At 42.7% G+C, this 71524-nt stretch overlaps 2 protein-coding genes, 2 long non-coding RNA genes and 1 pseudogene across 7 annotated transcripts in view; 2 read left to right on the forward strand and 3 right to left on the reverse strand.

Annotated features, from left to right (window-relative positions):
* Nucleotides 1–6838: 6838 nt before the first annotated feature.
* Nucleotides 6839–23824, forward strand: LOC123386104. Of its 2 annotated transcripts, none has more exons than XR_006599664.1 (2): nucleotides 6839–8331; nucleotides 23517–23824. It is a non-coding gene; the product is annotated as an uncharacterized LOC123386104 (long non-coding RNA). The 2 variants fall into 2 exon arrangements; XR_006599665.1 differs by lacking the exon at nucleotides 6839–8331 and adding an exon at nucleotides 20754–22740.
* Nucleotides 15649–20516, reverse strand: SIX1 (SIX homeobox 1). Its single transcript, XM_003987708.6, has 2 exons — nucleotides 19628–20516; nucleotides 15649–17588 (listed from the first exon to the last, which is right to left on the reverse strand). The coding sequence occupies exons 1-2, from the start codon at nucleotides 20185–20187 to the stop codon at nucleotides 17294–17296; spliced, it is 855 nt and encodes a 284-aa protein (XP_003987757.1). The 5' UTR covers nucleotides 20188–20516; the 3' UTR covers nucleotides 15649–17293.
* A 15010-nt stretch (nucleotides 23825–38834) lies between the features above and the next one.
* Nucleotides 38835–39571, reverse strand: LOC109496812 (annotated as a pseudogene).
* Nucleotides 39572–51016: 11445 nt separating this feature from the next.
* The window catches only part of LOC123386105, a 24869-nt gene continuing 4361 nt past the window's right edge, over nucleotides 51017–71524 (forward strand). Inside the window, exons 1-2 of the long non-coding RNA XR_006599666.1 lie at nucleotides 51017–51157; nucleotides 62012–62059. This is a non-coding gene — a long non-coding RNA (uncharacterized LOC123386105). The remainder of the gene's footprint in view (nucleotides 51158–62011; nucleotides 62060–71524) is intronic.
* Nucleotides 67883–71524, reverse strand: part of SIX4 (SIX homeobox 4) — a 12538-nt gene continuing 8896 nt past the window's right edge. For all 3 annotated transcript variants that reach the window (XM_023255746.2, XM_023255747.2, XM_023255745.2), the window contains one exon: nucleotides 67883–71524. This exon is cut by the window's right edge and continues 715 nt beyond it. In XM_023255746.2, coding sequence (XP_023111514.1) covers nucleotides 71443–71524 — 82 coding nt within the window. In that variant the 3' untranslated portion in view covers nucleotides 67883–71442.

Here is a 71524-nt window from a genome sequence, read left to right on the forward strand (position 1 = left end):
TTATTGTGAGCATAATTACTGTTTCTCCAAATAATACCAGAAATTCTTTACTAAAGGATAAATACTGAGTTGTTTTGAGTAGGCATCAAAGGTTACAATAAAGGTTTAAACACTTCTGCCAAGAGCCTTAAAAGCAACAATCATTCAGTAAGTAACAGCCTGTTCTCATGAGTTATCTAGAACCTCAAATTTTTTCCTTCTCTTCTCTTTAAGTTTGTTTGTTTGTTTGTTTGTTTGTTTGTTTGTTTTTGAGGGAGAGGAAGAGAGAGAGAGAGAGAAAGAGAGAGGGAGGGAGGGAAGGAGGGAGTATTCATGCATGAACAGGGAGGGGCAGAAAGAGGGAGAGAGAGAATCCCAAACAGGCTCCAAGCCGGGCTTCATCTCACAAACCATGATGAAATCATGACGTAGGCTGAAATCAAGAGTCAGATGCTTAACCAACTGAGCCACCCAGATGCCCCTCCTAGCTACCCTGAACTCTTAACAAGTTGACAAACAATATGTTAGACAAGTGCAATAAATAAAATTATGTATTGTGTACAAGTTACACTCTCAATAAACTGCCTTTGCTAACATTCTGGGCACAGCAAGGCTTTCAGGCTGCTGGCATATCTCTGATTTCAAATATAGAAATAAATTTAAAAGTATAAAAATATAGGGTGCCTGGCTGACTCAGTCCATAGAGCATGCAACTCTTGATCTTGGGGTCATGAGTTCAAACCCCACTTGGGGACAGAGTTTACTTAAAAAATTTTAAAGATGAAAATAAAATATACAAATATAGAAGTGGAATCCTGGCAGCCTAAAAGCTTTATTTTACCTTAATAGACATATGGCTTACTAATAGGTGGGGAAAAGAGGATGAGGAGACTGCCTGCCTAATTTAAATTTAAATTTACAAACTATTTATAAAATTGCAGCATTTGGCTTGCTAAGTATTTTGCTTTCTGTGCTGCCAAATGGCCAGTTTGACTGGGTTTGGGTAGTTATTGTGTTTTGTTGGGTTTTTTTTTGTTACAGAATTATGATACTAGCTTTATATAGACACAATCTTACGCACTTGGAAGAATCTGGTTTTAAAACTGTAACTGTAGCTTGTACACATGCTTATACTTCCTAACCAATACAACTACAATTGTTCCCAAAAGATACTCTGTTTACATTAGATTTATTTTTCCTGGTTTAATACACAGTTAAACACCCATAAATTCACCAAATCTAGTTAGATAAAAATCTTTCTCTCATTACCTTATGAATATTTACTATGGTTAACACCTTCCTGGGGTGCTCTGGCAGCATTTTTGTTTAGGGTTTGTTAATGAAAACCATTCCTAGAAAAAGTCTAGAGTCACATCTAAAGACAAAGATCTTTTTAAAATTTTTTGTAATAAAAATATTTATCCTCCAAACATGAGTACTAATGTAGGTGAAAGCAGTCTATACTTTTTTTTTTTTAAGTTTATTTATTTTGAGAAAGAGAGAGGGAGCATGCAATGCACCGTCAGTGTGTAGTCCACTCAGGGCTTGAACCCACAAACTGTGAGATCATGACCTGAGCTGAAACCAAGAGTTGGATGCTTAACCCGTGGAGCTATCCAGGAGCCCCGCCAGTCCATACTTCTGTTATAAAGTATGTGAAGCTACCATGATGCTTTTCTGTGTAATTATGCTTTCCACTTCTCAGGGACAATCTGTCTCAAAGGGAGTCATTTAGCTACCTGAACAGTTTTCTGTTTCCACCAGCACAGTCTCATCAGGAGAGATTGCGCAGGGAGATAAGGCTATCCTACATACAGCTGCATCTAGAGTCCAAGGTCAAATCCTACTGTTAAAGCTACATTTGGCTCAAGAATCATTTTGCAGATTGCTCATTTTGTGGATTAACCATAATTCTGCACTCCTTGTTAGAAAGAAAAGCTCTCTTTATATATAACTGGTCAACTCTTTAAAATAAATGTGACCTCAATTCTATGAATTAGCTAGTGGCCATGGGCAGGTTGTTTCTGAGACAGCCACTTTTTTTTAAGTTTATTTATTTATTTTGAAAGAGAGACAGAGATAGAACGTAAATGGGGGAGGGGCAGAGAGACAGGGAGAGAGAATCTCAAAAAGTCTCTGCTGTCAGTGCAGAGCCCAACTCAGGGCTTGATCCCAGAAACTATGAGAACATGACCCGAACCAAAATCAAGAGTCAGATGCTCAACCAACTGAGCCACCCAGGTGCCCCTGAGATAGCCACTTTAAATCATACTGCCAGCAGGAGAGAGACCTTCCTGAATGGTGGTTTTCTAACTACCGCCAAATTCTCAAGGTAGAAAATCGTTCCCATAAGAGTTAAATGTACATCCCTCTACCCTTTCCCTTGCATACATCATAAACAAAGACAGTACCGAGTTTGAAATCTCATGAGAGGCTTATCGTTTTAAACCTTACTTTTATTATCATTTCTTGCATATACATGGCTACAAATTTCACTTTTTCTAAGATTTCATTCTAGGCAAATGTTCTCATTTAATTGTAACACTGAGAGCATATCTAAATATTTGGATTCATTTCTGTTGAAAGCAAAGGGGCTAGACGTTTAGCAGAGATCACTGTGCTGACATGTCTGCTTTCTATATGCAAAGTGATTGGCTCAACCAAGCAGCACAAGTCCAGAAAAGTTCACTCAATCATCTAATCCCTTCTTGCATTACATTTTTCCATTTTTAAATCTTTGGCTAATTAGAAGCACAACCTTATCATGAAAGAAAAGACGATATTTCCTCTTCTCTTTTTAATCCACCTTCATTCCCAACTGCAATGTCTCCTCCCACCAGCCTTAATTAACTACCCACTGTTGATGAATGAATCAATCGTTCAATAAAGATAGTGTTTATTTCCATTTGTAAAGACAAGTGCATCCAATCTACCTGGAATGGTTATGAAAATGAGTGCAAAAGGAAGAGATAATGAAAACAAAAAGAAAACAGGTTTCAAGAGATAACTACAGAAGTCAAATTGCTGAGAAAATAAATAAGTTACAGTGTTCTCTGACTTCCCATATGTTATGAAAAACTATGGCCATTAGAAATTCACTACTGAGGGGGGCACCTGAATGGCTCAGTAGGTTAAGTGCCTGACTTCAGCTCAGGTCATGATCTTCCGGTTGGTAAGCTGGAGCTCCACATTAGGCTCTGTGCTAAAAGCTCAGAGCCTGGAGTCTCATTCGGATTCTGTGTCTCCCCCTTTCTCTGCCCCTCCCCAGCTCACACTCTGCTCGCTCTCTCTCTCTCTCTCTCTCTCTCAAAAATAAATAAACATTAAGAAAAAAAATTCACTGCTGGTCTTGTTTATTTTCTCTAAATAGCAGATCCAACATAAGACCTTTTCTGACACTGAGTTGAGACATGGATGCACTTTACCTGAGATGGTACTTCATCCTAATAATCCATTGATTTCTATAAAATCCAATAATTGATTCTTTCCTTACTAAAAAAATTTATCAGTCTGGTACTTCAAATAGATTATATATATATATATAATGTTTGTACTCGTGTATATATATATATATATATATATATATATATATATATATATATACATATATATATCTGTACTTGCAGCCATTAATATCATAGTCTCAATAATTTACTAAAAATTTGGAAGTTTGTATGTTTTTCTTCCATAAAAATAATTTGTAGGGGCACCTGGGTGACTCAGTTGGTTAAGTCTGTGTCTTTTTAAAAATTTTTTAAAATATTTTTATTTATTTTGAGACAGAGAGAGACAGAGCATGAGCAGAGAGAGGGAGACACAGAATTCGAAGCAGGCTCCAGGCTCTGAGCTGTCAGCACAGAGCCTGATGTGGAGCTCAAACTCATGGACTGTGATATCATGACCTGAGCTGAAGTCGGACACTTAACCAACTGAGCCATGCAGTAGCCCCAAGCATCTGAGTCTTGATTTCAGCTCAGTTTATGATCTCACAATCCGTGAACTGGAGCCCCAGCATCCAGCTCTGTGCTGACATCGCGGGGCCTGCTTGGGATTCTCTCTCTCTCTCTCTCTCTCTCTGCCCTTCCCCAGTTCATGAGCTAAATAAATAAATAGAATTTGTAGATATCACAATTTTTTGTCGAGGCATAAGAGGTTAAGTCAATTGAAATATGTCCAAACAGAGTCTTCAAATCTTCTCAACCATCACCTTAACAGCCATCCACAAAAAAATACCACACTAAAGTCTAGAACAGGAAGTGAAGAATAAATAGCACTTCCAGTTATGGCTGGAACATAAACGAGCATGGGGAAGTCTTAAACTTGAATTTCAGCCAGGATACCAGGATTGTTGATACCATTTCCAAGAGAACTAAAGAATATTAAGGCGAATTATGTGGTCAGAACTTGAGGTTTTCTTTCTCAGCTAAGAAATATGGCATGTTAGAACTCTCTTCACTCAATGGATGAAAAGATATAATTTCAGCGTTTAACCAGTTGGTATGCTTGGTCAAAGAAAGCCAATGCTGGAATTACAAATAATAATCTGCATCAAATTAGCCTTCACAATATAGACTGGCCTGTGAACAAAAAAAAAAGAGTTATAGATTAGGCTCCAGACCTTCTTACCCACTCTTTAGAAGGGGATGCAATCGCCACAAGAATTTCCCACAGGAAACCACAAACCCCAACACCTCTGGTACCACCTGCATGTCCTTTTGCACAAGTATTGGCCCACCCCAACTTTGTTTAATTCTTGAGAGCCAATGGGTATACAACTGTACCAAAAACCACTGAATTTCACAACATAACTTGAGACAAACTGAATCTGAAAGGCTATTTTATGGGTATTTTGCCTCCAGTCCTGCAGGTAATACAATCCCCAGTACCCCCACTGGCTAGCAGTATTTGACTCTCCTAATCCTCATTACCATACTTCTGTTGGCATACTTCTCAAGGGAAGTATGGCTGAGAGCACCAGCAAGGAAAATAAGTCTTTCTTAATCATTTGTGTTGTTCATAAGAAGTGCAATGGAAGATTAGAATCAACCTTGAGTCTTGTTTGTGAGTTTTGTAAATATCCTCACAAAAATTTGGTACTTTTGTTTTACTATACTTTACCCACCTATTTTAGGTAATCTTTCAAATTCAAGTCTTCGTAAGTCCAAAGTCACACAATGATTTGGTTTTTAAAAATGGGAGGTGATCACAAATTATAGTATTTGTCATATATGTGTTTTTACAGTAAATTTGCCACCATATAATGCTAAAAACTTGAACTTTGAAAAATAGAGTATTTGTATTTCATTTCATTCCTTGTTTAGCTCAGCTAACTAGTGCTAAAATCTTCAAATTCTATAAGAAGTTTACTTATTTTTCCATTGTTTTTGGCCTTAATCAAAAGGAAAAAAACATGCTTTCAAAAGTTGAAGGACCAGTCAGGTATCTGAAATTGACCTATAATTAAAATCATAAAATGTCATGCATCATAAAATATACTGAAAACATCTAGCATGTTATCTTCTGAATACTCCAGGAGGGCTAATTCATTTTAGCTATAACTAATTTCCAGTGGAAAGAAAGTTATATACTTCTGAGCATATTGACAAATAAGTCTTTCAGTTTCATGGAGGCTAAGTGGTTGAACAGGAAGTACTGCCTCAGCACATATATATCAATCCTTTAGAGAAATTCTAAAATCAAGGGGCCTAGATTTCCACACTTACTTTATTCCACTATGATACATCTGTAAAGCAGAAATAAGACTCCCCTCTTTATCCAGCCTTCAAGTTCAGTCATATATTTTTTTATTTGAAATGAACTAAAGCTGATTTAGAGCGGACATGCCTTTTGGAATGCCCTGAGGACTTTCATTTCTTGAATGATATGCTAAAGCTTGGACTCTACCCAAACCTCCTTGAAGCACCCTCTGCAAAGTTTAATCTAATTTAAATTAACTTATTCCTCAGCATAAAATGCTCTTACTTCTCCTTATTTTTTTGAGTGAGCACATGGACATATTTTTGTTTCTGAACATGTAGATGCTGAAAAAATTTAGAAAGAAAAATCCCTACATATTTCTTTATTTCAGTCATGTTAAAAGCAGTGACAGAAAGCATGATTCTGAGAACTCCTGGCCCTGGCACTATGCAAATCATTTCAGCAGCAATAGTTCCTACCAAATGTTTCTCCGATGGCCCTGAACTCTCATTTTTCTGTCCATCCCTGTCTGTGTACTGCTTACATTCAAATATTTACTTCGCAAATAAAAGTAATATTAGAACATATATTTGCCAAAAATAAGCATTTGTATGGACAAGTGCAATTCTGCGTGCATAAGGTTGAGTACATGCATATAACAGAACTTTTTGGTAAATTGCTAAACATTCATCTATTCATCTACCTTGAGGTACCTCTACCTCAAGGAAATTGTGAGTGTAATATAGGGTTTATTAAACAAACAAACAAAGAGTGTTGAACTCTTCCTGAGTGTTCAGTGAGTGTATAGTGATTGACTACAAATTATCAACTTCCCTAAACTAAAAACTTAAATATGTATAGTTTTTAGTTGGCTAGGATAGTTGAAAAAAAAATGAAGATGCTGGAGCAAAAGGTTAAAGAATTGAATACAAAATGCTTCTTCCAGTAATGACAATGAAAGCACTGTGAAGGGATTGAGGTATGTGGGGATCCATCCTTTTTTTATATATTTATTAAAAATTTTTAAATGTTTATTTATTTTTGAGAGAGAGAGAGAGAGAGAGAGAGAGCGAGAGAGCATGAGTGGGGGAGGAGCAGAGAGAGAGGGAGACATAGAACCTGAAGCAGGCTCCAGGCTCAGAGCACAGAGCGGTCAGCACAGAGCCCGACATGGGGCTCCAACCCATGAACCGAACCCATGAACCGTGAGATCATGACCTGAGCTGAAGTCCAGTGTGTAACTGACTAAGCCACCCAGGCACCCCTGTGAGGATCCATCCTTAAAGACATCTACCACATATTTGCTTCACCTCCTCTCTGGGTTTTATTTTTATTTTTGCTGGGATTATTCCTCCTGTCAGTAAATCCCAAAACAATCCCAGAAACTTCCTTCTCTCTCTTCTTTCTCTCTCATTCATTTACCCATGCAAATTTCAGCTATGCATATTACTTTCGATAATACCTGAATGAGAAAATCCTTGAAATCAGAGAAGGATATGCAATATGTCAAAATGAGCTATTCATCCCTGGTGATTATTAGAGTGTCACAAGAGAAGAAATGTACCCAAGAGGGTCCTGCACAATTCCATCTCTGGGAATTGTGCTCTATCTAAAGACTCTCTGTCATTTCACCAGCCCATTCATTTACTCAAAAAATATTTATCAGGTGCTAGTATATCCAGCACTGTGTTAACATCAGCAAAGCATTAAATCTTCAAAGTAGTTTCTTACTCTACACTTATGTTGACACATTTAGGTGGGCCTTAAATTCTGTACTCAGCTGAATGCTTTAGTTCCCTTCTAAGTAATTTGTCATTTTCAGCACATATAAGTGGGTTTTATTTTTCATCAATGGAATTCTACCATATATGATGGCATCTACATAAGTGTTCAAATCATGAAGAATAGAGATGACAAAATCCAAGCATTATATATCTACATATCATTCCAGAATTAAATTACTGGAGTTCAACTTCAGTGTTCTAGGCTCGGAGCTTCAAGAAAAAAGTTTCAGCTCTGACTACCTCCAAAGGCTAATCAGACCTTATGTCTCTAGTCTCTATTGCAGTAATTTGTGCATCTTTCAGCGTTTCAGACAAAAGGAGGGAATGGCCATGATCTGCCCTCACTGGAAACGCTAGCATCATGGGAATTTTCCCAGGCAGCTTTGTGCAACTAAGGAGGCTTCAAGCGTATTATAATTATAGCTACTATTCATTAAATGTCTATTGTGCCAAGCACTTTACATTTAATACTTCCGCTCATTTAAGCTTCACGGTACCCCTGCAGTGTAAGTATGATAGCTCCTATTTTCCCTGGTGAGGATCAGAGAAGTTGGGTAACTGGTGCAAAGTCTAACCACTTGCAAGTGTGTCTAAGTGATGGATCTGCGACAATGCATCGTTCTGATTCTCACTTCTCTCTGTCACGTGTTTCTGCTTTAAAAGAAAAAAAAAAAAAAAAAGCAGCCCACCTGCCTAGACTCCATGAAGGTTGGGGAGAAAGATGGAGACTGACAACGTTGTCTGGGAAAGATTTCTGAACTCCTAGACAAAGAGTAACGACAATTTGTAAGACAACAAGTAGTCGCAGCTGTCTCGGTTAAGGAGAAAAACGCAAAAGAAATGAAGACTATCAGAAATGCGATAAATAAAGGTAAAAAATATATATATATGGGGGGGAGGGGGGAAAACGAGAAAAACGCGCCTTTAGAGGCCTTGGGTTTACTGCCTCCTACCACCCCTGAGGTTGCGCGAGCACAGGGCGCGGTGACTGACGGCAAAGTACGACCCAAAGATTGTTGGCCGCGTGGGAGTCTGCGCGTCACCTCCTCAGCTCCCTTTTCTCTCACTACCGCCCCCCCCCCCCCCCCCATCTCCCAAGCGCGGGCGGGAGCTTCCACCGCCAGTGCGGGCGAGGCCCGGAGGCAGATGGACGCTGCTGACTGATGGGGGCGGCCGAGCGCGAGGGCGCTGAGTGAGGCCCGCGCCTGGTCGCCGCTGGGCCTCAGGATCCCGGCCGCTCACCCTTCGCGGGCCCCGGGCGGGGTCGGAAGGGACACCTCCGCCCAAGAACCTCCGCCCGGGCAAGTGTGGGCGCAGAGGTCGGGCCTGGGCCTGCGCTGCGGCCCTCGGGAGGCTCTAGGCCCTGGTGCAGAGGCCGCGCTACCCGGCAGGGGTGTGTGCTAGGCCTGCAGCCGTGAGTTTCCCTCCCCACTCAGGGTTGACCCTGAACACAGATGTAACTGTGGCGGCAGCGGCGGCCCACGTGGTCTGGAGGCGCAGAGCGCTTGGGACGCGGCGTGGAAGTCGGCCCCGAGAGGCGCCCGGGCCTCTCGCGCCCAGCTCTCTCCGTCTCTGCTCTCCTTCCCTGGCTCAGAAAGCCTGCCAGCCGCAGCCCCAACCCTCTCCTCTCTCCTCCCCCAAAGCCGGGCTCCGCTTTCCCTCCATCAACTCTAGGCCGAATTCAATCCGAGAAGGCTCCTTTGAGCTTTTGTGTTTGCTGGGGGAGATGTGGGCGCAGGAGGGATCGCGTTACAACTTTCATTTCCTGAAATGTTTGAGGGAACATCCAGGGTTTTTATCCCCCCATCAGGCCGGGCGATGGGCTCGGGTTTCAGGCCTTGTCACTCAGCTGTCACCAAACAAACGAAGCTCTCAGAGCCCTGGAGAGGGAGTGCTACCTGCTATTCATGACCCCTAGAGCAGGTGATCGCTCATGGGAAAAACAGGTAGAATTAATCATAGGGCTGTTCTCTGTTTCCTCTCCTTTTTGGCAGACCTGCCCACAGTGTGAAACCTGTCAGAAAACAAATTAACTCTTTCTTGTCCCCCAGGGGAACTAAAAAGAAATTTTCAGAAAACCCAACATGCATTTACACCAAGTGACCCAATGAGAGTTGGAGGGAACATCTATACATCTGGCTCCATTTGGCGATTTCTTAGCTTGTGGGGTTCCCATCCTAGTGGGACTTGGAACATGAGGCAACCAGGAAAGAATGGGGCATATTCCTATCACCTGGTTCTACCTATTGAAAGGTGCCCCAGGTGTGGTCCCGGAACTTAGGTAGATTCACCTCCTTTCTTCCTGAGTGTCAGTGCAGCTGCGCTTGATCCTAGTTAAAGGAAAACCTCTACCCTATCACAAGTTTCTAAGAAACGTCTTTAAATGGGTGTTTTCCATCCCCCAGACTCTTCCCTAGTCAATCTTGTTGAGCATCCATAATGGCTCTGTATGAGAAAATCCAAACTATTTCATAATTTCCCCCATTCATTTTTATTCCTAACTTAATTTAGAAGTAATTTCTTAAAACTTACTTCTTGCCTTAGTTGATCAAAAACAGAAAGTTAGCATATTGGTGTTCTTTGTTGTGTGGATACTGTTTAAGTGCTCCTTATTAAATATTATAATACAAGATTTAAATTATACCTTTATTTTCTATTTTGCTCTACTTTTCTTTGTCCTATATCTCTGTCCTTCTCTGGGGAAAAAAAAAGTTTTAATTAGAAGGAAAGAGGAAATGCGTGCAGATTTGCTTCTAAGATACATAAATGTTGGAAAAGTTAACAAGGACAGTTTTGGAGCCATAAAACAGACTGGTTTTTTTAAAACAGAAGTATGGTTAGGGGACTGCATTGTCATTCAGCCTTGTAGTTTTTCCATAAAAGTTTTGTGTGTGTGTGTGAGAAATCAAGAGATATATCATATGTAAAAATAATCCTCTGGCTTTCTTTATGAAGATTTTGTCTGTTTATTTTGAAAACAGCCATTGGTTCCAGATTCCCAGAACTGATTTTGTTAGATTAGCTATTTGTACTCAGAGGTAGAGCCCTGAGCAATATTATTCTTCAATTAAAATCAAGAACTTGACTTTAGAAGGAAGCATGTTATGTTTATATAGCATCAGCAATGCATAGAAAATATTCACCACACATATCTGAAGACAGACAAGGCTTCGATTGTTTAAATGTTCTTTTCACTTCCTAGATACTAAGGCACTTTGACTTTCTATCTGGCTTAATTTTCTTAAGCTTGTTACCTACTTTCATTCACGGCATTCTAAATAAATACAGAGCTAATGCTTCTTCCATGTAACTATCTCCTTGACTTAGAGATAAATGTGCCTTTTGCAAGGTATTGCAGACTATGCCACCACACTCCCCAAATGCATTTTCAGTACAGTCAACCTAAGTTTTAGTTTTTGCTCCCCTCCATCAACCACACCAGTCCCTGCCACTACTCCCCCAAACACACACACGCTGCAAAAGTTAAGGGAGCATTACTGCATACTGATGCTTACAATTTAAATATAATATCTGTGTGAGGGCTAACTAAAGACGTCACAGCTATGTGGGTTGGGTTGGGTTTGTTATTGTTTTTCACAGTCCCATTGCCTTTTTCTCGTATTTAGATTATTTGGATAAGTGGCAAGTCAAATTAGAATTGAAGTATTGCAAAGCAGCTAAAGCCATGCCTGAAGTAGGGGAGCAAAAGAGAGAATAGTTGAGTTTGTAAAAATCACTTAATATAAATTGGAGAACACCTAAACAGTTGGTTTTACAGGCTTGCTGACTAGAACCTGCAGACTTTGTATGAGGGAAGCTGACTGACCAGGTCTATGACACGTTAAAGAACGTTTCAATGTTCTTTAAGAACAATGTTCTTTAATGCCCTATGTTTAGTAAAAATATGTAGTCTAGGACTGTTTTTTTTTCCTTTAAGATCCCACATCTATACCAGCTCAGGTCCTGAACCACCACTCCCCCCAAAACCCATGTACCTATTATAAATACACCATGATATTTTAAAAGCCATAATCAATTTTAAATCCTAAATTAAATTATTACAGCAAATTTAAATAAATTTGACTTGTGTTAATTCATGAGTGCTCCTATTGAGGTCTCCTATATCAGTCCTATAAAAGATTTATCTCTAAGTTAGAGTAGGAAGAACAGGGGACCAGTTGGAGGAAGCTAGTATGCATTTCCATGCCTTCTTACTATAGTAAGTAAAGGGCCAGAATCTTTCTACTTACCTGTCTTTTTAATGACAACCGCTAATGGCAGTGAAGAAAGGAGAGTGGCCAATATCACTTAATAGTATTTTAATTACAATTGGGTAGCCACTTCAGGTAAGCTTAAGTGTGTGTTAAATCTGAAGTAAACCTTTTTTTTCCCCCTCCAAGATAGGATTGTTTGAGGTTTGGTTTTCAGTTTTTTGGTTTTGTTTTTCTTTGTACATTTTCCGGGGGGGGGGGCAGATTTTTGATTTTAAGAATATTTTAATGTTATGGCAAAGGAAAACAATTAGTGAACACTTTACCAAAAAAAGGGGGGGGGAGACTCCCAGGTAGCAAAGAAAAAGAGGGGAGCAACTATGGTTCTCAGCTCTACCTGCTGAGACGGGGTCTCAGCTGTCCATTAACAAGTTAAAAGGAGAGAAGCTGAAACTCATACTGAGTAAGAGTCCGGAGTCCACGCGCCTCAAGCAGTCTCTTTCTCTTTGTTTTTAAATGCTACTGTAGTGTTGTTTCTCGCTGTCTGAAAGGACCACAGCGTCTAAAACGCTGATTGTCATCCTCAGTGGGAGAACAGGTTTCCAATTTCATCAGCTGGAACGAAGTTGTGTGTGTATACTCGGCTTAAAACACTAGAGAAAACGTGGCCTTCCCAGGGCAGCGCTTTTCCTGGGTAGACAGTAAACCAACATTTCGCCCCAGATTTTGACTCTTTTCGTTCCTGGCTGGCTCATCCATCTCTTTAGAGAGTCTTCCGGGTGGAGTCACTGGAGTCAATCAGACTGGAGGAGGGGGTCACTATGATCTTGAGGGGCTCCAGCGTTCCCACCTAAGGTCGCAGAGCATACCTGCTGGCTAAGGGACTGAGCCCTCGGGTAGCCTTAGTGCGAATTGCCCCTTGGGGGCCAAATGAGCACAGGCACTGGTTCCGCTGGCTTCCGGAGGCTGGAGGAGGGAATCTGGGAGAGTTTTTAGCGTTCTACTCCTGAGGAAAGCTCCGAAAAAGGAGAAGTAGCTCAGAGAGAGCACATGAGCCACCTGCGACTCTCCTCACCTTAACCCTGACCCTTTTATCCCTCTCAACGCCACCTACTCCACCAGAGAAGGGCAGAATGTGAGCGGCGACGCTCTGGCCCGCAGTGCGCTTCGGGTGGTGCTTTCCCTGCTGGGGCCCCGGGCCGTACGCGGGGCAGAGGTTGATGCTGGGCCCAGGGCCACCGGCCAAGGGAGAAACGTCCGACCGGGCCCTGCCAAAGAAGAGGAGCTGTCGCCCCGACCTGCCAGAGACTCCAGAAACCAAGGCCGCTTTCCTGTGCCGTCGACCTTCTAGCGACAGGGCAGGGAAGAGACGCGCTTTCTGGCTGGCACTCCTCCGCCAAAGGCGCGGGTGAAAAGCTCAGGTCCAAAAGCCGAGGCCGAGGCCTCAGGAAGCAGAAGAGACAGAACATAGCGGAAGCAGGGAACAGGCGGCGGGGCCTAGGCCGCCTCCTAAGTAGGCTCCTAGGCCCGAGGCGGCTGCCCTGGACCCGAAGCGCGGCGTCGGAGCACCAGGAAGCGTTCCCCCTGCGGCCGCGCCAGGATCCGCCTGGGGCCTGGACGGCTTTATCCCGCCGCCACCGGGCCCTCTCCAACCCCTCAGTGGTGCGGTCGCGGCCGCCTAGTGCGTCGCCCAGAATTTAGCTCCACAGGTTAAAAAGGAGACCCGGACTTGGGCCTGCAAGGTGGCTCCGGGGTCCACAGGACGATGGCAGCTCGTCCCGCGAGGCTCAGGCTACCACCTCTTTGGCCCTTCCAGGGCAGCCTCGCAGCCTCAGTTCCCCAAGCCTCGGCCGGCCGGGCCACCAGGCCCTGCGCCTGGAGCTGAGCTGTGATGGGGTTCCCGGGACGCGCACGATTCTCTGTGAACTGGTAGAGAAGAGCCTCGGCCAGGGCGGGGAGGAGGGAGCTGCGGCGCCCCGACTCCCCGCGCCTCCGCAGGACAGAGTGGCGAGAGCTGCCTCTGGAGTCTGCGGGTGGCAGGGGGAGCTCCCCCAGCGTTCTGCAACTGGAGACGCGCGGAATGGAAGCCTCTGGATTCCCGGGACCTGGAGTTCTGCCCGCAGACTTTACCAAAGACCTCCCGGAGGGGGAGGAGGTAGGAGCGAAGCCCCCCTCGGCCGCAGCCGCCGCCGTAGCCGCAGAGGCGGCGGCGGAGCAGAGGAAGGCCGGCTGTGCGTGGGTTCAGGGCCAGGTGCCCGCCGGGCCGTCAAGGTGCGGGGGAGAGGAGCGTAACGACGATCACCGCTCAGCAAACAGAGTCCGCCCATAAACGCCAATGCCAATGCCTCTTCCTGGAAGCTTCCACTTCAGCTCGGGGTCAAGACCAAGCTGTCCTTGCCTGGAGAATTGGTTCAAGACCCGCAGTGTCCGGCCCCAGGGGCGCCTGCCTCCTTGCCTGCAGCTCGTGGGGCTCTGATGGCTCTCGAGCCCCTACTTGCTAAGCCAAAATCTCGGAACGGCCAGCCAAGTCCCTTTGCCTCCGAATAGTTAGGAAGCTTCGTTCTCAGCCAAGAGGTCAACACGCGCAGGCAGCCAGGACCCGAACAATTGTGTGTTCAGATTTAAAACGTCAAAAAAAAAAAAAAAATCGCACTAGTATTTGTTTTTTCATTTTACTTGGCAAAAGGCTGTAAGGTTTCGTCCTAAAAACACTATTTATAAGCCGTTGTTCATTACTTTTGGCTATCATTAAGAAACCTGCAGAGGAGAAACGAAAAGTGGCTTTTGATTCAGTTAAACTGCGACGCCGAGAAGATAAATTGGATGTCCCTTAACAGCTGGTCCTCGAAGATTTCCTCAAGGAAAAAAAAAATGTGGTTAGTTCCCCCAATGATCGCTCCAAAACGATTGCCAAGAAAACTCACAGCAATATCCAGTTTTCTCGCCTACTCCTGCTTGTCCCTGGTTTCGCCAGACTGAGCCGAGGACGGTGGAGGGAGGCATATTGTGCAATTTCTTATTAAACACATCTGGAATATGCGCACTCTGGCTCCAGTGCCAGGGATTTTACAAAGAGTTTATGACTGTGACAGAAAATTGTCCTTTTAACGAGTTTACAAGCAGTAATCACAGGGGTTTTTACAGGACTGGCCCGCTCTGCTCCTCACCAGATCTGCAGACATTTCCAAGATTCACCAACCAAGGGAGAGGAAGTGGGCCCGGGCGCCCAGGGAGACAGATCTTCCACGAGTCTAAAATTATACCAAGCAGAGCTGGAAGAGTGGGGGGTAGTCATCGGAGTAGGAAGAGAGGGCATGTAAGAAATTAAAGTAATTGGCCCTTCCTTATTTTCCAGGGAGATTTCCGCGGTGTCCTTTGAAGCCTGTCAGGGTCATTGAAAGCTATCTTTGTGCAGGGTGTTTGTTTTGGGGAGTGAATGTGAAGAATGTGCGGAGATCCCCTGTGAGAGCCCCTCCTGCAGAGGGTGGCATTTCTCCGTGGCCCAAGACGTGGAGAATAAACACCCTAGTGACTTAAATAAACACCAACTTAATGATCCAAAACACTAACAAGGGAGATTGGGACCCTGAGCTCCCAATCCAAATGATGGTCTCCCAGTGGCTGTGTGCACATCTGTCCATCACTAAGGGGGAAAAAAATGACTTTATAAGTAAAAGTGACTACAGTTAAGTACAGTGATCCTGTCTCCTTTGAACTCAGTCAAAGCTATTTGACATTAAAAAAAAAAAAAAAACCTCATAATAAGAAGGCCTAAAATTCTACCACCACCACCCCTCATACACACAACTCAGTCTCCTAGATCAGGACAGGAAAGATAGGAAAGAGTAAGAAAGAAATGAATATATTAATAGTGACACGGATGGGGAAAAAATCAAAATTATGAAAGTGTCATGTCAGAAAATAAATAGACTCTCTCTGGGGAGCAATATTTTTACAAAGCACAAGCAAGCCAATCCTGTTATCCTGAGTAGAATTTTAATAAATAATGCCATTTGTTTCACTAATTTTAAAAGCTAAATACAAAGATACATCATTTTTGCCCCAGGCAAAAATAATATGGAGCCTACACGATTACTGGGATTTTTCTGGACACTATCTCACAGCAGTGCAAAGAGCCCCTGTCCTGTTGGTCTGCTTTCTATTTATACAGGTTAATTCACAATGTTGTTATCCATGTTCGAGTCCCCCCCACCTTTTTTTTTTCCCAAGCAGATATATTATTTTACTTTCACAGTCTTGTCATAAACTCATTAATACAAAAGAGCTGAGTTAACATATGAACGCTGTGGAGAAGAGCTAGTGGTAAACAAAACTGCATATCTAAATAATAAAAAAATAAATAAATACCCTAGAGCTAACTTCACTCTTTTTCTATCACATAATCAACTCAGTCACCACTCTTGGTTCAGGTGGTGGCCTTCAAAGTACCCTGCAATTCATAACCATCATTAAGTAAGAAAGCAAGAAAACTTCAAAAAAAAAAAAAAAAATAGGGCCCAATGACAGCAATACACAACTCACCTTTCAGAAACAGAATCGTACTCCTGGTGTTCTACTAAGTTTTAATTTAGACTGGTTTAGGTACAATAGAAAAGAAACCTGAAAACACATGCTGTTTTAGTAACAAATACCAGGTTGCCAGATTTGTCGCATATTTTTGCAGGCTAGAAACTAGGAACAAGAGAAACCCTTAACAGGAGTAGGCTACAGATATGAAAGCTTCAAGGGCATGAGAAGTAATGGCATTCAGGAAAGTGTTTTTTTTTTTTTTCACATTGGTACATTTTTAAAGTTTGCCATTAAAAAAACCCAAGAAAACAAACAACAACCAAAAACCCCACTAAATTTGACAAAAATAGTTGTAGCACTAATGGTCACTGCTATTTCTAACTGCCTTACACAGAGAGCATTAAGACATTTAGGCACTTAGTTTTCCCCCTAATACTGTTCTTTCATTTTAATCTACATAAAAGTGTTTAACACTAAATAATGAAAAATGTAAACTTAATTTTTTCCCCATCAAAAAAAAGTTATAAGATCATATTTTTCCTATTCACCTTAAGAATGCAAACATTTTCCTCCTGGCTGGAGGCTTTTATTTTCACTATTTTGACTTCTCTCTCTCTCTCTCTCTTCATTTCCTTTTCCTCTTCCCAAATGATTTTGCCATAAATAAATTAAAAAGGAAATAAGTAAAATTCAGTTGATTTGTAATTCCCATTCACTGGAAAAAAAAGAAAGAAGAAAGAAAGAAAGAAAGAAAGAAAGAAAAGAAAAGAAAAGAAAAGCAAGGCTACTGAAGCTGGCACATGGATTGCCCAGAACCAAGACTGGGTGAGTGGGTGCTTTTGTTTGTTTGGGTTTTTTTTTTCTTTTTTTTTTTCCTGATCTCTGCACTGGGATGGGAAATGCAAGAGTTGGAGAGAAGAAGGTAACTAACTAAGCTTGAGATCGCTGTTGGTTTTGAGTTTTAAAAAGATATTTGTGAAAGTCCACCATTCCTTTATGCGCAGAGAACCCCAGAAACAAGCTGCAAAAATGTTCCTGATTTCTATTTACAAGTGTCCCTAGTCACTGCTTCCAGGCCCAGTACCTCCCCACTTAAGACCCCAAGTCCACCAGACTGGAGGTGAGAGGGCCCAGCAGGGAGTCCTGGAGCTGATGCTGGTGGGCTTGCAGGCCGTGGCTGGGCTGTGAGGCCGTTAAGCCAGGGAGAGAATAGTTTGAGCTCCTGGCGTGGCCCATATTGCCCTGCAGCAGAAGTACCGAGTTCTGGTCTGGACTTTGGGGAGGTGAGAATTCTTCTTCTGAGCTGGACATGAGCGGCTTGCCCCCTTCCAGAGGAGAGAGTTGATTCTGCTTGTTGGAGGAGGAGTTATTGTTTTCGGTGTTCTCCCTGAGAAATAGAGGACAACACCATATGGTTAAAAAAAAAAAAAAAAGTAGGTTAAAAAAAGTGTGAGTGGAGGGAGGGGACCTGGCAGGAGAAGAGAGCCATTGTGCAATCAGTCATATACCCAAATGGAGGAGCTGTGCCCTCCCACCCATCCCCAAGAGTCCTGGGGTAAGTAAGGAGGCAAAGGAGACTGGAGAAATGGGAAACTACTGGCAGAGCTTGTGGGGAGCCACGTCCTTTCCTCTTCCAGATTTTAGAAAGCTAGATCAACAGGACTTATTTGAAACACAAAAATTATTTTCAAAATTGTGTTCAAGCAGTTATTTTCAAATACCTATCAACTGGCATCACGCTTTGGAGTAATGAAGTTTGAAAATCGTCCAACAAATGGTCGTTGGTGATAAAGAAAATGATCAGAGGACAAACAGAGCCCAACGCACAGATGTTTGGGGTGAATCAAGTCAATTGTCCTGTTCCCATCTGAGGAAACAATTAAACGTCGAGTTTCCCTGCCCCTGCCCGGAGGTTGTGGTTTCAGAGGCACAGGACAGGTCATGGGAAGTGGTGTCCAGAGCGGCCCAGTGACCTGAGTAAACACAGGGAGCGCAGCCAGTCTCTCCGATTTCATCAGGGAGTGGGCCCTCGGGCCTGACTTATAGGAGGGACCTTTTGTAACTAAAGTCTAACTGGAACCAACTGTCCCCGTCCCCGCGTTAGTCGCTCAGTCCTTGGTCCCTCACAGCTCCCTCTGAACCCCCTTCCGGACATCCACAACCGCGCACCGTTTCCCAGCAGAGGAAACTTCGAGGCCCCGCGCAGCCCGAGACCGGGTGCGGCGTGCCTGGGCGTCGGTCCGGATGCTGGGTGCTGGTAAACTTCACGGTTTCGGAGCCCCGGCCGCTTCCGCCTTCAGGGTGCTGGCCCATCCTCCTCGGCCCCAGCGCTCCCCCTTTCTCTCCCCTGCCCTGTCCCTCTCCCAGGACAGCCGCTGCGGCTCAAAGTATCCAGGCTCCGTGCTTTTCCACCCGGAGGGGGAACGCAGAGGCGACATCTGCGGCCCCCAGGCTCTCAAGCGAACAAAGGAAACCCAGCCCTACCAGGCTCTCAGGTTTCCCCAAAACTCCTCGGCTTCCCGGAGCGCGCTCGCCGCCGCCGCCTCCTTGGGCTCTTCCGAATCTCGTTCGGAAACTCCAACAGCAAACGGATGGAGCCGGGCCAGGTGGCCGGGGGTGTTCGCGCGAGGAGGGCGGAGGCAGAGGCAGGTTAAAATAACATTGCCTTCTGAGCTCCGGAGAGAAGTCTGCCACTGGAGACCCCCTTCCTCAGCCGGGGCGGCGGCGCGGACCGCCAGATGGACCCGCCGCGGCCCGGGACACGCGCGAGGGAGCCCGGAGACGAGCAGTCCTTTCCGGGCTTGGGGCGCCGCGTAAATAAGTGCAGCGCCAACTCTTCCAAAGCTCTCCTTTCTGTGGATTCCTTTTGAAAGATTCCTCCCTTTGTACCGCTAGTGCGGAATGAAGCGGCGACCTCTCGCCTAAAAGCCTACCAGGAGAGAGCGAGGAAAGGACGCGGCGGCAGTGGGGGCAGAGCAGATGTCTCAGGCCGGCTCCACACCTCTGGGGAGCAAGAGGAGAGAGGTGCGCGACCCTCAGTCCCCACCGAACCCCTTTCCTCGAGACACCAATCAACACTTCCCTCGTAGTTGATCTAGAAGTTCTCCCTGCACCCCCCCCCCCGACTCGTCGCCCCAGCCAACCAGGGAGGCACGAAAAACAAACCTAGCGCCAATATTTCCTGACACGCACACCCCAAGAAACCCACGCGCGGGCGCTCAAATCAAATGACTCCCCATCCCTAGCAAGCGATCTCAGAGTTCATGAACTTTCGCTGCAGTACCGCGGAGGCCCGGGCGCCGCCCCGCGGACGGGCTCCAGCCGGCGGAGAGGACGCGGTGGCGAGTGCCAGCGGGGGCGAGAAGGGGCGGAGGGGAAAGGAAGGCTTCCCGGGGTTGCCCGAGCAGCGGGAAGCACGCTGCGTACCTTTCCTTGGCCTCGGCGGCCCGGTCTCTTTGCCTCCGGTTCTTAAACCAGTTGCTGACCTGGGTGGTGGTGAGCCCCGTGGCCTCGGCCAGCTCCCGCTTCTCACGAGGCGAGGGGTACGGGTTGTGCGCGTACCACTCCCGCAGCACACCCCGCGACTTCTCCTTGAAGCAGTAGCTGGTCTCCTCGCCGTCCCAGATGGTGCGCGGCAGCGGGAATTTTCGGCGCACCCGATATTTGCCCACCGCGCCCAGGGGCCGGCCGCGCAGCTTCTCGGCCTCCACGTAGTGCGCCTTCAGCCACAGTTGCTGCAGCTTGGGGTGGTTGTGAGGCGAGAATTGGTGGCTCTCCAGGATCTTGTAGAGCTCGCGGAAGTTCCCGCGGTGGAACGCAACCACGGCCTTGGCCTTGAGCACGCTTTCATTCTTGTGCAGGTGGTCGCAGGCGGGCAGCGACCACAGGAACCTGCCCAGACGCTCCAGGTTCCCGCCTTGCTGCAGAACTTCGCACACGCACGCCACTTGCTCCTGCGTGAAGCCGAACGACGGCAGCATCGACATGGTTGGGGCCTGCCGAGATGCACTGCCCGGGCGCACGCGGCAGGGAGCAGCGCCTTAAAAGCAGGGGGGCGGCAGCCGCAGGGAGGGGGGCGCAGCTGCTCCTAACCCCCTCCCTAGGATTTCCGTAGGCGAAAAAGCTAATCGAAATTTAGGGCTGGGCGGCCGAGGAAGAAGGCGGAGGGGGGCGCGCTGGACACGGAGAGGCCGGCTCACTCCGCAGCCTTTTTGGGCCTCTCTGGCTCCGGCCTCCCGCCGGGTTGATGCTGCTCGTTGCCGGGGAACTTGGTTTCTGTTCTCCCCGCAGCGGCCTTAAAGCGCGCAGCGTCCCCGGCGCGCTGATTGGCTGCGGGCGGCGCCTATCCGGGGCTGGCCAGCCCGCGCGCCGCCGGGCCGGGCAGCGGGGCCGCGCCGCCCCGCGCCGCCCCGCGCGGGGAGGGCGCGGCTGTGGAGCCCGGGATAGGGAGTGGTGGGAGGAGAAGGACCGCGAGAGGTGGGAAGCGGGGTGGAGGGAGGGAGCCGCGCTGCCCAGGGGCGGGGGGGGGGGGCGGGTGTGAGTGGGTGAGCGCGTCAGGACCCTGCAACGTGAGCCCCCTCTCAGTGTCACCTAAGGGCAGCCGCGCACATCTCTGCACAAATCAATGACTCCAGACCTTAATATTCCCCTCCTCTCCCTCTATACCCCCGTCCCTGTCCCTTGCAGACTTGCCCTTTCCCGGTGAGCTCATATTTAATTACCTTAATGTTGGAATGAATAAATAATGGATTGATGAATAGCTTATGGAACGCGATAAATAATACAAGATCAGAGCAGGGCTCCGGGCTGCAGCCTCTGGAAGAGCGGCTTCTCCCCGGCTGACTTCAGCTCTAGGAGCCTAATTCCCTCTACCATTCTTCCTTTGCCCCCACTGCCCTCCAAAGGGCACAAGTATTCCCAGCTGGATAGCGCTTCCCTCGTTTTCAAAAGGCCACGACTATTTGGGACCTTGGGAAGAGCTGTTGACAGCATTGTTGCTGAGCAAATAAAGATTCTGAGGGTTCATTTGTGATTTGGTATCTTAACGTTCTATGGTTTGAGCCGGCAGGCTTCTGGACTCAGTTTCCCCATCTGCGCCGTTGCGTTTTCCGAGGCCACCTCTGCTACTGAGGAATGCCCAGAAGCTTTACTTGCTATTAGCAAAAATGCTTTGGGAACCTCGTACGAAAGGCGCTGGATGGGGTGTAAATTAAATAAAACTGTGTCCGGCTCCAATAGCTGTCTGATTGTAACCTAATCCTTGCCCTGCTCTGAGAGGGACACTGCCCTCAGAGCCAGGACGACAGCGGCTCCAAGAAGATTAAATAAAGAGGTGTGTGTGTGTGTGTGTGTGTGTGTGTGTGTGTGTGTGTGTGTGTGTAGATTGCAATGCTGGCCTATTTTACTGCGATAGAATGAGAGATGTCCTGCAATTTCAGCCCCATCATCTGTTATTTTGTGTATATGTGGAGAATGTTTAGTAAAACTGCACAAACAAATAAAGCTGTAATTATCTTAAGCCTCATTTGCACACCTTGTTCCAAAGCAATTATTAAAAAGATTTTGAAAACAATTAGCGTCTCTAAACAAAGATAATCTATTGTCAGTAGCTGAGACTGGCAGGAGATAAGAACAATGCTGGGAGATAAGGAGAGCAGAATGGTGGAAGGAGAGTGACTTTATAACTATACTTATCTCTGATTAGATAAGTTCAAAACAGAATTTTAAGTACACTTCAAAAATGCTTTTGATTTAAATGCACCCTCTTAGTGAATGTGAAGAACAGACTCTAGGCTCTTTAAACTTGCTTGTCTTCTTTAAATATGTTTTGAGTCCACGAGCCAGAGCCCAGCTCCACAGAACCATTTACATATTGAGACATAAGTGGGAGAAGGAACACCGCGGAAGTTTCCCCCTATGTAATGTATATGGTTTTAAAATAATGTGCCCAGTTCAGTGCACCCCGCAATATATATTTTAAACTCATGAAGCGTTTCACCCTCCTGGCTGTCTCTCCAGAGATTCGGAGTAGAGAGAAGCTGCTTCTCCCCCAAACTCCCACACACAATGCATTTTGCATCCTTAAAAGTCTGCAGTATCCCGTGCAATTAGACGTTGGAAATAGATGCTGACATTTCATTACCTTTAGGGTTATTTTTTAAATGCATTTAATGGGTGCATAGTATTTCAAAAGAGCCCCTACCACATGGTGCGCCCAATGACTTACTTTCTAAACTGGAAGCCTGGCACGCCTGAGCCCAAGCCCATGTGTCTGGTAATTTTCCCTCGCCGTCTTATTTTAGTGCTCATGATGTTTCAGATGAAGTCTTAAGGAGCTGCAGTGTCCTGCCAGAAGGAACGTCTCTGCTTGGAATAGTCCTTATTGACATGGCAGCTGTGTGAAGACCGGAACGGAGGTTTAAACTCCGCTCTAAACATCAGTTAATACCCTCAAGTCTGGAGCAAGTGCGCAGAATTAAAATGTGTGTGTAGGGGGTGGAGGGTCTGTAAGCACAGCCGCCTGTCTTTAAAGACAAACGGTAAGTTGAGTGTGGGGTGGACTTCATAATGAACAATTTTGTATAAGGAAATGAGGCATAGCTTGGACAAATAAGGGCAGGTATAAATTTACAGGGGAGGATGAGGAGCAGAAAGGCGGCAATTAGACACCAATATGACCACCTTTTTTTCCGCTTCCTCCAGACCTCTCTGCCCACTTCTTTTCATCTTTCTTCAAAAGGAACAAAGACGCGATAGACGTTGGCGACGACTGGGGAGACGACTGTGTGGGTGCCGCGATTGCGGGCACCGGGGTTGATGAGCTGTGGTGCTAGTCCTCAGAGGCCGCGCTCGGGCCAGCCAGCATTTCTCCTTGCGTTTAATCCAACAGATCGCGTAACTAGAAAGGAGAAGTGCTATTCGCTTTGCACCAATGAGCCTACCTGCTATTTCGATCCCATGGTTAGGGAAACCAATTGTTATAAATGTTAATTGTTGGCTCGGATATATAAGGTTTCCCAAAATGGAGCCTTTCAGTGAAAACCACTAAAAGAGGTAAAATGACATGAATTTACAAACCACATAAACCAAATGATCCATTTTAAATCGCACACAGAAAGGTTTGAGTTGTTCTAGTAACTTAAAACCTTTGCTGTCAATGCAAATCACACGAAAAACAGAGATGCGTCGGAGATTTAAAGGGAACGAGCAACTATAGCCGCTGCCCTTGCTGCTTCTCGGCGGCTCCCGAGGGTAACGCGGGTGGCGAGGGGAGCCCGACGCCAGGTTTCGGAGCTTCTGTGCCTCCTCTTTGCAGGTAACCGCCACGCGCGCACAACTGGTTTATGGAAAAGGCCAATGCACTAGTTGCTGGTGGGATTTCTCGGCGGGATCGATATAAGGCCTCAGCTCAAAAATTTCTGTGTGGAACCCACTTGTTTCTCTTATGGCTTGGAGAGAGATGCACTGGGTCTCCCGGCCCTGCTTTCTCGGAATTCCTTTGCCTTCAAGAACCACAGCGGGGATCCTACTCTACCTACAGATACTTGGAAGGAAAGAGCATCGAGAGGTGCTTCTTCAATAAATTAGCGTCGTCGCCCTAGGGCAGTGAGGAGACTCCCCAAATCCTGGCTGAAGTGACAACATTCATCTTTTTCCTCCGCTTGGTCGGAAACTCCGGGTGCCCTCGACCCTTGGGATCCCGGGATCCGACGGCCAGCGCGGCGCCGCGGCGGGAGAAGCCGCCCACCTGCCTCCTGGGGGGACGCTGCTCCCCGCGAGGTCTGAATAGGCCGAGGGCTCAGGCAGGGAGATTTGCGGACCCCGAGAAGAGAAACTCAAAACCAGTCCATTAGTAAATGAGTTTTGTGTTGTCAAGGTTCTTTCCCATCCACTTGCTGTTCTGAAAAATAGATCACGTTTCGTTATCTTTAGTGGGAATCTGCAACGTGACACCGGATCCGCGCGGCCCCCGCCTCTCTGCCTCCCTCCCTTCCAGGCTCGTTCGGCGGGGCCAAGGGGAGCCGGTCGGCCTCCTCGGCTTGTTCCCGAACAATGAAGATTTGTCTGTTCCCCTAATATATTTATATATGTAAGGAGGGAGAGAGTTTTCTCCTGGAAGCGGGAAGCCGCGAGTGGAGCCTCCCGCTTCCTTGGTGAGAAAACCCAGCGCCAGCCCACGACGCCGGGAGACCGCCGCCCCCCGCCCACACCTGGACAAACAGAGCGGGCTTCGAGCCCGGCTTGCTGCTAAAAACCCTGCCGCCCCGCGCGGCTCCTGGAAATACAGGCTCCGCATTGTCCCGGGGTCGGGGAAAGGAAAGAGAGAAAGGCTAGTACTGAGAGACAGCGCTGCGAGGGAAGTCAGATTGGAGGACAGAGCTGGGGTGTGTGCCTGGGGGTTTACCGGCCCCTCTGTGTGCATCCCCCTCCGCGTCTGCTCTCTCTCGGTCTCTCTAACTTATTGTCTCTTTTCGATCTGGAAGAGGAAACTCGTTTATTTTGTGTGCCAACCTGGTCTGTCATTTCTCTTCCATTCTCTTTCCTCTGCCCCATCCTCTCTCCCTCTTTCCCTCACTCTCATTCTCCTTGTCTCTTGTTTCTCTCTGTCTCTCTGTCTCTCTGTCTCTCTGTCTCTCTCTCTCTCTCTCTCTCTCTCTCACACACACACACACACACACACACCCTTCTGGATCTCTTTCTTTCTCTCTCTCCGGTTCCCTTCCGCAAGGCTCGGGGCGCCTGCGCCTGTCTCCTACTGCCGCGGACCTGAGGTTTCACAGACAGAGGGTGCTGGCGCAGGGCGAGTGAACTCTCAAGTCCGGGCAGGGGCGTCGAGCTCAGCCTGCAGACGAGCTACGCTGAGTGGTGGCATGGTCAAAAGGTGGGAGAGCCGGTGGGTAGGGCGGGAGAAGTGGGTTGGCCACCTGGAGGACAGGGGCCGACTTTAGCTCAGTTCTGAGAAGGCTGTGGCTCAGGAGCTCACCAATGTTCACATTTGACCCAGAAGATGCCACTCAACCTCGGATGCCAAACGCCTTTCTAGAAAGTGACGGAGAGTGTTGTAAGAATCCCTTCTTAAGAATTTAGGACATTCTTGTCACTTTCTCTTATTAATATCGACTTAGGGCAAATTTGCCAAAAAAATACCATCCGAGAGTCCTTATCTTCCATGGAATTTCCAATCAACTTTTTTCCTCAACTAATGTACATCCTGAATACCGCATCTGTCTAAGCTAAGAAGAATTTCCTTTTGGGAGGTGAAAGCCTGCAGCTCCTCCTGTTCAGAGGAAAGTGCTAGTGACGGTAATGCAGGGTGACACTAAATAAACAGTTAGGGTGGACTGGAAAGATGGAGTTAATTATCCAGTGAGCTGCGTTTCAGCCCAGACCATCAGGGGCTGATTTGTTTTGGCTCATAGTCCGAGGAAGGAGACAAACCACTCTCTTCCATACATCTCTTAGGGATCCTGATCGCTGATGTCTCAAACAAAACAAAAACCAAAACCACTACTCAGGTATCACTATTTCAATTAAAATTTGGTTTATTACTCCTCTGCAGACTCTGCAGAAAATGTCCACTCCATTACCACCTAGCCCTGGAGAGAAGACCCAAAGTGACCCAAAATTGCACTCCCTAAATCTTTTTTTTTTTTTTTTTTTGGAGGCCCTTTGGTAAGGAAAGTGGACATCTAGCACCCCCTCCCCATCTCTTCACTTAAATTCTCACAATTTTATGTAACTACATGTTAATAAAAACTAAGACGTGGGCCTGGATTTCACGATGGTTTTCCTCCTCCACCCCCCCCCCAAATCAGGCCTCGTGAAATTTTAGATGCAATTAGATTTATTGTTTGCGTGATTCACTGACTATCCGGTTTCTTCAGGTAAGCCTGCACTTATATATAAATCCTAGTAACTTAAAACTTCCCTCTCCCCACTTTACTCTTCTCTCCCTCCCCTCTACCTCCCTCCCACCTCCCTCCCACCTCCCCGCCACATTCTGATATTAATAATCCCCGGCTGCCCCTCTTTCCGGGTCATTACGGTACTGCTGGTCTCTAATCAATCCTAATGCGATGGCAATTGGAGTCCCTGATGACTGCGGCTCGGGTTTCTTGTAATGGCTCTACCACATTTTCCTGGACCTCCTCCTTTAACCTGAGATGCCAGGGGGACGAGTCCCTTCTCGGCTGCTGATTACTTCAAGATGTGGGGGCTGGTTTGAGCAGAAGGAGAAAGAGACACGCGCACAGCGTGGCTACCACTGTGGGCTGAGCCTCTGGGGTGAGCAAGGCGTCTGCGCAACGGGTGCCCTCACCCGAACGCCTTTTGCTACTCCCTTTTTTCTTTTCTCCCCATTTTCCAGGTCCAAACTCACCCTCGCGGGCAAAGAGGAAGATTCTTAAAACGCTTTCTTTTTTCTTTTTCCTCGTGCGGAGATGCTTCATGGTCTCTGGGCCTCTACAGTTCTCGAGGGTTCCCAAAATGCAGTGCCTGCCTGGCTCCCAGACTAGGCCTGACCCTCGCTCAGAAGTGAACGCCTCTCCCCATTCTTCAGAGCCAACTCCCCTTTCCTGCTGGTTATTTTCTCCCAGTACAATCCCCCCCCCCCCCAATTTTAGTGTACTTATCCCTAAGAAGAACAGGAGTCTTCCCCATCTTCCTCGCTGACCCTCGACGTCTATTTCCTTCCTCACTCCAGTAGTGCCTGAAACTCTCAACCCGTTCCTGATCCAAAGCTGAGGCCAATCCTGCCAGGAAGGTTCATCGCTCACAACCTTTAGCCTCTAGAGACAAAGGTCCAATACTTCGTTCTGGCTGGTGCCATTGGGAGAGACAACCGAGAGTGGGGAACCTCCTTCTCCCCTTTCGATAGCTCGCTCGCTTCCCCAACCCTGGTCCAGGCCCCGCAGCTGGGAGATCAGCACGTTCGCGGCATTTGTATTCTTCCATTTCTCAGCCTAAAGCCATTTAGCCGTAACCCGAGCCCAGGATAATTGCCACGTTTCTGCCGCGATACTTCTAAAAACAAGATAATGCTTCTGAATTGCGGAAGAAAGTGCTGTGGACAAATTGGGCGCTGAGCTGCCGAGATGGATCGCTTTGTTAGGGGCGGCCGGTGGTTTGTGACTCAATTAGTGCATTTCTGGGAGCTGCTTGCGCTCTGGAGCCGGGTCAGCAAGAGACCAACTACGCCTGTCTCTCCCGGGCGCAAGAAGAGTTTGGAGGGGGGGGGGGTGGTGGGGGCGGTGAAAGTACTTCAGGCCTGTACCGGTCGGTGCAAATCCTGCAATAGGAAATGTTTTTGCATTCCAACACGAATACATTGTTTGGGTTCTAAAGGATCCGGACTTTTACGGACAGAAGCTTGACTGCCTCTGCTTCGGAATGGGCCGCGCGGCGTTTGTCTGAAGCACTAGTGCCCTGAGCTGTGCAGAAAGAAATACTGGGTGGAGTGTGCTGAGAAGGTGCCCACTCACCCATGCCCCTCTGCGCGTCTCGCCCACCCGCCTAGACCTGAATTCTGCCACAATTTTCCCAACATCCGGGCTGTAGCCCTTCAGCAACCCCGCAGGGCGAGGCTTCCAGGCAGCCCGCAGACCGCGAGGGATGCGTTTAGGGCTTGGAACAAGGCTGTAAGAGCTTTCCTTGCCTCTACCCAAGTTCACTTGCCAACCTCCCATCACCCAGCTTGCAGGCCCACGTCCACCTTTGGCGGGCCCGTCTTGGGGTCCGGGCTAAGCGACTCTGCCAGGTGCGCGCGCTTCCAAGTCGCCGCGCGCGGGCGCGGAGGAGAGCTCGCAGCCCCGCCCGCTGGCAGGCAATGCCTAGCCTGGGGAGCCAGGCCTCCCTCGCGTCCAGCCGCCCGCGCCAAGAACCCCTCCCGGAGGCCACGCGGGAACACTCGGGCGCTGCGTCTACGCCAGGGACAGCTCCGCCCAGTCCTGCAGCCAGAGGTCGCGTGTTCCCGCCGGGCCATCCCCAGGCCCGGACGTGAGCAGGCCTCGGATCCCGCGGCTGTCTTGGGTTGTTCCCCGCGGCGATTGTTGGGACCAAGAGGCGTAGGGGCGTGAAGTAGGAGGGGACAGGACTGAGGAGCGCAGGGGCAAGAAGCAAGCGCGGGAAGGTCAGCGGAGCAGGGATGGGGTGCAGGCCGGCGGCGGGCGCGGCTGCAGGAGAGAGAGGGCGCTGTCTTCCTGGCAAAGGATCACCGGGCTGGCAGGCAGGAACCGAAACAAAAAAAAGAAAAGAAAACCTGCCCGGCTGAGTCGCCGGAGTGAGGGGCGCGCGGCGGGGAGGGGTTAGGGTGGCAGAGCGCATATTCTCGGCCCACCACCCGGGAACCGCCTGGCCTGCCGTGGCCTTGCCAACGCCTAGTAGCCCCCAGCGGGACACGCAGGAAAGGGAGCCTTCTTGGGTTCTTTTAGCTTTTCCCACAGTTGCCTTCCTTCAGCGCCATCCTTCCTCGGAAAACTGGAGATGTTGGGTAGGGTAGGTCGCGCTTCAATGACGATCGAAGTGCCCCCAGTTTCCCCGGCGCGAGCAGGGAGGGGAGCGAATCCGGACCCCTTTTCTCCGAGCGGGGCTGGCTTTTTCGGTTTCGTGAGTTCCATGGAAGGAAACCGGAAAACCCACCAATCTTCATTTCAATGCGCCGCCGTAGCAAGTGGTCTCACGCGATTTAGCCGCGCCTTGACCAGAAACAACGAAGAGAAGACCCTCTTATTTTACTGTCACTAACTAGACGGGGCACACACACTCAGAGACCGGAGGGTCCGGAAGACAATTGCTATCAACCATTCCCCACCCAAACCCACAAATCTAAAAACTGGATTTCTGTTAATTCGGGAGAAACTGCTATCCCTCCATTCCAAAAGTACATCCTCTGTCATCTATAAAGGCCAATGTGTTCTTGTCTTTCCGTGCTCATAATAAACTAGGCAAAGCAAACCAAAAGGATCCCAAACTGCCTCATCTTCTGTCTCGAAAGGTCTCTCTGTATTAACAGATGTAAAAAGGCCCTCCTGGTTTTTACATAGATAACCAGAAATGAACGTCTCCTTACACGTCTGCCACCAGAGAGTCTCAAGCTCCAGCCGCCATGTGAATCTCTTGGGGAGTAGCGACTCTCCCATTCCATAGCCCTTCCAGCAGAATTTAGGTGGCCCTGTAGTTCCGTCTTCGGCAACAGAGCAATTTCCTAGGAGTAACTGGGTGGGCTGCAATCCGCCTGCCTCTTCACATTGAGAAACGCTTCTCTTGTGGGAACGTCTGTTTCTATTCAGTCGATTTTCTAATTTCTTTGATCAGCTTAAATATTTTCTTGGCAAACGGAAATTGACCATGCCATGAATATGATAACAACCTGCTTGGAAAAAAGCTATATTGTTTCCAAGCGGCAGAAGAAAAAGGGGCGGGGGGAGGAGCTGGCTGTTAGGAATGTCTGTAACAGATTTCTGCACATAACATCTCTGCAGTCTCTGAAGCAGCTTTGTGAAGCTGCCTTTTCCTTCAATATAGTTTCTTCCCTTTCTCTCCTCCCCTCAGATAAACACACACCTGGTTTCCTAAAAGTCTTTGATAGTCTTTATAAAAAAAAAAAAAATAGAACTTCAATAGATGCCTCTGGAGAATTTCCCTTTAAAACATAGATGAAAGGCAAGGTTAATACAATGTTCTCTTAATCCCTTTGCCTTCTGAGTCAAAATAAATATTTTCTTCTGCATATGATTGTACATCCTGCCATTTGGCTGTGGCTATAAGCAAATCGACCGGTAATAAAAGTGTTTTTGCGACTGTGTATTAAATGCAGTTCTCTTGAAATCAAGGGGATGGTGAGGGAGAGGGAGGAGTCATACTTCACAGGCAGGAGTTGGTGGGTTTCTGAAAAAGCTGCAAGAAAAGGACCTTTCACCTCTCATTAGTGATGGCATCAGTGCTCGGGCAGAGTGGAGCTGAGGTCATGTTACATATGGCACACAGTCTGCTCTGCACTTGAAACGTCAGCTTTGAAATTTTAGAGAGGGGAAAGGTCATCTTTAATAAGCTAAAGTCTGGGGCTCCCATTGCCCTCCTCACAAACTGGGTGGGTGTCCATATGCTTCAAACCTTCTGCACAAGTTTTTTTTTTTTTTAATTTGTAGTTTTGAGCTGATTTTTGTTTCACATCTTCATTTAAGTCATCATGTTTTCAGCTGTTAATACTCCAAAAGGCCTTTCATTTTTATAGCAACTCTGTCATCTTCTCTTTTCTTTTTATGCAATCATAAAGCCGTCTGTTCTGAGTGATAGCTTTTAGAACTCAACTTCCCAGGAGAAATGAAGTGTATCTGTCCATCTGCATACATGGATCCAGACATGTGAGCTATAGGGTTACTCTTCTGAGTGGGTAATTTAGACTTCACTCTTGTATACTACATAATTTACTGAACCTTCAAAACATTAAAACTTCCATATTATGTAAAAGCTCTGGTTTCTGAAAACTTCCTGGGTACTACTAAAATTTTTCATGCCAGTTACTGAAATCTCACATTTTATTTTTACCATGTGGGGGAAAACTCTCAAATCAGAATGTATTGATTCTTCTGTAAGGCTTAAAGCGAGTCTGACTGACAGATGCTATAATGGTACATACAGCACTGGGGAAAAAAGTGCTAATATCTTACTTCCTCATTCAGAAAATATTAGGAACATTTGTGAATGTTTAATCCTCAAATTTGTTCAAGAAGTGAAGTCAACCAAGCCCAAGCCACTGAACTCAACCCAGATCTCTTTGTGCCACTGTCAAGGTAGATACGAATATTTTTCTTTCATGTAACTCTGCAAGGAACTTCTCAAGAGTGACTCAGTTCCTGAAACTTTTTCTCCATATGGACTTTCTATCCAAGAGGAGCTGCTTCACCACACCATTAAATGCATTCCTCACTTACTTGTCTTTATATCTGTCAATGTATTTAATCTGTTTATCACATATTCCAGATTTTGGTTGTTTTTTCAATTTTTTTCTTCCTTTACATGAAACGTATGTATTTTCTCCTTATGAAATAAACTTTTTAAATATGTTTATTTATTTTTGAAAGCGCACACGCACGCGCGAGAGAGGGAGGGAGAGAGAGAGAGAGAGAGAGAGAGCGAGCAGGGGAAGGGCAGAAAGAGGAAGAGAGAGAATCCCATGCAGGCTCCGGGCTATCAGCAAGGAGCCCATTGCAGGGCTCAATCTCACCAACCGTGAGATCATGACCTGAGCCGAAATCAAGAGTCCCACACTTAACTGACTGAGCCACCAAGGCGCCCCAAAATAAACTTAAAAAAATATGTTTATTTATTTTCGAGAGAGACAGAGCATGAGTGGGGAGTGGAAGAGAGAGAGGGAGACAGAGGATCTGAAGCAGGCTCCACCCTGACTGCAAAGAACCTGATGCAGGGCTCAGACTCAGGAACCTTGAGATCAAGACCCTAGCTGAAGTCAAACCCTCAACTGACTAAGCCACTCAGGTGCCCCTAAACTTTTTTTTAAAGTTAACTCTACACCCAAGGTGGGGCTTGAACTTAGGATCCCCGAGATCAAGGGTCATGTACTGTAACCGAATGAGCCAGCCAGGCACCCCTCATCCTTATAAAATAAACTTTAAAATGGAAGACAACTATATATGATGATCGTTTCAAACAGTAGACTTGATTTTTAGAAATTTCTTCTCCCGTTCTGCAATTGAAAAACATTGGAACAATCTACAAACATCCCCTTGAGCCAAATAAGGTTTCTTCATTAATAAAGAATTTAACGAGGGGCGCCTGGGTGGCGCAGTCGGTTAAGCGTCCGACTTCAGCCAGGTCACGATCTCGCGGTCCGTGAGTTCGAGCCCCGCGTCAGGCTCTGGGCTGATGGCTCAGAGCCTGGAGCCTGTTTCCGATTCTGTGTCTCCCTCTCTCTCTGCCCCTCCCCCGTTCATGCTCTGTCTCTCTCTGTCCCAAAAATAAATAAACGTTGAAAAAAAAATTTAAAAAAAAAAAAAAAAAAAAAAAAAAAGAAAAAAAAAATAAAGAATTTAACGATTGTGATATGCAGATAGATGTTAGTTTAGTTTTGTTTCTAGTTAGGTTCTCAAAAATCCTTAATTTTGGAGAAGCGAAAATGTAAAAGAGCAATCTGCAAACTAGCAACTGAAAGTATAGATGAATAGAATGACTTCACAACCAAGAATGACATCAAGTAAATAATTTATTTCTGATCACTTTCATACATTAGGGTTTACTGCTACTAAGCTAGTGGACTTTGTGATACTTCAGCTAACCCAAAGCACTTGAGGCTTTGATGGCCCAAATGGTTTATTAAGTTCAATCAATTGAGTCAATAAAAAGTCAAGACGAAGATGAAAACACTATAGTCTTAGGGAATGCGTGTGTCTTTAGGAGGGAGGTACTGTTTTTTCTGTTTGTTTGGATCTTTCTTTCCTTTTTTTTTTCCCACTGAATTTTAAAACTTCTAAAAATACTCCAGGAAAATTTAAGAGCTGACTGTGTCACCCAGTAAGCTTGAAAAACAAGAAGTGAAATATTTCAAGAGGCAGGTTCATCACTGACAGGTCGATAATTCATTCAAGGCCCATAAAAGGAATACTAATAATTTCCACTTTTTATAGGATCCCTCACTCAAGAAACTTTAACATTTTACAAGCCTGATCTCATTCATGTTCACAGAACTTTGGGAGATATTATTCTTATTGCAAAGGGTAATTATCCCTACTAAAAAAAATATGACAGAGAGATTGTATAATTTGTCCAGGAATTATAATTCCGAGACAGGGTGAAGATAAGAGCGATGAACCTCAGTTCCTTGCCAATTTAGTTTTAAAAAGCAATATTCCATAAAGAGATCAATGATTAGAGTGATTAGGATTTAGCGAGTCCTTGTAAAATATTATTCTCCTTAAGTTAGACTCTAAAATTCAGGTTCAAGATTTGTGAGAAATTTAATAAATATCTTTAAACTATCATGAAAAAGACAATGAAACATGAAGTGGCATCAGTCCACGTGGGTCTGGTAGTTCTACCATCCTGTCTAGAAGTAAGCAATAGTTTTAGTTGGTACAAATGTCATGTGGGAGGAGACATACAGATTATAGAACCATGAGCTAATTACTACAGCTTAACTGTCCCACAGAGAAACTATTAAGTGTTCATAAACAGGGTTACAATGGAGTATGTATTCGATGCCAAGACTGGCCTGTGCTTTCAATGCTTACAGTTCTTTCTTTGACTTATTTAGGAGAATATTAGAAATTCCAGAAAATTAAGGATTTAGTTAATTTTAAGGCCAGTGCTTCACAAATTTAGCGGGCAAGCAAATGACCTGAGGCACTTGTAAACATTCAGCTTACTAGGTCCTACCCCTAGAGTTTCTGATTCTTTAGGTTTTTTTTTTTATTTAAAAATTTTTTAAGTTTATTTCTTTATTTTGAAAGGGGAGGGGGGAGGGCAATGCAGGGGCTCCATTGTTCGTGACATCATACCCTGAGCTAAAAATCAAGAGTTGGACACTTAACCAACTGAGCCACCTGAGTACCCCTGATTCTTTAGCTTTAAAGCGGGACCCTGGAATTTACATTTTAATAAGCACCTTGGGTTATTTTAATGCAACTGATTAATGGACTATTCTTTGAGGATAAACATTGTCTATGCCTGAGGTAGGATCATTAAAAAAGGAAGGTTCTATCAGCAGGAATAAAGTTTAAACTCCAAATTCTGACCTAAGTAGAATTTACTCTTCTCTGTATAATTTCAAAAGAGGACTCTTAGATTAGGTTTTACTGGTGGGGAGGATCTTTGGGTTTCTGAAGAATTTTGCAGGAATTAAAATGTTTCCAGCTAGTAATTAGATAGAAATTGTCCTCTTTAAGAGATGCTTCTGCTGAATGTGTTAGCAGGCAAAAGACACCCAGCCCAGGAAAATGAGACAGGAGGGAAAAATCTTTGAAGGAACTCTAAGCACCAGTCATAAAAATAAAGCAAATCTCATTGGCCAAAGAACAGTGAATAGGACTGTGGCAGAAAACAAGGGGCCACTATTGCCTCTTGAATGCCACCTGGAATACCAAAAGGTTTTTAAAACATTTCTCAGTGTGCCTGGCCCCTTTAGAATAGTGTAACCCAACTGGGCCCCAATCCCTTAAGATCTTCAAGAAATGAAGACACTCTGGAGAGTTGCCATAATATGATGAAAGGAATGGAAAATAAAATTTAGGAGGAAATTAAAAGTGGCTGTTGACACTGCAAATAGTGGTCATTTGTTAGTTAGAAAGGTATAGAGGGGGGCGGTGCCTGGGTAGATCAGTCATGACCTGTGGCTTAAGTCATGATATCCGGGTTTATGAGTTTTAGCCCTGCATCAGGCTTGCTGCTGTCAGCACAGAGCCGGCTTCAGATCCTCTGTCCCCCTGACTCTCTCTGTCCCCCCCACCACTGTCTCTGCCTCTCTCTCTCTCTCTCTCTCTCTCTCAAAAATAAATGAACATTTTTTTAAAAAGGTATGGGGGAGCCTGTGTGGCTCAGTCAGTTAAGCATCTGACTCTTGATTTCAGATCAGGTCATAATCTCACAGTTTGTAAGATGGAGCCCCATGTCTGGCTCTGTGCTGACAGCACAGAGTCTGCTTGGGAGTCTCTCTCTCCCTCTCTTTCTCTGCCCCACCCCCCACTCGTCCTCTCTCTCTCAAAAATAAAGAAATAAACATTAAAAAAAATCTAAATCAGTAAATAAGTAGCACAACCACATAAATCACAGTGTCTTGCGTATAAGAGGGAGATTAAATATTGGGAAAGGTTAACCATCATAATTAATTATTTTTCCTCCTTTAAACATCATTTGAAAATGAGACCATGGAAACATAGACTCCAGGCTCTTTGCCATTGAAGAGACCAAGAGGTCTGACACTCTAAGTAGAATCCCTCAAAAAAATGTTTTTGATGGGACAACCCCAGCTGTGCTTACACACTTGAGTGTCAGAGAACATCTGCTTTGTGTGTTTCACTACTTGCCAAAACAAGAAAAATATGAATGGTGTTAACAAAGTCACATGGAATCCATGGTTCTATACAAAGGAGATAAAATGCCAGAGAAACATGGAGGGGATCTTCTAATTACTTGTTGGCCAAGTGGAAAGTTAGAGCAAACTGTGCTAGTTAAACTGCTTTCTCCAGTTTCCATTTGAGGCATTTCTGCTGTTTGCCCACTGCCTAGTAGGCTGCTGGAGTTCACTATAGGAAAAGTAAATATTGTCATTTCAAATAAAGAACTGTTTATTATATAACAGAACAGAAGCTGCCTTCTATTTTTGAGACTCTGCTAAGTTAATTGGGGACAGTAACCAAAGCAGTTGCCCAGGAGATGGTGTTTTCCAACAGCTACCGTCCTTCAAGCTAAACTGGGTTCATGTTTGTCCACAAAGTGGCAATCACATTGTTCTTGTCATTGAATGTTCTTTGGCTCCTGTTGGGACTGAGTAAACGGGGGCACCATTTGTACTACGTTCCCACCCAGCCCATTTGATTTCTGCAGTGAGAGCCAACCAGAAGCCAAGACAGATCTAAGCTAAGCCTGATGTCCTGCCACCATTAATGGGATTTAGCCTAGACTCTTCTCAATGAACAGGGAAAGGTTTACTTAATGCTTACTTCTACCTAACTCAGTAGTTCCAAAATTTTGGTAGATTTGGGACGGGGCTCAGTTTTCTTGGTAACTTCTCCACATCCATTTTGATGGAGATTTGTCTGCTGCCCACATTTTGAGAAACACTGGTTTAGGTGCATGATAGGGAAAAGAAATCTAGACTGGTGGTGAATTAAGATAAACACAAAGTTTGGGTTAATAGAAGAGTGTTTTTCAGGAAAAACACTTCAAACAGTTATAATGCTTTCTGTTTTCAAAGGGCTTCTTACATCTGATCCTCACTTGTGAGATGGACAAGGAAGAACAATATTATTAACTCCATTCTACAAATAAAGAAACTGAGATAATCAGTGTAGTAATGACTGGATATGTGGTAGAATGGAGACTAGAAGCCTGAGTTTTCCTGTTTTGTTTATCCACTTGGTAGTCTCCTTTCTAGTAGGTCAAGATATGTAGATATTCCTCAAACTTTTTGATGGGTATAAGACATTTCATGAATTTAAAAAACTTATCTAACTCTTATGAATGGACATGTCTTTTGTTTTCCTCCAATCTTTTTCTTTTATAAATAATGACTCTGTGACTATCTTCACACCTTTATCTTTGAGTACTTGTGTGAATATGTCTTTACAGCAAATGGCTAAAAGTGAAATTGCTGAGTTAAAGGGTATGTCTTTTATTTTTTTTTAAGTTTATTTTTATTTATCTTGAGAATGATACAGAGAGCAAGTGGGGGAGGGGCAGAGATAGAAGGAGAGAGAATCCCACACTGTCAGCACATGAATCTTGAGATCATGACCAGAGCCAAAATCGAGTTGGACGCTTAATGGATTGAGCCACCCAGGTGCTCCAGAGGGTATGCATTTTAAATTTTAGATGTTTAGGGGTGCCTGGGTGGCTCAGTCAGTTGAACATGCAACTTCAGCTCAGGTCATGATCTCGCTGTTTGTGAGATCGAGCCCCCCCTCCCGCCGGAGTCCCGCTCTGTGCTGACAGCTTAGAACCCGGAGCCTGCTTCAGATTCTCTGTCTCCTTCTCTCTCTGCTCCTCCCCTGCTTGTGCTTTGTCTCTCCCTCTTAAAAATAAATATTAAAAAAAAATTTTTTTTAACTTTTAGATGTATATTACTAAATTGTCTTTCAAAATCTATATCTTTTTGCATTCCCCTTGACCGTATACAATAGACTATTTTTCCTCAAATGTCCATCTGTTTTGTTTGATCTTTGCCAATCTGATTGGGAAAATGTGACTAACTTTAAAATTTTCATCTTACTGTTATTAAAGTATCGTATATTGGTATATTTTAAATTATGTCATATATATACATACATATATATATATAAAATTAGATAGCATAGCGTAAAAATCTGAAGTGCACAGCTCAATAACTTTTTACATAGGTATACAGCTGAGTAACCACCATCCAGATCAAGATATAAAACATTTCCGTCAAAAATACAATACAATACAATACAATACAATACAATACAATACAATACAATACAATACAATAAAACATTTCCATCACCTCAGAAAACTCTGTCTTGCCACTTCACCCACACACCCCAGGAATAATCCTTCTTCTGACTTCTATCAACACGAATTCATTTCCCCTGCCTGTTCTTGAATTGAATATAAATGAAATCAGTTTTATGATGTCTTCCTTCACTCAACATATCTGTGGGATTCATCCTTGTTGTTGTATCAGTAGTTCATTCTTTTTTGTTATTGTTTTATATTCCACTATATGAATACACTATGCATTAGTAATCCATTCTCCTGCTGATGGACATTTGAATTGTTCTAGTTTTTTACTGTAATAAATAAAGCTGCTATGAACTTTCTTGAACATGCCCTCCATTGAGTATATATACTCATTTCTCTTGGTCGTAAACCTAAAGAATTGCTGAGTCATAGAGTAGCTTTAATAGATACCGCTTAATAGTTTTCTAAAGTTACACTCCCACCAGCAGTTGTATGAGACTTCCACCTTCTCCCCATCCTTCCCGATATTCAGTGTTTTTATGCTTTTACATCTTAGATTTCCCAATGAATATATAATAGTATCTTGTGTTTTTAATTTCCATTTATTTATTTATTTATTTATTTATTTATTTATTTATATATATTTTAGAGAGAGAGAGTGCGAGCGTGCAAGTGGGAGAGAGAGGCAGAGGGAGAGGAGAGAGAGAATCTCAAGCAGGTTCCATGCCCAGTTCCAAGCCCACCATGGGGCTTGATCTGATGACACTGAGATTATGACCTGAGCCTAAACCAAGTTACTAGCTCAACAAACTGAGCCACCCAGGCACCCCTAATGTACATTCTTCTGATGAATAATGATGCTGACCATATTTTCATATGCTTATTAGCTACCTGGATATTCTCTTTTGTGTGGTACTTGTTCAAATCTTTCCCCATTCTTTAAACTGTTGTGGGGTTTTTTGGTCTTTTTTTTTTATTTGTTTGGACTCTTTATATGTTCTGATTATAACCCCTTTGTCGGATGGATAGATAATTATTGTAGTTTGTAACTTGCCTCTTTACTCACTGATATTTCTAATAAAAGTTCTTAATTTCAATTAAGCCCAATTATGTTTTTATTCTTTTATGGTTATTGTCTTTTGTATCTTATATAGGAAATCTTTGGGGTGCCTGGCTGGTTCATTTGGTAGAGTCTATGATTTTTGATCTCAGGGTTATGAGTTTGAGCCCCACATGGAGGGTAGAGTTTACTTAAAAACAACAACAACAAAAAACAAAAAAAAAACTTTGTCTACCCCAAGGTCAGAAGTTCTACGTTTTCTCCCCCCCCCCCCCCTTTTTTTTTTTTGCTGCTAAAAAGCTTTATTGTTTTCATTTGGTCCACAGCTTGGGCGAGGGCTTCAGGTGGTTAAAAAGCAGCCTAGTGGCTGCAAGGAGAGACTCAGGCACAAGCCCTGGCACCTGGGGGATGCCAGAAGGACCCTCTCAAAAGCTGCTGGGCTCCAGAGGCTTCTAGTCGTGCTTGAGGGTGAGCCTTTCGAAGAGATACTCGCCCAGCCCAGCGTGGGGGCCGGACAGCCTGCGGAGATGAGTCAGGTGGCCGCCCATCTTCTTGATGAGTTTTGCTTCCTCATCTGGAAAGTGATTCTCCAGGAAGTCACAGAGATGGGGGTCTGCGCGGGCAGAACCCAGGGCATGCAGATCCAAAAGGGCCTGCTTCAGCTTCTTCTCCAGAAGCAGGGCAGCTTCCATGGCGTCCAGGGTTTTACCCCACTCATCTTGGGACAGTGTCTGCACTTCCCGGAAGAGGGCGCGGCCGCCGAGCTGGTTTTGAGTCTTCAAGAGACGCTCAGGGCCCTCCCACTTCTCCTCAGACACCTCACTGGAGAAGTGGTCCAGGCCTTCCAGACCACGTGGTCACGGTCGAACTAGAAGGCCAGGGAGAGGTAGGTGTAGGAGGCCTGCAGATGCATGTCGACCCGGAGGTTGACGGCGGCCTCCACCTCGGTGGAATAATTCTGACGAATCTTGGAACTGGGTTGATCGGTAACGAGGAGCTAAGTTCAAAATCGGGTGTTGGCTGGTTCCGGAGGCAGAGGGTGGGCAAGAAGATGGCCCCGAAGGTTGCAAATGGAAACAAAGGTTGGAAGGTGGTCGGAGGCCGGTAGAAGGGACGTCCCTGGGTCTGTTCCGTCCAAACACTGTTGAAGCAAGAGACATGCGCAGGACCGCGGGTGTACTCTCCTATGTTTTCTTCTAAATGTTTTAATATTGTAATTTGACAGTTTGGTATTTCTAATTAAAATTTTTTTAAGTTTATTTGTTTTGAAAGAGGGGAGGAGGAGGAGCAGAGAGAGAGAGAGAGGGAGAGAGAACCCCAAGCATGCTTCACACTCTCAGCGTGGGGCCGATGTGGGGCTCAAACTCATGAACCTGTGAGATTATACCCCTGCTGAAATCAAGAGTTAGATGCTTAACCAAGGGAGCCACCTAGGTGCCACTGGCATATTTAATTTTGACACATTTATACTTATGAGCCATTTTTAATTTTTGTATATGGTCTAAGGAAAGAGTTAACTTTGTTTTTTTTTTTTTAATCCTCGTAGTTCTGGTCTCACATGTTAAAAAAATCCAAACAAACATATTTTCTTTTTATTTATTTATTTATTTATTTATTTATTTATTTTTTTATATATGAAATTTATTGACAAATACAAACATATTTTCTTGTGCAGAATTGCATTGGCACCTCAGAGAGAAAATATTCAATATTTTACCATAAATATGTTAGATGTAGTTTTTTGGTATTTTTGTAGATAGCTTTTGTCAGATTAATAAATTTCACATATATTCTCAATTTGCTGAGAAGTTTTTCCTGAGTGCATGTTTATTTTATCAATGAATTTTCTGTATCTAATGAGATAATTATATGGTTTTTCTCTTTTTCTGTTAATGTGGTGAATTATATTAATTATTTTAGAATGTTAAATCAACCTTGCTCCCCTGGGATGAACATACTTGGTTAGTGCATTTTTAAACAATCTCTGTATTCAATTTGCCAGTGTTTTATTTAGAATTTTTGCATTTATATGCAGGAAAGATTTTGGTTTTGGCATCAGATTTATGTTAGCTTCATAAGATAAGTAAGCTGGTGTTACCTTTTGTCTAATCTCTGAAAGGGTTTGAGAGAAATTATCAGTATTTCTTCTTAAATATGTGGTACAGGGGCGCCTGGGTGGCTCAGTCGGTTGAGCGTCCGACTTCGGCTCAGGTCACGATCTTGCGGTCCGTGAGTTCGAGCCCCGCGTCGGGCACTGGGCTGATGGCTCAGAGCCTGGAGCCTGCTTCCGATTCTGTGTCTCCCTCTCTCTCTGCCCCTCCCCCGTTCATGCTCTGTCTCTCTCTGTCTCAAAAATACGTTCATGCTCTGTCTCTCTCTGTCTCAAAAATAAATAAAATGTTAAAAAAAATTTTTTTTTAAATATGTGGTACAATTTATCTTGAACGTCACCTGGGCCTGGTTTATTTTTTATGGAATTTTAACTATAAATTCCATTTCTTTAGCATATATCAAAGTATTAGCATTTTACTTCTTTTTGTATCAGTTTTGGTAAATTGTATTTTTTGAAGAATTTGTGTACATTGTCAAATTTATTGCCATAAAGTTCACTGTGTTCTCTTACTATCTGTAGAATGTGTAGTAACATGACATTTTGAAACTCCTAATACTGATTTTTTGTGTTTTCTCTCTCTTTTATTGACTTTTTAAAAAGATTTTATTTTAAAATAATTTATACACCCAATGTGGGTTCAAACTCACAACTGTGGGATCAAGGGTTGCATACTCCACTAACTGAGCCAGCCAGGCGCCCCTCTTTTATTGCTTATGTTTGCTAGGAGATTATAGATCTTATTATTCCATTAAAAATGAATTTTTAGCTATGATAATTTCTCTATAGTATGTATACTTTCTATTTCATTGATTACTGTGCTCTCTTTACTGTTTCCTTTCCTTCTACTTTATTTAAGTTTAATTTGTGCTTTTTCAAGTTTTGTAAATTTCCTTTCCTTCTACTTTATTTAAGTTTAATTTGTGCTTTTTCAAGTTTTATAAAATAAAAGCTTATTGATTTTAATTTCTTTTTATTTTTCTTCAAGTAAGCTCTACACCCAATGTGGGGCTTGAACTCACTACCCTGAGATCAAGAGTCACATGCTCTTTGGACTGAGCCAGCCAGCTGCCCCTAGAGTACTGATTTTCAGCCATTCCTCTTTTTTTTTAAATGTATTCATTAGAGGCCATAAATATCCTTCTAAGCACTGCTTTAGCTACATCCCATAGCTTTTGGTGTGTTTTATTTGCATTATTCTTCAATTCAAAAAAAATTTTTTTTTATTTAAGTAGGCTCCACACCTAGCATCGAGCCCAATGCAAAGTTTGAACTCACAATCCTGAGATCAAGACCTGAGCTGAGATCAAGAGTCCGAAGCTTGGGGCTCCTGGGTGGCTCAGTCGGTTAAACGTCCTGACTTTGGCTTAGGCGATGATCTCATGGTTTGTGAGTTTAAGCCCTATGTCAGGCTCTGTGCTGACAGCTCAGAGCCTGCAGCCTGCTTCTGATTCTGTGTGTGTGTCTCTCTCTCTGCTCCTCCCCTGCTTGCACTCTGTGTGTGTGTGTGTGTGTGTGTGTGTGTGTGTGTGTGTGTCTTTCTCAAAAATAAGTAAGCATTGGGGCGCCTGGATGGCGCAGTCGGTTAAGCGTCCGACTTCAGCCAGGTCACGATCTCGCGGTCCGTGAGTTCGAGCCCCGCATCAGGCTCTGGGCTGATGGCTCAGAGCCTGGAGCCTGTTTCTGATTCTGTGTCTCCCTCTCTCTCTGCCCCTCCCCCGTTCATGCTCTGTCTCTCTCTGTCCCAAAAATAAATAAATGTTGAAAAAAAAAATTAAAAAAAAAATAAGTAAGCATTAAAAAAAAAAAGAGATGCTTAACTGAATGAACCACCCAGGCACCCCAGTTCAAAATATTCTCTAATTTCCTTTGTGATTTCTTCTTTGGCCACAGGTCATTTAGAAGTATGTTCCTTAATTTTAACACATTTTGGGATTTTCTCCTTATATTTCTGTGTCGATTTCTAATAGTTGGAAAATATACTCTGTATAATTTCAGTCCTTTGAAATTTGTTGAGTTTTGCTTTATAACCCAGCATATGGTCTATTTTGGTGTGCTCTTGAAAAGAATGTGTATTCTGCAATTATCCGGCACAGTGTTCTCTGAGTTTCAATTAGGTCAAGTTGCTTAACAGTGTTGTTTAAATATATTTTCATTGACAATTTGGTCTTTTTGATTTTGGTTACTAGGAAATGTGTGTTAAAATCCCTAATTATGGGGACACCTGGGTGGCTCAGTTGATTGAGTGTCCCAAGTTCACCTCAGGTCAAGATCTCAGGTCAAGATCTCATGGTTCATGAGTTCGAGCCCCTGGGGCTTGAACATGGGATTCTCTGCTATCAGCACAGAGCCTGCTTTAGATCCTCTGTCTCCCTCTGTCTGTGCCCCTCCCCCACTAGCACGTGTGTGTGTGTGTGTGTGTGTGTGTGTGTGTGTGAGCACACACTCTCAAAAATGAACATTAAAAAAAACAATTATGATTGTGATTTCATCTATTTCTCTTTTTAGTTTACTTAATTTTTGTTTCATATATACATATTTTTTAATATTTATTTTAAAAGAGAAAGAGAGAGGGTGGGTGTGAGTGGGGGGTTGGGGCAGACAGAGAGGAGATAGAGAATCCCAAGCAGGCTGTCAGCACAAACACGATGCTCCATCTCATAAGCCATGAGATCATAACCTGAGCTAAAATCAAGAGTCAGATGCTCAGCCTACTGAGCCACTCAGGTGCCCCTCATGTATATTTTTAAATATTTTATATGTAAGGAATATCTATGCCCAATGTGGGGCTCGTACCTACAACCCTGAGATCAAGAGTCACATGCTCCACTGACTGAGCCAGCCAGGAGCCCTAATTTTTGGTTCATATATGCTAAAGCTATGTTATTATGTCCATACAGACTTAAGATTGTTAGGTTTTCCTATTGAACCAGTGCTTTGATTATTATGAAATGTTCTTTCTTATTTCTAGCAACACTTCTTGCCTGAAAGTACATTTTGTCTTATAAATATGTCATGCCAGCTTTCTTTTGATTAATGTTTTCATGCTATGTCTTTTTTTCACCCTTATACTTTCAAGTTATCTGTGTCTTGATGTTTAAGTGTATTTCTAATGAACAACATAGTCTTTTCTGAAAAACTGACATCCACTTACTTATAATGAGCTTATTGACATAATTGGGTTTAAATCTACCATCTTCTATTTGTTTTATTGATTTCATTATCTTTACTCTTCCTTCCCGTTTTCTTTTATAGTAATTAAGTCTCTATTTTATTTTGTCTCCATTTAATTTTTGTTATTTAGTATCTTTTTAAAGAAATTACCAAATGGTATATATTTTTTCATTTTTTTTTCTTAATGTTTTACCAAATGGTAAGTTTAAAATATTAAGTCCTTGGGACTACCTAGGCGGCTCAGTCAGTTAAGTGTCCGACTTCGGCTCAGTAATGATCTCACAGCTCCTAAGTGTGAGCCCTGCATCAGGCTCTGTGCTGACAGTTCAGAGCCTGGAGCCTGCTTTAGATTCTTTGTCTCCCTCTCTCTCTGCCCCTCCCCTGATTGTGCTTTGTCTCTCAAAAATAAATAAACATTTTTTAAAAATTAAAAAAAAGTTTTAGAGTTAATTAACATAAATATAGCAAAATTCTTTTTTTTTTAATTTTTTTTTTTTAACATTTATTCATTTTTGAGACAGAGAGAGATAGAGCATGAACAGGGGAGGGGCAGCGAGAGAGGGAGACACAGAATCGGAAACAGGCTCCAGGCTCTGAGCCGTCAGCACAGAGCCCGATGCGGGGCTCGAACTCACGGACCGCGAGATCATGACCTGAGCCGAAGTCGGATGCTTAACCGACTGAGCCACCCAGGCGCCCCTAGCAAAATTCTTAAATCTATTCCTAGGCTATTAGATTTTTTTTTTTCAACGTTTATTTATTTTTGGGACAGAGAGAGACAGAGCATGAACGGGGGAGGGGCAGAGAGAGAGGGAGACACAGAATCGGAAACAGGCTCCAGGCTCTGAGCCATCAGCCCAGAGCCCGACGCGGGGCTCGAACTCATGGACCGCGAGATCGTGACCTGGCTGAAGTCGGACGCTCAACCGACTGCGCCACCCAGGCGCCCCTGTTTCCCTTTTTTTTTTTAAAAATATAGTTTATTTATTTATTTTTAGAGAAAGAGAGAGAGAGAGAGAGAGAGAGAGAGAACAAGCAGTGGAGAGGCAGAAAGAGATGGAGAGAGAGAGAATCCCAAGCAGGTTTGCACTGTCAGCGCAGAGCCTGATGCAGTCTCAAACTCTTGAACCGTGAGATCATGACTTGAGCCGAAACCAAGAGTCTGACGCTAAACCGACTGAGCCACCCATGAATATCTTTCCCTTTAATTGAGCATAGAGTCATCTGGGAGTTGAATGTGGCTGTGGAAAAGATACTTGGAATCTTACAAAATGTTAGGGGCCTTATTCACTCCATTTGTATTCCCGCCTTCATTTGTACAGTTCCTATGCATTTCAAAGAGTTTTCTCAGTGCTGACAGGGAAGGAAGAACTGCTAAATTGGAAGCTTTTAAACAGATCAAGATTTTTAGCATATTCCAAACATGGTCAGATTTGATGCATATAAATCTCAACCACATCACAATGTTGATGGGATCGTTCATTTCTTTTCTTCTTAGCAAAGATAACTGTCATTCCCAAACACAGATCAGACATTTAGCCCTCACAACTGTAGTAATCAAAATAGAGAGTGATCAGCTTATCCAGTTTCCCATCTGTGCTTCAGCTGTGATGTTTAATTTTCATTTCCTCCTTCCCATTGACATCCTAACCCAGCCAGGGAGGTCTGATAGCCCTTTCCAGGGGATGTTGTTACTTCCTCATTCTTACATAAGAGCCGGAATTCCATTTGGAAAGAGAAATTACACTGGGCTTAATCAATAACCTCAAAGAATTAAGAGAAAAAAAATTACCTGTTATTTGACTGTAATATGTATTTGATGGCTATGATTTGTGTTCTTGTGTTAATTGTAGGATCCTAGAATTAGATTAACTATTGTTAACATCTAAAATTGATTTAAATGCAAAAAGAATCAATACATGAGCTAAATGTTTAAATATCTCGACACTAACAAGAGACTGAGTCTTCCACTGAATTATTCTTTTCTTTCTGCATTTGAAAACAATGCACCTATCTAGGGGAGATGAAAAAATACTGACTGTTGTAAAGGACAATGTAAATAACCCTCCATCATAAAAAGGAAGGTAGTGCCACAGGTGGTATAGCCAGGAGACAGGGGTGCAAGAGCACCTGACTTCAGGGGTCCCAAACAGACCAGGTTCAACCATTTTCTGCTGACAAAATCCAAAGTCAGAAAGACCAGTGGCAATGAAACAAGAAAGGAATTTATTTCAATGAGGCCAACACTGGGAAGACCGCAGACGAGCATCTCAGAAACTGTCTCCAAAGTGCCAAAAATACTTCCTTTCAGGTTTGTATAAGGAAAATATAGGGGAAGGTGGGTGGGTGGGTACGTAAAGGTGGGCAGTGAAGGTCAAATTGATCTTTGTCTTGGGAGTCAATCATAGATGGGGTCTTGCTGGCTCAGGGCAGTCCTTACTGCTTGAGCAAGTCGTTTCTTCCCATGTAGGGGATTCTTTGCCCTCAAGGTCTTTCTTCCAGAAAGAAGAATGCAAATAGAAAGTTTGAGTTCAAGGGGCGCCTGGGTGGCTCAGTCAGTTAAGCCTCAGACTTCGGCTCAGGTCATGATCTCATAGTTCTTAAGTTCAAGCCCCACATGGGGCTGCTGATGGCTCAGAGCCTAGAGCCCGCTTCGAATTCTGTGTCTCCCTCTCTCTTTGCCCCTCCCCTGCTCCTGCTCTGTCTCTCAAAAATAAATGAAAAAAAAAAAAGTTTGAGGTCAAAACGGAGGCAGCTAAAGTCCTCCTTCAGTGGGAAGAATAAGGAGTAAGTGTAGCAAAACTAAAAATCTTAGCATTAAATTTGGCAAAAGATTATAGTAATTATAATTGCTAATGTTTTTGAGCACTTGCTGGATGTTTGACAGTTTTTGTTCTCATTCAGTCTTCACAACAACCTTATGGAACAAGTACCAAGAAGGTCTGGAAGGATCTGCCTCCACCAAGTCACAGGCTGGGTTTGTGAAAAATGATTAAAGAAGACAACTTAGATGACACAAATGAACTTTATTTAACACTTCATGAAGTGGCAGTCTCCATTCCCAAGGGTCCAGAGAATTTCAAAATGGAGTGAAGGTGAGGGGCTTTTATTAGGAAAAAGTATAAAGGACAAGAAAGGGGAAAATGAAAAATAAACAAAGAACAAGGGTGTTAAGTATGCAGCCCAGAGTTGGCATGGTATTGGGGATTGACTGATTAGATGTGCTGCATTTGAATCAAGTGAAACCTTTATAAGGATGCGAAAGTTATCTAAGTTTGTTTCCTGATGTGGCGTCCTGGGAAGGAGTGACTCCATCGTGGGTCTGGAAATGTATTGCAATTGGGTTGAAGCCCAGGTCTGCTGACTGCAGATCCAGATCTCTTAACCTGTGTGCTACGTTTCAACAATTGTGATTCTAGATATTCTAAACAAATGGAGTCTTGATGGATTATCTTGACAGATAATCCAAAGACTGGTATATTCAGAAAGATATTGGAGTTGGCCAGTTACTTGCTCTTTTTGTTTGTTTTTGTTTTGTTTTGTTTTATTTTTTATTTTTTAAAATTTACATCCAAATTAGTTAGCATATACTGCGACAATGATTTCAGGAGTAGATTCCTTAATGCCTCTTACCCATTTAGCCCATCCCCCCTCCCACAACCCCTCCCATAACTCTCAGTTTGTTCTCCATATTTGTGAGTCTCTTCTGTTTTTTCTCCCTCCCTGTTTTTATATTATTTTTGTTTCCCTTCCCTTATGTTCATCTGTTTTGTCTCTTAAAGTCCTCATATGAGTGAAATCATATGATTTTTGTCTTTCTCTGACTAATTTCACTTAGCATAATACCCTCCAGTTCCATCCACATAGTTGCAAATAGCAAGATTTCATTCTTTTTGATTGCCGAGTAATATTCCATTGTATATATACTACATCTTCTTTATCCATTCATCAATTGATGGACATTTGGACTCTTTCCATACTTTGGCTATTGTCGATAGTGCTGCTATAAACATTGGGGTGCATGTGTCCCTTCGAAACAGCATACCTATATCCCTTGGATAAATACCTAGTAGTGCAATTGCTGGGCCGTAGGGTAGTTCCATTTTTAGTTTTTTGAGGAACCTCCATACTGTTTTCCAGAGTGGCTGCTCCATCTTGCATTCCCATTACTTGCTCTTTTATTTCACTAACTTAAGTCTCAGAAACTCTCTTGTTAAATGTGATACCCTCATAATCCTAAATTTTGTTTGTTGAATTGGATTCTACAATTGAAATGGTGAAATTCACACAAAAAAATGTTAACATATTCATGGAGCGTCTGCGTGGCTCAGTCGGTTAAGCATCTGACTTTGACTCAGGTCACGATCTCACGGTTCATGAGTTCGAGCCTGCATCGGGCTCTCTGTTGTCAGCATGGAGCCTGCTTCGGATCCTCTGTCTGCCTCTCTCTTTGCTCTTCCCCTGTGCTCCTCTCTCTCTCAAAAATAAATGACCATTAAAAAAAATTGTAACTTCAGAGGGATTCTAGGATCACCTTAAAATTTTTTTTTAACAAATTCAACTCTTCTTTAGTATCTTGAAAGTTCTTAGAGAACTATTAGAATATATATAAAGTCAGAGGCCATAGAAACATTTATGGATCTGAGTTGGGGTGCTAAACCTAGTTCAGTGTGTGTGCACGTATGGCAAGCACACGTGTGTCCATGGGAGAGTGTGTGTGTGTGTGTGTGTGTGTGTGTGTGTGTGTGTAAACACCCACATGTGAGCCTGTGTGAGGTTGCCTAGTTAGATGGAACTGGGACCAAATAAATTGTATTTAAACAGTACCTGTTTCTTTCTTTCTTTCTTTCTTTCTTTCTTTCTTTCTTTCTTTCTTTCTTGTTTATTTTTAAGACAGAGACAGAACATGAACAGGGAAGGGGCAGAAAGAGGAGACACAGAATCTGAAGCAGGCTCAAGCGTCTGAGCTATTATCATAGAGCCGGATGCAGGGCTCAAATCCATGAGTCGTGAGATCATGACCTGTGCTGAAGTCGAAGTGGGATGTTTAATGAACTGAGCCACCCAGGCACCCCACTGTGTCCCTGTTTAAAAACATTAAGACCCTTTGGTGCAGATTCTCCTCGTTCTTTTTTTTATTTTCAAGTAACACTTGTAAAACCAAACACAGTTATGCAAATGTATGTCAAGTAGGACCCCTGAGCCCCTGGGGAAAGTGTAAAACAAGATCTTTTGTTACTTGACAAAGGCTACTCCTACCAAGAAACCTGAGGTTTGCAGAGTTGGACCCTGAAGGGTGAAGGTGGAGTTGAAGTGACTATATTTTCAGAAATTCCCAAGATCTAACATTTTCTCTTCTGTGGATCAACATTATTAGAACATCTCTGTAGGACTGAGATAATCCTTTGTTATATTTTATTTTAGAACAAGCAGGAGAGGGGGCAGAGAGAGAGAGATAGAGAGAGAGAATCTCAAGCAGGCCCCATGCTCAGCACAGAGTCCAACATAGGGCTTGACCCCACAACCCTGGGATCATGACCTAAGCTGAAATCAAGAGTCAGACAGTTAACCGACTGAGCCTCCCAGGCACCCCAGGACTGAGATAAGCCTGACCAAGACAAATCCATAGGAGAGGACACCAAGAGCCCCCAGCTGTAAGTTATCCCAGGTAAGAAAGTCTGATGTGGTGGCCTCATTCAGCAACCACACTCAGAGGGTGTGGGTGGTCTTGGTACAGCAGGTTGGTGAGGTTGGATGGCCCTCTTGACATTGACACCTTGACATAGAGGGTGTGCTTTAATAGCAAATGACTGAGCTTGTGTGAGGGTAAAACAACACAGTTGGTACCCTAACCCTGTAGTGTTCTGGACTGAATACAACATTGGATGGAGTGGTTCATCCGTTCTTCTTCCAGTGATTTTAAAACTAGTTTTGTAACCCAAGCTATTGGAGTATAAATTGCAGAAATATTTTAACACAGACTCCAACTTTCCCAAATCTGATATTCCACTTCAGATATTCAGGTTTTGACTACATTGATGATTATGTTTTGAGTAAAATGTTCACTTTAGATGAATATATGCCTTATTTGGAAATATCTTAAAAGTCTTAACATTTATTTCTTTTGAACTCCATTTGCTTTGCCAAAGATTATTTCAAATTTGGAATCATGAATTCCCACTATTTTGTCAAAAATATTTGTGTTGGATCTATTCAGAACCTCAAAAACCTCTGCCCATGTTTTTCTATCTCTGCTGCCATGGGAAGGTCTTTCTGCAGAAGCATGTTTGCAGACGTGTTTGGGTTGTGAGAATCACCCAAATCACACTGTGAAGTAGGCAGGAGAGGGATCAGTCTTCCCGTTTTCTGGCTGAAAAGTGAGGTGGGTATGTGACTTGAAGAAGGTCTCCCAGCTGGGCAGAAGTAGTGCTGGAACTTGAATGGCTCTTTCTGACTTTTAAGCAACAGACCCTTCCTACCCACTGTTATGTGCCGTTGATCCTTATGAATAGTTTTCTAGACTGAAGTGTGCTCTTCAAGGAGGAGGCAGATCTGGGTTCAAATCTTGAAGCTTCCACTTCTCATCTTTGGTTGGGCAAAGTACCTAACATCTGTAATCCTTAGTATCCTCGTGTTGAATGGGAAAAAACAATACTATAAATTTTGCATGGCTGTTAGGATTACGGAGCTGTAAGTTGTACAGCTGGTACTGTAGCGTTAGTGTAAGAAACACCATGCAGTCTCTCTTGATGGTCTCTAACCCTTGCAAATTTGGATATATTTACCACTAACTTTTTATGAGTACACAAAGGACTGCAGCACTTTTTAGGTTAGCATGGAGTGGTACAAAGAACTCCAATCAGTAGACTAGCTCTAAGTACCATCTACCCCTAATAAAAACAAGGGTTTAACTTTCATTCATTCACTAACCAAATTTATTGAACATCGATTATATGGCAGGTATTGCTCTAAGCCCCAGGGAAACAGCAATAAAGAAAAAAGGCAAAAATCTCTGTCCTTATAGAGCTTACATTCTAGTGCACTTATTATACACCAGACATTTGTTCCAGTGATCAATGCTGTGTAATTCAATATCAAAATTATGTAAAAATAATACTTGGGGAAAAGTTGGCTATCAATTATTTTGCTCCATGTGGTATTGACTGGGGTCACTCGGTCCTATTCACCTGATAGCTGGTTTAGTCTGGAGGGTCCAAACAGGCTCACTCAGATGCCTGACACCTTGTCAGGATGGCAGAAAAGCTGAACTCAGTACAACCCCTCTTCATCTCTATGTAGCTTCTGGGTCTCTCCACAGGGTAGTCATACTTCTTACGTGGCAAGTGGCTTTTCTTGGAGAAAGTGGTCCTGGAGACAGACCAAGGCAGAAGTTGAAAGCCTTCTTCTGACCCAGAGTTGGAAGGCAAGAAGCATCACTTCAACTGTGTTTCATTAGTGACAGGTGAGTGCCTTTGGTCAGTGCGGGTTTAAGGGGAAGGGAATTAGATCCCACCTTTCCATGGGAGGAATGTCAAACAATCTGTGGCCATCTTTAAGATGCATTTTAACTGTATCTCATTTAGTCCTTACCACAATAACTCTATGAGGTAAGTTCTCTTAAATTATACTTGCTTTAGAGATAAGGAAACTGACACGGAGAAGTTAAGTAACTTGCCCAAGGTTGCATAGCCAGTTAGTGGCAGAGCCAGGATTAAAAAGTGGTAATGTAGGGGTGACTGGCTGGCTCAATTGGTTATGTGTCCAACTCTTTGTTTTGGTTCAGATCATGATGATCTCATGGTTTGTGAGTTCGAGCCCCGTGTCAGGTTCTATGCTGACAGAGCAGAGCCTTCTTGGATTCTTGCTCTCCCTCTTTCCTAGCCCCTCCCCTGCTCACACACACTCTTTCTCTCTCTCTGTCTCTGTCTCTGTCTCTCAAAAATAAATAAATAAACAAAAAAGATTTTAAAAAAAAGTGGTAATTTAGCTCCAGAGCTCAATGTTTTAAACATTACATTTTACTCCCTCAAATGATTTGCATTACCTTGAACAATTGTTTTTTAAGTGGCTGGGTCTCAGTTCCTCATGCACAATATGAAAGGCTAAGGACAGAGTTATTTTCCATCCCATATGCATTAGAATGGCCACTACCAAAAAACAAAAAATCAAGTATTGGTGATGATGTGGGGAAATTGGAACACTTGTGTACTGTTGGTAGGAATATAACACAGTGCAGCCTTTATATAAAATAGTATAACAGTTCCTCAAAAAGTTAAAAAAAGAATTACCATATAAACAGCATTCCACTTCTGGGTATATATTCCAAAGAATTAAAAGCAGAGTCTTGAAGAGATCATCTGTATACCCATTCTCCTAGCAGCATTGTTTACAATAGCCAAAAGATAGAAGTAACCCAAGTGTTCATTTTTTTTTTAATTTTTTTTTTACATTTATTTATTTTTGAGACAGAGAGAGACAGAACATGAACGGGGGAGGGGCAGAGAGAGAGGGAGACACAGAATCGGAAGCAGGCTCCAAGCCATCAGCCCAGAGCCTGATGTGGGGCTCGAACTCACGGACCGCGAGATCATGACCTGGGCTGAAGTCGGACACTCAACCGACTGAGCCACCCAGGCGCCCCCCAAGTGTTCATTTTTGAATGGATGAGCAAAATGTGGTATATACATACAGTAGAATATTACTCAGCCTTAAAAAGGAATGAAATTCTGACACATGCTACAACTTGGATGAAACTTGAGGACATTGTGGTAAGTGAAGTAAGTCAGACACAAAAGGGCCAATAGTGTATGATTCTACTAATATGAAATACCCAGAGGAGTCAAATTCATGGAGTCAGAAAATAAAAGGGTGGTTTCCAGGAGCTCAGGGAAGGGAGGACTGGCAAGTTGTTGTTTAATGGGTATAGAGTTTCAGTTTTGCAAGATGAAAACAATACTGGAAACGGTTGCTCAACAACGTGAATGTACTTAACACTATCGAATGGTACACTTAAAATGGTTACAGTGGGGCACCTTGGTGGCTCAGTTGGGTAAGCGTCTGACTCTTGATTTCAGCTCAGGTCATTATCTCACAGTAGTCAGATCCAGCCCCGAGTCAGACTCTGTGCTGGTTGTGTAGCCTGCTTAAGATTCTCTCTCTCTCCCTCTTCCTTTGCCCCTCCTGACCCCAAATAAATAAATAAAACTTAAAGAAAGAGAAAGTGAAAGCAGGGGAGAGACAGAAAGAGAGGGAGCGAGAGAATCCCAAGCAGGCTCTGCCGTGTCACTGAGGAGCCTGACACAGGGCTCAATCCTACAACCCTGGGATCAACCAACTGAGCCACCAAGGCACCCCCACCTCTTTATCCTTCAGAAAAACATTTTTTTAAATGGTTACAATAGCAGACTTCATATTATGTGTATTTTGCCACAGTTAAAAGTAAAAATTTCATCTTCAACTTTTATAATTTTGTATAATTTCTATCCTATATCTAATATATATCCTTTGGGGCGCCTGGGTGGCGCAGTCGGTTAAGCGACCGACTTCAGCCAGGTCACGATCTCGCGGTCCGTGAGTTCGAGCCCCGCGTTGGGCTCTGGGCTGATGGCTCAGAGCCTGGAGCCTGTTTCCGATTCTGTGTCTCCCTCTCTCTCTGCCCCTTCCCCGTTCATGCTCTGTCTCTCTCTGTCCCAAAATAAATAAACGTTGAAAAAAAATTTTAATATATATCCTAATATATCTAATATATATCTTATATCTAATAGAATAGTAGCTTCTTCTGCTAGACTTAGAAATAAATTTGTAACAAGTATTCCAATTATGGGTTGGCACCCATACTCTCATAATTTTACAGAAAGAAGTCATTTAAATCACAAGAAAGTAGAATATGTTATATAATCTCTTTTTTTCTGAACATTGAAATAATGAGTCATTAAGAAAGGTGTCTAGTGATGTGTACAGAAAGTGACTAAAACATACAACAGAATTAGCAAATCAAACAGGATTTTGGACTCCTTACTCATCAGGACAGGCCAAAGCAAACAAGGGTATATTGTATTGTGCTGTAAAGGTCAATAAATTCAGACTTGACCAATTCGGGAGAGGTGGAGAGATGTGGAAACCAGGGCCTTTAGAACTGAGCCTCACCCCAATAATCAAACCATGGAAGGGTGTCTTGGGGAAAAAACCAACGAACCAGGTGCTGGGTTTCAGAAAATTATTTTACCAGGCCATTTAAAGGAGAGCAAGTTTGATTTCAAGTTGTAATCAGAGGATGAATATAATTGTTTCTTCAAATGATCAGAAAGCCTATAAGGAAGTATTCCAGAGGCACTAGTAAACCTCAGGGCAAGAAGGAAAAAGAAAAGGAAATGCTGGGTTTTTTTTTTTTTCTTTCAATTAAAAAGATTTTTTTTCTGGGTCACCTGGGTGGCTCAGTCGGTTAAGTGTCCGACTTCACCTCAGGCCATGATCTCATGGTCTGTGAATTCGAGCCCTGCATTGGGCTCTTTGCTGACAGCTCAGAGCCTGGAACCTATTTCGAATTCTGTCTCCCTCTCTCTCTGTCCCTCCCCTACTCATGCTCTGTCTCTCTTGCTCTCAAAAATAAATAAATATAAAAAAAGTTTTGTTTCCTGATTATCCAAGTAAAACATGTTCACAGGGGCATCTGGGTGGCTCGGTTCATTGAGTGTCAGACTCTTGATTTTGTTGAAGTCATGATCTCGAAGTTTGTGGGATGGAGCCTTGCCCTCTCTCTCTCTCTCTCTCTCCTTTTCCCCTCCCCACCTCTCAAGGTGGATAAATAAACTTCAAAAAATTGTTTTGAAAGAAAAGAAAATACAGCACAATGGACAGTTGTTATTTTGATGGCCCAGCAGCTCTTTTATTTTCTGGGTATGTCCCACCAACTATCTGGCCCTAGTGGGCACTGCTGTTTTTATTTATTTATTATTTTTATTTTTTTAAGTTTATTTATTTCGAGAGAGAGAGTACGCCCACATGCGTACTTGAGCAGGGGAGGGACAGAGAGAGAGAGAGAGAGAGAGAGAGAGAGAGAGAACCCCAAGCAGGCTCTGCACTGATAGTGCAGCACTGATGGTGCTCGATCCTACAAACTGTGAGATCATGACCTAAGCCAAGATCGAGAGTCAGATGCTTAACCAACTGAGACATCCAGATGCCCCTATTTTTATTTTTTGAGAGAGAGAGAGAGCACAAGTTGGGGAGAGGGGCAAAGAGAAAGAGAGAGAGAGAGAGAGGACCCCAAGTAGGCCCCACACTTAGCATGGAACCCAACGCAGGGCTCAATCCCAGACCCTGGGACCATGACCCAAGCCAAAATCAAGAGTCAGAGGCCCAACCAACTGAGACACCCAGGCACCCCTGTACTGCTGTGTTTATTTATTTATTTTTTTAAATTCTGCTACAGGGGCACCTCGGTGCTCAGTCAGTTAAGTGTCTGACTTCCACTCAGGTCATGATCTTGTGGTTCATGTCGGGCTCTGTGCTGACAGCCTAGAGCCTGCTTCAGATTCTGTTTCCCTCTCTCTGCCTCTCCCCTGCTTGCACTCTGTCTCTCTCTTTCTCTCAAAAATAAATAAACATCAAAAAATTTTTAAAAAATTTCTGCTACAGCATGAGGAATGTAGGCTGTGCTGACTTCGCCCAACTCAAGCAGAACAGACCCTGTCACCTCCCCTTGGATCTGTCTTCTTTCATTAGCCTGCTTTTCTGTCCACGGTGATTGGCTTAAGAGTAGATAACTGACCCAAGTTAGCCAATTCCATTCTCTGGGTACCACTGCCCTGGCCACTGTGATTGTGAAATTGTTGGACATGTGATCTAAAATGGCCAATGAGTGGGGCGCCTGGGTGGCTCAGTCGGTTAAGCGTCCGACTTCGGCTCAGGTCATGGTCTCGTGGTTTGTGAGTTCAAGCCCCGCATCGGGCTCTGTGCTGACAGCTCAGAGCCTGGAGCCTGTTTCAGATTCTGTGTCTCCCTCTCTCTTTCTGACCCTCCCCCATTCATGCTCTGTCTCTCTCTGTCTCAAAAATAAATAAACGTTAAAAAAAAATTAAAAAAAAATAAAATGGCCAATGAGAATATTTCATTGGGATTATTTTTGATGCATCTGTTTTCTCCCAATGCACCTTCCCACCACTGCACACACACACATAAAAAGAATTGGGGGAACATTCTTTATTTCTCTAGTGGCAAAACTAGAAAATGTGAATCCAGGAGCTGCTGGCAATAGAGTCATAGGGCTTGTGGAGAAGGCAGATCTGTGACCCCAATGTACAGAGAGGAACAGAGAGCAGAGATGGAAAGGACTCCCTGTTTCCACTCAGTTCTTATAACTGGTTCAGTGAGCCAATAAATATTCTTTAAATTAAACTAGTTTGATTGGGGTTTCTGTCACTTGCAATCAAAAGAGCCCTGACATATTTAAAAAAAAAAAGTATAAAGAAGCAGAAAAGAACACATCCATAGTGCTACTTCTCAGTGCCAACAACTGATAATACTGTGTCATATGTACTTGTTGTCTTTTTTTTTCTTTTTGGTTTTTCATTAGATCATTTCTAGTATCATCGAAAATTTTAGTAATTATACTTTTCACAACTGGTCCCAGGTTATTTCCAAGTTTTTGATGCATTGTGGGCATACATTTTTGTTTGTATCTCACATTATTTTTGGGGATATGTTGCTACAAAGAGAATTACAGAGTCAAAGGGTATGAATAGTGACTTTTAAGGTTTTGTTTTTACTTTAAAATTTTTTTTCTTTAATATTTATTTATTTTTGAGAGAGAGAGCGCAAGCAGGGGAGGGGCAGAGAGAGAAGGAGACACCGAATCTGAAACAGGCTCCAGGCTCTGAGCTGTCAGCACAGAGCCCGATGGGAGGCTGGAACCCAGGAACTGCGAGATCATGACCTGAACCGAACTTGGATGCTTCAGACTGAGCCACCAGGGTGACCCCCCCTTTTTTTGTAAATTTTTTTAATGTAAAGTTTTTTTTTTATTTTTTGGTAAAAGTGATACATGATAGCAAGAATTAAACAATTTAAAAGGATATGAAAATGCACAAGTTACCTTCAAGCATGTTTCTTCTTTTCCAGACTGTCTCTCCCTTTCTTTACATACATGTATATATCTTCCTCTGCCACTTTTAAAGAACCTACCAAATTATGGTATGATGAAAATACTCTTGTGTACTTTGATTTTCATTATTTATTTACTTATTTTTAAATTAATATTTGGTCTATTTAACTGTCTACTAAACTACTTCTGAAGTCAGAGGACACCTTTTTTTAAAAAAAGTAAACTGTACAGGCAACATGGGGCTTGAGCCTTGAGCTCACCACCCTGAGATTGAGTCGCATGCTCTACTGGATAAGCCAGCCAGGAGTCCCAACAATATATTTTTTTAAAAACTGCATGGTAGGGCACCTGGGTGGCTCAGTTGGTTAAACGTCCAACTTCGGCTCAGGTCGTGATCTCACGGTTCGTGGGTTCGAGCCCCGCTTCAGGCTCTCTGCTGTCACTGCAGAGCCTGCTTCAGATCCTGTCTCCCTCTCTCTCTGCCCCTCCCCCACTTGTGTGCATGCTCTCTCTCTCTCTCTCAAAAATAAATAAAAATTTTTAAAAATTGCAAAAAAATTGCCTCCTTCCAATGATGGACATCTAGGCTTTTTCTAGTCTTTTGACACTACAAACAAGCCTGCATCAAGTACCCCTATATGTAGGAGTATCAAAATGTGCAAATATATCTGTACAACAAATCTCTGGGGGAGAAAGTACTAAGTCAGTAGTATTGTGCTAGGCCTTCCCAAAATGTCTTCACAATTGCCATTCCAAATGAACTCCCACCAGTAATATATGAAAGAGCATACCCTCATCAAGATAATGCATTAACAAATTTTTGTTAAATAAACAAAATAGTTTTTGTTTTTTGTCTTGCCCCTGTGATCAACAAATATTAGTTTCTTTTTGTAGTTGTAATTTGACAAATTGCCCTTCCATCTGGAATTTATACCTCCATCTGTCATATGTGAAACTATTGGCCTTATTGCATCTTTATCAGCATTAAGCATCATCTTTATATTATTTTATTTGTTTACTTATTTACTTTAAGATTTTACTCTTAAATCTCTACACCTAATGTGGGGCTCAAACTCACCCCAAGATCAAGAGTGGCACACTCCACCAACTGAGCCAGCCATGTGCCCCGACATTACCATTATTTTAAATCTTTAGTAATTTAATAGGCGATAATAGTATTTCATATTAAAAGCTTGTATCTTATTCATTCATGCAACATTTATTATCTAAACACCTATATATGCAGATGTTCTTCTGATGACAATGGTAAGACACTGTCCTTGCCCTCAAGGAGCTTACATTTCTTTGATTACTAATGAATCTGGACACTAAAAAATGAACACTTTCAAGTTGTATTTTAAACCAGGAGTTGTACATTGTCTCAAACTTTATTTACTTACTTGCCTACTTATTTAGCATTGTCTCAAACTTTGTAAGGAGACAGGAGATGATCATTTAAAAAATTTTTAAATGTTTTTATTTATTTTTGAAGGAGCGAGAGAGAGAGAGCATGAGTGGAGGAGGAGCAGAGAGAGTGGGAGGCACAGAATCCAAAGCAGGCTCCAGGCTCTAAGCTGTCAGCACAGAGCCCGATGCAGGGCTCGATCTCATGAACTATGAGATCATGACCTGAGCCGAAGTTGGGCGCTCAATCACCTGAGCCACCCAGGCGCCCCGAGATGATAATTTAAAGATGATATTTATCATTCTGATTGGAAGTGGGTCTACAGATGTGTAGTGGAAAAGTGGCATTTTCGGACTCATTTATATAACTACTTCCATTCTGTTATGTAGAAGGGGAAGTCCATAGACTTCAAGAAAGTGGGCTAAATATAGTGGCAGGTGCCAGTAACTGACTGCCAGTGTCTACTGTCCCCTTCTTTTAGGAATAGGATTATTTCACTTTTATTTATTTTATTTTATTTTTTTTTTTGAACGTTTATTTTACTTTTGAGACAGAGACAGAGCATGAATGGGGGAGGGTCAGAGAGAGAGGGAGACACAGAATCGGAAGCAGGCTCCAGGCTCTGAGCCATCAGCCCAGAGCCCGACGTGGGGCTCGAACTCACGGATCGTGAGATGGTGACCTGGGCTGAAGTCAGACGCTTAACCGACTGAGCCACCCAGGCGCCCTGGATTATTTCACTTTTAGTGGGGCATATGGCCACTCGCCTAGAGACTATGTTTCCCTTGAAGTTAAGTATTGGGCATGTGAGTAGGTTTGGGTCAATTACATGTAAGAAGTGTTATAAGAAATAGCTTGATTGTTTCTTAGAGAGGAAGCTCCTATTCCAGACCTTTTTTTTTTTCTTTTTCCTCCTGTGGGCTGGGAAATAACAGGGATTGGAAATCAGTGTTGAAGGTCACAGAGACCAACTACCAGCCTGGGATCCTGGATGAGCTGATGAGGCAGAACTGCCTCATCAGCCTACACCACTCGCCTCTGGATTGTTATGTGAGAGAAATAAACTTCTGTCTTATTGAAGTCATTGTAATTTTGAGTCTCTGGAACAGCAGACTGGCCTGTATACTAATTGATATGTATACATAATGGAATAAAGTATGATAGGTGCTCAGAGGCCTAAACCATTGGCTCCCTGGCTCTCCAGCTTGCTGGGTCACACTGCTGATCTTGGGACTTGCTAATCTCTATAATCAAGTCAGCCAATTCCTTACAATGCCTCTCTTTAAATGTATATTATAAGAGCAAGCTTTGCTCAACGGGGAAAGGGCAGCGTCTTCATCAAATAGTGCTGGGAAAATTGAATATCCACATGCAAAAAAATGAAAGTAGATTCTTACGCAAAAATTAATCCAATGTATTCAAAGCCTAAATATAAGACCCTAAACTATAAAACTCCTAAAAGAAAGGAGACAATCTTCATGATATTGAATGTGGCATGAATTCTTGGATATACTGCCAAAAGTACAGGCTGCAAAAGCAAAAATAGACAAATGGGACTATATCAAACTTAAAAACTTGTGTTCATCTGAGAGTTATAGCACAGGGAATACAGTGAATGGTACTATAATAACGTTGCATCGTGACAGATGGTGGCTATGCTTCTGAGCATAGCATAATGTATACAGTTGTCGAATCACTATGTTGTAAACCTGAAACTAATGTAACATTGTGTGTCAACTATAATTAAAAAAGGAAAAAACCCTTTTGTTCATCAAAGAACATAATCTTCAGAATGAAAAGGCAGTCTATGGAATGGGAGAAAATATTTGCCAATCATATATCTGAAAAGAGCTTAATATCCAGAATATATAAAGAATTCTTATAGGGGTTCCTGGGTGGCTCAGTCAGTTAAGTGTCCAACTTCATCTCAGGTCGTGAGCTCACAGTTCGTGAGTTTGAGCCCCACATCGGGCCCTGTGCTGACCGCTCAGAGCTTGGAGCCTGCTTCGGATTCTGTGTCTCCCTGCTTGCATTGTCTCTCTCAAAAATAAATAAACATTAAAAAAATAAATAGTGAAATTAGTCAGAGAAAGACAAAATTCATATGACTTAACTCATATGAAGACTTTAAGAGACAAAACAGATGAACATAAGGGAAGGGAAACAAAAATAATATAAAAACAGGGAGGGGGACAAAACAGAAGAGACTCATAAATATGGAGAACAAACTGAGGGTTACAGGAGGGGTTCTGGGAGGGGGGATGGGCTAATTGGGTAAGGGGCACTAAGGAATCTACTCCTGAAATCATTGTTGCACTAGATGCTAACTAATTTGGATGTAATTTTTAAAAACAATAAAATAAATAAACAATAAAAATTAAAAAAAAAATCCGTACAATTTTAAGGGGTGCCTGGCTGGCTCAGTCAGTAAAGCATGCAACTCTTGATCTCAGGGTTGTGAGTTCAAGCCCCATGTTGGGCTCTATGCTGGGTGTGAAGCATATGTGAGAAAAATAAAAATAAATAAATAACTTTGAAAAGGGAAGGTCATCTTTGGAGGTAGCTCAGCTACTTACTTGCTATGAACATTTAGGACAATTACTCACATCCACTGTGTTTCAGTATCCTTGTCTGCAAAACAGGGATTGGAATTATACATACTTCACAGGGTTGTTTTAATGAAAAAAGGAAGTAACACATGTAAAAGCATTTTGAAGAGTACTTAAGTAGTAAATACATACTTAATGTTGGCTATTATTATCTCCAGGTGATGGGATTATGTGTGATTTTGTGTCTTCTGTTTTGTTTTCTATAGGAAATAATCTATTTTGCAATAATAAAAAGAGTGAGTTAAAAAAAATAATGCTTTTCATGATTACCATTGCCTTTGAAGTCTAAAATCCTTACTATAAAAGCTGTATCACACACCTAGCATATCCTTTGTCTCTGCCCTGCCAGAGTACTCTTAAAATATATTTTTAAAATGCAGTATTCCTAGTGGACATGCTATACATACCTCTTTTGTAGTACTTTTGCATGGATAGTTTGTATGTCCGTATCAATCCACTTAATTCAGTTCTTAGACGTTAAAGACTGACCGGTCCATCTTTTTTTTTTTTTTTTTTTTTTTTTTTAACGTTTATTTATTTTTGAGACAGAGAGAGACACAGCATGAACAGGGGAGGGGCAGAGAGAGAGGGAGACACAGAATCGGAAGCAGGCTCCAGGCTCTGAGCCATCAGCCCAGAGCCCAACGCGGGGCTCGAACTCGCGGACCGTGAGACCGTGACCTGGCTGAAGTCAGACGCTTAACCGACTGCGCCACCCAGGCGCCCCTGACCGGTCCATCTTTGAATCCCAGTAATGTACCTGGCACTTGGCCTATGGATGCTGGGGTTTGCTTTAAATGAAGTAAACTGATTCAACCAAACAGAGCTTTGGGAGCTTTTCAGGGTTCCTGATGTTTCCAGAGGCTGAAAGTGGTCCTTTAGCACAGTTTCGGCTTCAGGTACAGGAACTTGGGCCCAAATCACAAGCCTGGTCTTATGTTTATAACAGGTGCATTGTCATTGCCAAGATTTGGGCTTCATCAAATTGTCACTGGGAAGAGCAAATCTCCACTGAACATTGGCGTATTCTTTATTTGTGAAAAGAAATGGGGGGCATCTATGACTTCTGTTTACCCCAGACCTCTGGGGAGTATGCATGTAAGGTAATATGATTATCGGGCATATAAAGTAATATTTAGGATCGTATATCAAAGGTTGCACCTATTTCCTTTTCTTTCTAAAAATTTCCATGTTTTACAGACACATCTAACAGTTTTCATGGAGAAACCCAAGAAAGCCTGAAAGGAGGTATGTTAGTGTGAATTAATGAACAATTTTGGATTATAGAAAAAAATTTAAAGGACGTTTCATTTATAGACCATATAATAGCTTAGAAAATATTTTCTTGTAGGCTTAATCTGGGGATCTGCTTTGATAAACAGAGAGATACTTTGTATTTAATATTTCAATAGCTATTATATTTGAGAGTACTTCTAAGGAATTAAAAGTGTTTGATAGACTTTCACCTTAGATACTTTACATAGGGACCCAATCTTGTTCATACATTTAACTTATATTGTCAATATGCACCATTTAAAATAAATACAGGTTTTAGCCTAATTTATCCCTCCCCGAAAAAAGCACAAATTCTGTATTACTACAGCTTCACTCATACTAGGAGCTCTGTATTACAATACTATCAATTTGCTACCTGATATGAAAATCTGTGCTTGTTCTTGGAAAGACAGATTCATGTTTGTTAAGGTATTAGAGTATGACTGTATAGTGAGACTAGAAGTAAGGGACTCTTTGGGTGCCTTGGGTGGCTCAGTTGGTTAAGTGTCTGACTTTTGATTTCGGCTCAGGTCATGATCTCACAGTCGTGAGATGGAGCCCTGTGTCGGTCCCAGGGCTCAGTGGAGCCTGTTTGGGATTTTCTCTCTCCCTCTCTGTCCCCCTGCACTCACACGTGCATGTTCTCTCTCAAAATAAATAAATAAAACTTAAAAAAAAAAGAATAAGGGACTCTTATTAGGTAAGATTGTATGTATTCTTAGAACTAGTGTGTATTCATTGGAGAGATTTTGGAAAAATCTATCAGGGATGTTTAGGATAGGATACTTGATCACTTTATTCATGCAGGGGCAAGATTTCATTAATCTTTTTTTTTTCCCCATTAAATGCTAATAAAATAAATTTGCCAGGGAATGAGTAATACATCTCTACCAAGATATCCAAGGCCATCCATCCATCTTTTAAAGAACACAGTAAGAAAGTACTTATTAAATAAATAAAAATGAACACAAACTTGTATTAAATTCCCTAATTTCAACCAAATGTGTATTTTGGGTTTTCTTTTGGCACATCTCCTATATAGCTCACATCTTAAAAAGCAAAACAAAACAGAGAAACCCGGAACAACCTTTGTTTTTCTCTGGCTAATTTTTATGGTTTCATTATAGCTAATGACTTTTCAACACAGGAATCCTCCTGAAGAAAATGTCCTAGACTCTGGATAAGATGCGCATGGGAAAAACTATGCTGTTAATATTTTTCAGAGGACCCAATAGCTCAAATTCCACTCTCTGGTCCTTGATATCCAGTAGGGAAGTGGAGCAAAGAAGGGAACTGGAGACATTCTCTCTTTTCCTCTGCTCATCTGTCCTTCTTTCCCTGTCCCCCAAATGAACACACACACACACACACACACACACTTGTCTGCTGCTCTTAGAAAAAGGGAACACCTTGCTCAGTTTTATTAATCTGAAAATTATCATTCATGATCACAACTTGGTTCTTTTGTATCTTTAAAAGCCTTCCTTAAAATGCAAATTCCTGAGGAGAGGTGGAGGTGGGGGGGAAGCAAAATTCTGGGGGTGGGGGCTGGGCTCATCACATCTTAAAGTGTTAACCACCCACCCCAGGAGGACCACTTAAGGCACTTGGGGAGGTAGGGCAATACCTAAGAGAAGGGGAGAACCAGTGGGGAGCAAAGTAGATACAGGTGGAGAAGGTGGAAGAAAAAAACCACACATGTCTCACCCAGCTCTACACCTCTAATCCTAGTATGTTACAGGTTGTTAACTCAGTATCAATTATTTTATCTTAACATTTGTAGTTCTTGGCAGGCCCCAGTGTATTTTCGTTCTGTAATTGATTTGATCTTCTTAACCTGGGTGGTGGTGGGGGGAAGGAAATGTTCTTTTTTTTTTTTTTAAACCCTTGTTCTTTTCTTATAGCTACATGGATCTCAAATATAAGGATACCCACCATACCCATTTCACTGGGGGAAAAAAATAGGTTTCAGAGGGTCAACTGATATCTCCCAAATCTAAAAGCTAATTAGAATCCAGATTTCCTGATGCCTAAATTCTACGTTCCATTTACTATTCCTCATAGACTCTTTAGGCATCTGCTCAGTTCAAATACAAGTAATAGGAATACATCCACAGAGAGAATATTTTTAGAAAGTGTATCTATACATAAGTATAAATAGCTTTTCTGTACATCACTGCTATTTTGAAACATTGATCTAAAAAGGCTTAGTGACTACATTTTGTGCTAATGCCCCACTTGTCTGTCAAACTTTAGCCAACCTCTATCTTCTGGAACCCAACCTCTATTTGGAAGTAAATAGAAAAAACCTTGGAGCAGTAAGGAAGATACCATAAAGAACATCCACTAATGCCAGAAGTTTCAAAGAATCACTGTCAGGCCCTAACCTAAAATGTATCCATTTATTTTTTGTGCTCTAAATAGGGATAATGCTTTAACTAGTTTAACAGTGAAGTTTCTTTCTTTTTTTTTTTTTTAAGATTTTATTATTTTTTAAGTAATCTCTACAGCCAATGTGGGGCTTGAACTCACAACCCCAAGATCAAGAGTTGTATGCTCTGCCAGCTGAGCTGGCGAGGTGCCCCAGCAATGTAGTTTCTTAATCCAGAGCAAGTGAAATGATTTAAAGGAATGGACAGCAGAGTCACTGTTTATTCAGCACTTATTTTTTTAAGTGCCTACTATGCTTTCCTAGACTAAATGCCAGAGAAATAGAGATGAAAGTGCAGAGAAGCAAACATATAATTACAATGATGTGGTAGATGCTACACTAAAGGAAGGTATAAATCCTTGTCTAGTCACAGAATGAGCCTTGCACTGTTCTGCTTAAGAGGGTGAGACAGAGAGCTTCCTGGAGCACTAGTCTCCCTAGTGCTTTCCAGTGAGCCTTGGAGATTGGGTAGGTGAGAAAGAACCTGGTCCCTTTGGGGAACAGTTTCATGTGGTTAGAAACATGACGAGACAAAGAGGTAGGGGCTGGGTCCTGGGGGCTTTGTATGTTAAGGGTTTAAATGGTATTTCATAGACAATGGAGACCATTAAAGGTTCTAAGCTGGAGCGCGAGGGCTGAAATGTCTTGAATTCTGGAAGTTGCATCTAAGTATAATTGTACTGTAGCCTGGAATGAGGACCAGACACTGAGATACCAAATAGGAGGCAGTTGTAATAGTTCAGTCAAGAAATGGTAAATGCTGGGACATCTAGCTGGCTCAGTTGGTGGAGCGTGCGTCTCTGGATCTTGGGGTTGTGAGTTCAAGTCCCACATTGGCTGTAGAGATTGCTTAAAAATAAAATCTTAAGGGGCACCTGGGTGGCTTGGTTGGTTAAGTGATCAACTCTTGCTCTTGACTCAGGTCATGATCTCCCTGTTTGAGTTTGAGCCCCACATCGGGCTCTGTGCTGACAGTACAGAGCCTCCTTGGGATTCTCTCTCTCTCCCTCCCTCTTTCCCCACCTCTCCCTGCCACTTGCATGGTCTCTCTCTCTCTTTCAAAAATAAATAAAAAAACTTAAAAAAATAAAATCTTAAAAAAAAAGATAAGTGCCTCAACTATGGCAGAAACTGTAGAAATGGAAGGGCAGTAACTTATTCAAGAGACAGTAAAGGAGCATTCATGGAGACATGTAGTGATCTAGTGGGGGAGGTGGGAAGAAAGGGAGAGAAGACTCCAGAGTGAGTCCCAGATTTTTTATTTGGCCAATGGATGAATGACTGCTACTACAAATGAGGAACAGGCTTAAGGCAAAGATAATGATTTAAAATTTTCATATGTAGAGTCATAGGTGACCAGGACATTCTGAAAATATCCTTTAGGGAACTGGATCCACCAGACTGGAGTTCAGGGCACAGGTTCAGACTGGGACAGTCATAGCAGGAAGCTGGCAGCTTTGGCTAACAGCAGGAGGCAGAGTAGACAGAAGGCTTGGAGAGCACAAAATTCTGGAGACGTTTGGGGAAAAACTGCCATACGTGCTTCAACAGCTCCTGAAGTATTTCTTGTTCAACAGCTTAGGACAACATGACATAGTTTCCTAATTCCTTCCCTCCCAAGAATGGCCTCCTACAATGCCATTCTCCAAAGAATTGACATAGTGATATTATAAAGCATAAATCATGTTATATCGTTCCTTGCTTCTCTGACTCAAATCCAAACACAGACCAATTAAGTTCTACCTGTGACCTGGCACCTGCCTATCTCTCTGTCTAGATCTGCTACCAAATGTCTTCTAGGATTAACACTGATCCAGACTCTCTACTCTTCCCCTCAGGGCCTTTGTACCTGCTGTTCCCTAGGTCTGGAATGCTATTTTTCTAGGTCTTGTGGGCTGGTTCTCTCTCTTCATTCAAGCCTCTCTGTTGAAAGTTTACTTCCTTGAGACTTTCCTTGACCAATCTAATTCAGGTCCCCACCTCTACCATTCCCCATGCTCAATTTCATTACCCTGTGTATTGACTTTATAGCACTGATCATTATCTGAAGGCACCTTTATTTACTATCTATTCTTATTGAAAGTAGTCATGTGCAGAAGTAGATTTCCACATTTATTATCTTTTGCTAAGTAAGCTCCACACCCAACATGGGGTTTGAACTCACAATCCTGAGATCAAGAGTCACATGCTCCACCAACTGAGCCAGCCAGCCACCCCACACTTACTATTTCTTAAATATTTTTTTTAAATGTTTATTTTTGAGAGGGAGAGAGAGCGAGAGAGAGCACAAATAGGGGAGGGGCCGATAGTAAGGGAGACACAATCTGAAGCAGGCTCCAGGCTCTGAGCTGTCAGCACAGAGCCTGATGCGGGGCTTGAACCCATGAACCAGGAGATCATGACCTGAGCTGAATTCCGGTGCTTAGCCGACTGAGCCCCCCAGGTGCCCCACACTTACTATTTCTTAAGGGAAACAGGAGAAGTGGGATGGAATCATATGCTGAAAAGTCTTGAATTCCCCTTGAGGGGTTTTATTTAGTTTGCTAGATTCTGCAGAGCCACAAATGTTTGAAGTACTTCAGTGACCTGTCAAGTGTTCTAAAATATTTGTTTCATTAAGGTGTTATAAAATGTAATTACTCCACAATGCTCTGATCCTATACTCAGTGAGATGCTGTTCGCTGTAACTGGCTTAACTACACAGAACATTACTAAACAAATGAAGTGAATGACAAGAATATAACAAAGTCTAGACATATCTGAAACTAATTTGATGCCTTTAACTAGTTTTGGAATACAATTGTACAGTTGGTCCAATCTCCTTTATCCAAACTCCTCTTCATTTCAGTGCGGGAGGCATACAGAATCAGAGGTCATGTAATTTTAAAAGTAGGATCAAACTGTAGCAGGGCCAAGTCATTTACATACTCAGTGGCGCAGTTGTGTCCATAACTTTATGCCAAACCACTGGTGGACCCCACTGCAGTGGAACCAGACTTTGGCTAATGGGAATGCTTTAAAGATGGATTATATCGAGCTCTTCCAGTAAGATTGGGCATGGAAAGGTCTTTGGATCATTGAATTTAATTCCACTATACCTTATAGAGAATGAGGGTCAGATTTTGGAACACCTCAATGAATAAGACACATTCCTTTCCTTTAAGGAAGATGAAATCTAACTTAGCTCTGAGTATGAAGTACAATTAAGTGAATTGCATAATTTTATACAAAGACCGATAGAGATTGTTCTAAAGTGACTCCTATTGTCCTTGTATCTGCCAGCCTATGAAATGTTTGTGTGGGTTTTTGTTTTTTCCCTCCTGTTCTCTGTTTTTCCAGGGATAAATAACTTTTTAAACACAAGGTATGTATAAATATAAAGTTTATTTAGCATAGTGTTTAGAAAAATAAGTTCACATCATTTCAGAAAACAAATAAAACACTTAATTGTCCAGGCATAAACCCCTATTACAGTACAACATACATACTTTAGATCTCTTTGGTTGGGTAATTAAGCACAGAAATGTTCTGGGACATGCTCTGTGTGCCATCACCTAACAGTGCAGTAGAGATTCTGTTACCCCACCCCATGATATACATTCTGTATAGATTTTCTCTTTGTGTAAGGCACAGTAAAACCATATTGAGTATATAACTGGTCTCCTCTAAACATACAGTACATGCAACAAAAGAACAAAAATTGAGAACCCTGAAAGCCAAGAGAGTCACATGCTACATAATTTTGATTAATAAAATGTACTGTGATATTAAATTAACATGAAATGTATCAACTAGATACAAAGTAACTGTTAGGCTCTATCATCTAAGTTCTAGGAAGACTTTGAAACATCTTTTGTAAAATGTAATTCTTTTCCCCACAAATTTCCTGAATTATTTATGTTTTTCTGATGAGATGATCTGTCAAAAACATTGTAAAAGAATGAAGAACTTCTGGCTATGTACTAATGCACACTTGCCTAACATGTAGCAGGGCAGGCTTCAACACATGCCCAGTAATCCAACTTTTGACATGCAAAATGCAAGGGCATATACAGGGAGATTTAAGGTCAGTGTGCAATTTAACTACGAATTTTTATCTATGGCTATAACGTCTACCTGCCTTTCATAACACAAGAAAGGCACTGAAACGTGTACAATTCAGTCTTTTCATTACTATAAATATACATGAGCTATAAAACACTACAACACAGGTGTTCTTGCTTGATTGAGGAACAAATGCACCTTCTCTTTAATTGATAAAACTGGTCTTTACTAGATGTAACTAAGAGCTAAATGCCAAATTCTGGCGGACAGAGTGCATAGATAGCCTCACACCAAAAATCCCACAGCCAGCAGCAGGGGTTGGGGTTTGCAGGGAGAGTTTTTACCCTTATTCTGATTCCTCTTTGGGGATCATTTGAGGGTCATTTGCAGCATCTTCAAGCATTGGTTTATGTAAGAGAAATTCTGCCACATGAACTCCAAGGGTTCTGAGACTGGCCCTTGGTATTGCAAAAAACATTTGCAATTCTGTGCAAGGAGATCATGGGGTTTATCTTATTTCATTCACATATGTATGGGCTATACACCAACTGGCCCTTATTTTACTGAAGTATAGAAAAGAACAATAAGTTCTTTATAATGTGCATTGATTCTTACCTGGTATATTGTGTAGCTACCTGGAGTAATTGTAGGGGTATCATTACATCAAGTTGGGAATATGAATGGGTTTCCTAGGTAAGTCTTAAGTTTTGTGCTATTTTTCCTTTTTCTTAAGGGAAAAAAAGAGGAAGAACTGTGAATAAAACAGAGGCTTATTATATTTTTGGAAGACATATGAAACTTTTCCAGTTATATATAAAATATATATAACTTTTTAAACCTTCCCATCTCCCTGATTAGATGGGCATTTTAAAATAATGAACAGAAAATTCTTAATATCTGCAGCCATCAAGTGGAAAAACATCATTTTCATGTAAACTACACTACAGAACCATATAATTAATCTCAGTAACATGATCAGCACACACTTAAAGAAAAAAACAAGCTGTATAAGTAGTGATGGAGTGGAAGAGAACTCGAAAACACCTGACTTTGTAAAAAAAAAAAAAAAAAAAGAAGACAACTGTAGTTTCAGCAGTTTAAGAACATTCACTAATTCCATAAAGAAGGTGGGATCTGAGTTCTCTAACGAAACAATTGGATAGGGCTCTTCATCTGTGCCTGCAAGTTCCATCTGCAATAACAACCAAGGGTAAGTAATCTACGGCCCTTATGCCACATGCTCAGCAGATGGGCACGTAGAGATCAAGAGTACACTCTTCATTCTGATCTTGAAGACAGCAAGATTGGTAATATCTTTTATGTTCAACAACTTTAAGTCATCTCTGAAGAGATCATTTTCTCACATTTCTTGCTTTGCACACACCAGAGACTTTACTCGCTACATAAATTTGCATCATTCCATCTTGTGTTCAGTCCTGATAAAACCTATAACCACAGCTCACAACATGATCAAGCAAGCTTCTTAAAGAAACCCCAAAAGATCGACCTTTGAACAAGACATGATAATATAGTGCAAATAATAGTCGTATGTCATAATGTAACAACTGATTCAAAACACGTAGAACTAAGTTTCACCAGGACAGAATTTTGCTCAAGAGAACTTGCGTATTCTTTGTTTAGTTTAAAATGGTTTTTATAGTCTACAGAATTCATTTTACATGGTATTCTAGGATTGGTATTTCATTGTAATGAAAAGCATCAACAATAATTAGTTGTTCATCAATTTACACCATAAACGTACATAATCACATAAGTGAAACTTAAGTTCTTCAGATTTAAAGCAACTTTGTGGTGAAAATAACCCTGTTAGATAGAAAGAGCCATCAGTGCTTCTGTTGACACTTCTGTACCTTAGTAAGAATAATAAAAAGGCCACAAGGTAAAAAGGCACATAGAATTCTATAGAAAAAATATTTAAATGAATCAGAGAGTTGCTAAATAAAGAACAAGATGTGAAAAAAGGTACCAAAATTCCAATATTGGGAGTTAGATTGCCTGTTTCAGTGTTATTAATAATGACCCTAATAGACTCCTGATAAAAATCATTACTTTTAAAATCCTACAAAAAGTAAAACTTTGTTGGAAATAACTATGTTCACTTCCTGTTCAAACAATAAAAATAAATTAAACAGTAAGAAAACATTTTTTCAGTTCATAGTGTCTGAAGTAGAAGAGAAACATATACAGCATAAATAAAATTCACTGTAATTCCTCAAATCCTTGCTTATAGGACTAATATATTTACACTCATACTGAAGTTTGTTTCAGAGTTTTTAGTGGAGTTGCAAACTTTCTCAGCCCCACTGGACTATTAGCAAGCACATTTGGAAATGTGTAGAGACAAACCAAGACTTTCACAAAAATATTGAAAAACAGAAATGTATATATTCAAAAAATAAACCCTTAGAATAGTATGGAGTACCATGTATGCTTCTTAACCTCATCAATGCCCGTGGAGTGAAAGTAAACAAAAATAACCTTACTGTTTCTAATGCCGATGTCAGGTGGACACAGTTTTAAAGAACTATCAAGTTCCATTTAACCTTAGAGTTATATTAAGTCAGCCAAATGACACACTTTGACTTGATATATTTCATCTTGTTCCTTTGTCTCCATCTATTTAAAAGAGAACATATGTGAACAAAAAGGCTGCAGCAACGCAGTTCTACTCCAGTATATTTAACTGTGATCTTCATGCAGATCAATCCAAAGTTTCTTGAATTCATTTACTCACAAAACTAGTGTTTTCCCTGTAAATGGGAAAATGCCTTATGTCCTCAGGGCTTCGTGAAAGATCTGCCTGCTGATGCCAAAAAAAAAAAAAAAAAAAAAAAGAGAGAGAGAATGAGAGAAATCAAGTTTATAAGTCTTGCATATCTTCATCCAATTGGACGGTTTGGAGCTTGGCAAGCTCTTTTTTGTCTGTTTCCAGGTCTTCACAG

Source organism: Felis catus, chromosome B3 (assembly GCF_018350175.1).
Source record: "Felis catus isolate Fca126 chromosome B3, F.catus_Fca126_mat1.0, whole genome shotgun sequence".
Classification (NCBI taxonomy): Eukaryota; Metazoa; Chordata; class Mammalia; order Carnivora; family Felidae; genus Felis; species Felis catus.

Excerpts from the sequence above, each read along its gene's own strand:
- SIX1 (XM_003987708.6), bottom strand. The coding sequence starts at position 20,187 with ATGTCGATGCTGCCGTCGTTCGGCTTCACGCAGGAGCAAGTGGCGTGC. Across the intron at positions 17,589-19,627 it reads GCCGCCGAGGCCAAGGAAAG|GGAGAACACCGAAAACAATA; the intron begins GTACGCAGCGTG and ends TCTATTTCTCAG.